Below are 72089 nucleotides of genomic sequence, written 5' to 3'. Positions count from 1 at the left end.
TACACACGTAACTGCCCTTATCATGCGTCGTAAGTTACCATTATACTGTCTTAGTTACGGGGAAAGATTGTCCATAACCTTAAGCTTATGATTAATTCATGGAGTGGGAGCGGCACCGCGGCATGAGAATAGAGGGTGGAAGATCACGGATTTCGCCGAGACCCGAGTCAATATGTTTCACGCCCGAAGTTTTAGGGTTACGTGAGCCAAAAGCAGACTAGTAAAGTGATAGTTGATAACACGGAAGCTCGTTTTTGCAACCGGGTTAGCATGTAAATTTACATGTATTTCATGGAAGCAAACCATGTGTGACTGCATGTATGTTTGTGTACATATTTCCATACGTGTTCATAATACACAGGTGCGTTTCGATATTTCGCTGTGTGCAGTAGTACGTCCAAGTATATATATATGAATGGTATGTACGTATCAACCCTTGCGAGTATGCCTGTATGTAAGTTCTTGTCTCTACGTATGTAGTTCGTTTTAGGACACTTTTGTTTACAATATGCATTTCAAGGTGTTCAAGTAAGTCAGGTAAGTCGGGGACTTGACTTAATCACTGCTTTGGTTCGCTGAATATCTTGCCTTCTACGTTGGCTTCACTTCTCCCTCCTGTTGACTTTCTCAGTCTCTGGATTTTTAATCATCTCTACTCCCTCGCGATTTGGCCATCTCGCTGTTTTTTTGCTTACTTTTTTCTGACGTTTAACTTTGCTGACGGCCTCAATCATTCGATTTCCTCTTTGCTTCCTCACTACCTTGACTTCCTCATTCTGTCTTGGCGTCATCGACATTTTGACATTTGAATTCATTTCTCTCACTAAGTTACCACCCAACACTATTTCCTGTTCTCCACAATGTTGGCTTCCTCAAGTTTTACTTCACCCCTTCACATATTTCATGACCACAGTCACCTCCTCACCAAAGTGACCTGATCGTTATCTCGTCTTCCTCACCACTTTAACTCCTCTACAGTCTAGCCCACGGAGGAGAGAAGATAGGGGCCGATGAGCAGGGAAAGGCGGAGCGAGGGAGACTTAATCTTCGGATTACCCTCTCACACCCTTGTCAATGAATGGGGGATTACATATGTACTTTGAGGATTTCAGACGGGTGGATAATACGAAAGGGATTACTAGAGGCCCGCGGTGAAATCCAATGATTAAAGGGATTTATGCGTACTTCGATGTAATCCAGAAAAAGCGGACTGACTTGGGGACTAAGCGTAACGTGTGGTGTATTTGGTGTCCTACAGGGAGATTGATGGATAACGAAAGTGGATTACATGTAAATTTTAGTATATGGCGCATAAAGCCCATACATATGTGTATACTTACTTCCCAGTCCCACGAGCCACTAGCACACAGCCTTGATATCAGCCCTTCCCTTATTAAGCCTTCCGCCATCGCCCTTAGTACCAATAAGAGGGAGGAGGAGATTAAAGCGGACTCCCTCCGCCAACTACACCTTCTCCCCGTGCGAAGGACTCCCTCATTTCTCGTACTTTCTATTCCACTCTGTAGCGCTGCCCCCTTAAAACCCCCCCTCCCCTCCCCTCCATCCTAGTGCCAATAAAGCGTAGGGAATGAAGGGAGGAATTTTAGTGTCCCCCTAACAAAGGGGAGTGGCAGAGTCCCCTGACAAATCAGTAGCGTAACCCCAGAGAAGCAGGGTTGCCATACGATCGTCATAAAACCTGTCCTTGTTATCCTCCCAATGTGGTCCTCCCCCACGCGGAGCAATGGTCACGTCCTGGTCCGTACAGGACTCGGTGTGCTAAGGCTATGGATGGTGAAGGGAGCGGTGTGTGTGTGTGTGTGTGTGTGTGTGTGTGTGTGTGTGTGTGTGTGTGTGTGTGTGTGTGTGTGTGTAATCGCATTTGCATAGAAGTATTCGTGTAGATGAGACAGAGAGTGGCTAATAGCAGTTATGACGGAGATCGAGAAATATGCATGCAGCATATGCAAATTTAAATTCATCATCTTTTACGTTTGCTTTTCTTGATATTTGTGTACCTTTATAAAGCATGCGTACGAGTCGACCCGCACATCATCAGGAGCCGAGAGATCCTCCGTACTAAACTCTTTCGTATTTGATCCTCTTTATTGGACACACAAGCCCCTGCAGCACTTCTGAAACTCTGCGTCTCTCTCTCTCTCTCTCTCTCTCTCTCTCTCTCTCTCTCTCTCTCTCTCTCTCTCTCCCTGCTATCAGCAGGGAGGAAGGGATTCGACGTAGTGCCACGTTTACTGTACATCGGAGGCTCGAGATCCTTAATGATACAGAGTACTTAACGGTCTTACTATAATGAGAATATTGTTTCCAGTTCATGTGGTACAACGTAACACTGACTCGGCTCGTTAGTAAACGCAAAGTCGATTCTACTGAGGACGTCCAACAAGTAGACCCATTTGCCTATCATCTCGTATGGCATCTGTAATCTTGAATGATGACTCTTTGCTAAGCACTGCAAAATCCCTATCGGGTGACCTCGCTCTTGTGGAAAGTCCCCAAGTCATCTTGGGGTTCCTGCCTGTGTCATTCCAAAGGCGGCGGATTTCATCACCTCCATCCTAAAAGACTGCTGACAACTTACCGGAAACTAACACTGCCGGAATTTTAACAATTCGACCCTAAGGACAGCAAGAAACTTAATGAGCTCTCTGGTTCTTGAGCTTCTTCAAACATCATTGGTCAAGATATTCAAATTGAATTGTGATGGATTCCCTCTCAAATACTTCTCTGCATGCATGACGAAGCTGATGCTTTAGCCGTAAAGAGCTTGCTGCATACAACACTGGGTTGTCAGTCATTAATTTGAAAACAACTAGCAGACCTCTTTGAAGCAAGTAAACGAGTTCATATAGCACAAATAGAAAAATCTTTCATCACAGTGAAATGTGTAAAGTAAATGATTTACGGTGTATGAAGCAATGAGATCTGCATTACAAGATGTTGCAATTGCTAAAGTCTGGCTAGGCTATAGATACTACTGGAGTTTTGGCCCAACTAGGCTATAGGTACTACTGGAGTTTTGGTCCATCTGGAGATGTTAATCATATGAATTGTCAAATTTGTTGTCAGAGATTTGTACTTAAGCTAGAATATTAAGTATCAGAAAATGAAAGATTAGCTTTTTAGGAATAAGTTTAAGTAACCTTTGCAAGATTAGTCACAACGCCTCGTTTTTTTGCAGCTCGTCGGTAAAACTTACCAAATGAAAGACTACGTAACGTAAGTAACAAAGCTTATGTAATGATCCAGTTTTGTAACAACTACTTTAATTGTATCAGCCAACTGGGGTTTGACGAGGATCCTTTGTGACCTCTGTCATCAATTTGCGCTGTGACCTCTGTCATCAATTTGCGCTACCGCTCACAGGATGCACATAGGGTACGCAATAAATTTGCCAGGGATACCGACACAAACCCAAAGTCATATCATTTTGGATATAAACGGAGAAGAATTAAGCATCATGAAAGACTCAATGAATGTTATTGACACCCATAACGCCCTCCCTTTTTTCTTCCTCTCTTAATTTCATCGAGATCCCACAGTCGTAGCAATGACAGATGCAGGGAACATGGCGAAACACACAACACCTGGGAAAGCCCTCTGTTTAGACATCACGAGTAAGACTTCCTTTACGACTAGGTGCTTCTGGGATCCACATTGTCTCCTAATACCATGCTACTTTCTTGGCTTCGCGTGCAATTTCCAGTCAATTGACTTTCAAAAATGATGTTAGTCACCTTACGAGACTACGAGTGAGCATAATCTGTCAGTGATTAGAATAATCATACGAGTAACTCCTCCAGACCCACTTCTCCATGGGCCCACAAGCAAGGCAGGCAGGGTAAAGCCATCGGGGAAAAGAGGGCGCCAGCCATGCCCGAACAACGCTACAGCTCCCACAAAGGAGGTCAACGTACAAGCTGTAAGGATCACCCAAGCTAAGGACCCACAACCCTGTTCGCAATGGTACAGCCCTTTTCATTGTCGCTCTTATCTAAGCCGACGATCAGTGTATCTGCAGGAAAGCAATGTATCTGCTGCAGAGAAATGGCTGAACAGCACGACCGAAAGGCTTAGAGTTGAAGTTTTTTTTTTTTTCTTTTTTACTGGACGGCACGTCAGGCAAGACAGGATCCGTGGAATTATATCGAAATGTCTCGCCTCTGCCAACTGTCCTTCTGAAAAAGAATCCCAGTTTCTCAGAACTGATAGGAGTGGCAAGTGGCCTGACGGTAAAACATCATTTCCAGGAAGAGGGGGAGGCAGCTGCAATGAAATCACACACATGCTGACATATACATGGAGGGGACTTTAGAAAACTAAGATAACACTGTAGCATTCAGTGAACTACAAAATATCAAATAAAGGGCATTCGTATTGCAATACTAATTGGTCCGCAGACGCAGTGGCCCAGGGAGAAGAATGCTTCGCAATGTCTAGACGACCTTAGATCTTGTTCCCTAATCAACTGAAAACGAGAGAGCAGCCACCTTCCGGTTTCAGCACCCCAGCACTGCTATCTAGCGGGAGAATACAAGTTGCAATATCGGTTCACGCTCAGATCTCCAGAGAAGTGGAGGAACATTGAAACATAGTTCTAACTTTATTACTTTAAAAGTACTTTCAATATTCTGTATGTTTTACCACCGGAATCAAAAAAGAAAAAAAAAAAATGCAGAAAGGTATGGTAAGATAATATTTGTCCTCGAAAATAAACTTTTCCTGTACAATCACTGTTCTCTCTGATCTTATGTCACACACACACACACACATCATATATATATATATATATATATATATATATATATATATATATATATATATATATATATATATATATATATATATATATATATTTCTTTTTTCTTTTTTGCTTTGTCGCTGTCTCCCGCGTTTGCGAGGTAGCGCAAGGAAACAGACGAAAGAAATGGCTCAACCCACCCCCATACACATGTATATACATACGTCCACACACGCAAATATACATACCTACACAGCTTTCCATGGTTTACCCCAGACGCTTCACATGCCCTGATTCAATCCACTGACAGCACATCAACCCCGGTATACCACATCGATCCAACTCACTCTATCCCTTGCCCTCCTTTCACCCTCCTGAATGTTCAGGCCCCAATCACACAAAATCTTTTTCACTCCATCTTTCCACCTCCAATTTGGTCTCCCACTTCTCCTCGTTCCCTCCACCTCCGACACGTATATCCTCTTGGTCAATCTTTCCTCACTCATTCTCTCCATGTGCCTAAACCATTTCAAAACACCCTCTTCTGCTCTCTCAACCACGCTCTTTCTATTTCCACACATCTCTCTTACCCTTACGTTACTTACTCGATCAAACCACCTCACACCACACATTGTCCTCAAACATCTCATTTCCAGCACATCCACCCTCCTGCGCACAACTCTATCCATAGCCCACGCCTCGCAACCATACAACATTGTTGGAACCACTATTCCTTCAAACATACCCATTTTTGCTTTCTGAGATAATGTTCTCGACTTCCACACATTCTTCAAGGCTCCCAGGATTTTCGCCCCCTCCCCCACCCTATGATTCACTTCCGCTTCCATGGTTCCATCCGCTGCCAGATCCACTCCCAGATATCTAAAACACTTTACTTCCTCCAGTTTTTCTCCATTCAAACTTACCTCCCAATTGACTTGACCCTCAAACCTACTGTACCTAATAACCTTGCTCTTATTCACATTTACTTTTAACTTTCTTCTTTCACACACTTTACCAAACTCAGTCACCAGCTTCTGCAGTTTCTCACATGAATCAGCCACCAGCGCTGTATCATCAGCGAACAACAACTGACTCACTTCCCAAGCTCTCTCATCCACAACAGACTTCATACTTGCCCCTCTTTCCAAAACTCTTGCATTCACCTCCCTAACAATCCCATCCATAAACAAATTAAACAACCATGGAGACATCACACACCCCTGCCGCAAACCTGCATTCACTGAGAACCAATCACTTTCCTCTCTTCCTACACGTACACATGCCTTACATCCTCGATAAAAACTTTTCACTGCTTCTAACAACTTGCCTCCTACACCATATATTCTTAATACCTTCCACAGAGCATCTTTTATCAACTCTATCATATGCCTTCTCCAGATCCATAAATGCTACATACAAATCCATTTGCTTTTCTAAGTACTTCTCACATACATTCTTCAAAGCAAACACCTGATCCACACATCCTCTACCACTTCTGAAACCACACTGCTCTTTCCCAATCTGATGCTCTGTACATGCCTTCACCCTCTCAATCAATACCCTCCCATATAATTTACCAGGAATACTCAACAAATATATATATATATATATATATATATATATATATATATATATATATATATATATATATATATATATATATATATAATATGTGTGACGTAATTTCTCATATAAAGCTACCTGCACCTAAAAATAGAAGTTGAAAATATGTCTTAAATCAAAATGAAAGTGGCAGAGGTGTTGTGATTCTGTTTTAATTCAAAGGGAGGCAGTGCATGTTAAGATGAGTTACACAGAGAGGAGTATATACAGACAACCAGACAGATGGACAGACTTATACACACACACACACACACACACACACAAACACACACACACACAAACACACACACACACACAAACACTTGATCAAAACCACAGACCAATGACCTAAAAACTGAAACACTCCGTGAGAGATGTAGGGTTAGAGCAACCAGAAGATATATCATGAAATTAAGCAAAAAAAAACTTTTAAAAATGCGTGGAAGTACTTCTATGTCTCACAGGGCAAGAGTGGCGGAAATGGAATAGAATGAATGAGGACATGGTTAATGCAGAGAGTATACATGATTCTAAGAAGTTGCACGATAGTAGAGAATGTTCAAGAGATGGGGGCCCCCGCGAGTGTAAAAAGTCCCTCCCCTAACGGTACAAATAGGTAATTACATGTCTTTCTCTCCCATTGGTCACCTGCCCGGTAAGTATACACACACACACACTCCAGGCGATCCGATCGGGCACGCACTTCCTTCACCCGTTATTAGTCGCCCTCATGTTTCACAGTGAATGCCTAACTACTTATTACTCATCACTCACCCATGATCTCTCACTACCAACAATCATCCCTCTCCCCAATCCCTCATGCACTGACTCATTCTTTAGCTTCTCTTTGCCCTTAACCTACACCTTCATTCTGCAGAGTGAGGCCCTCCCCCCCCTCACACTTCTAACTCACACCCTGACCACTGACATCTCATCCTTTACCCCATCCCCCACCCCCTGCCTTCCCTTCACTCTATCCCTTGTGCCTAACCCTCACTCTTCACACTCACGTCCAGCCACTGTCCCTCCCAAGACCATCAATGCATTTAAAAGAGGGCTTGATAAACACTTTAATGATATTCATTATCAGTAAATAAGATATTCATAGCTTTTTATCATCCTGTCCGAGAATTTTTTCATACATGTACATCAATTTCCCCTTTACCCAAGAGAGCCTTAAGTCCTCCTTTCCAATATAACCCAGCGACTGTACCTAGAATGGAATGTCTTTTCCATTCATCTTCCTAGTGAGAGGTATTCCTTCATGGCCATTTTCCTTCTGACAGATATGCCAGGGAAGAGGTGAGAGTTGAAGAGCTTTCTGCTTTGGTATCTTGTATCAAGATCATAACATATAATGTGCTGCTACTGTCCTCCGGAAGATAACCTCATCATGGGTCATCAGGTCTTCTGATGTGTTCCTATGTAATCATCCTTCACCTGCGACCCTTGCCGTCACCTCACGCATGCTCATCATCACTCATTATTAACTCCTCACCATCATCCCTCAGTCCTACGTCCTCGCTCTCACTCCCTACCAGCCACGACTCATCACACTCTCACCTCTCACCCAACAACTCCACATTCCTCACTTCTTATCTCCAGACCCTTACCTTCTTACCTTTATCACCCTCCTAAACCTCACTTACAGTCCTCCAGCCCTTATCATTCATCTTTCACTACCTCACCCCCCTCTTTCTCCCCACATGAGGGTAGGGTGAGGGGGGGGGGGGGGGAAGAGGAAGACAGGGCACTATACTGGGTCCGGGGAGATCTGTGGTGATGTGAGGAGGAGAAGAAGCGAGAAGTAGGGAGCTGACGACGCTTGGGGAGGAAGACAAGGAAGGCTGGAATGCGAAAAGGGGGGTGTTATTCACCCCCTGGAAAGGGGAAGCAGGGGAAAAGTGCAGAAGGGAAGAGGAATGAGTAGACCTGAAGACAGAGGATACAAGGAGGCTCAGAAGAAGAAGATGATGATGGAGATAGATAGAGAGAGAGAGAGAGAGAGAGAGAGAGAGAGAGAGAGAGAGAGAGAGAGAGAGAGAGAGAGAGAGAAAGAGAGAGGTATGATTGGTTGTCTCTAGTTTTCCCTCCATCACGGTCGCAGTAGTGGGGCAGGAAGCTCTTAAGACTCCACCTTCCCTGACGCTGAAGGCTTAGGAGAGAGCAGCAGATGATAACTTGTGGGTCAGCAGGGTACTGATTCTAGGACGACATTATTGTTCCTGAATCTACAACATCTCGCAACATTCAAGGGGCCGACGTAAGTCACATAACAGATAAGTGAGATTAAATGTTAGTTTGGGGATCCGCGTCAAAGCTGAAACTGGTGAAACACCGCGAGAGACCAGCTCCTCATCTGACAAGTGACATGGGAGGTGACGCTTAATATCTCAGTTATAGACGGTATAGATAATGGAAAAGAGGAAGTAATATATATATATATATATATATATATATATATATATATATATATATATATATATATATATATATATATATATATATATGTATATGAGTAAAGACATGGCACAAAAACAAGATCAAGAGGCGGGGTAACACAGATATATCATTCTCTTGCCATAACATACAAACAGTAATCACACACACATACGTGTACCAGCCAAAGCTAGGTGTAAGTGTGCGTGAGTGTGTGTGTGTGTGTGTGTGTGTGTCATGTATGGATGTTTTATGAGTACATGATACAAATACAAGACAACAACGGACCACTGAGTGGTTCCTAGGTGATAGAAGAAGAGATCTGAAATAAAAAAAAAAGAAATATTTGGAAACAATATAAACGAAGTCGCAAATAATTCCAGTCATGGACTTGAAGAAAAAATGTTTGTCAACCCCATTACTAAATGCATTTCTGGTGCGGATCTCAACTACACATACTGGTAATTCAATCCTACTGAAGAAAAGGAAAAATACTTTGCTTCATTCGAGGCAAGCCGTTGCCCCACGAGTTTGTATTCATCGCCCTAAGTAAAATGAGACTTATCTGGTCTTCAATGGATGTCAAAGTTTATGATCATTTTGAATACCTGAATAAGATCACCACTCAACCCTCATTCTTCTAGGATAAATAAGGAAAGGTCTTGTAGATGGCATGTCACTAGATTCATTTTTCATTCCGGGAACAATCGTGGCAGCTTGCCGCTGTGGTATACCCTCTCCATTCTATTCATACGTCTTCCCAAGTAAGGTGACAAAATTGAATAAATGGAGAAAACGCATCACTGAACAACAGAGTGAGAATGAGTATTTTTCCATGTGCAGCCGAACTCCTTACCAATGAAGCCTAGAGTTTTGTTCGTCTTTTTCACTTCTATGCGCTGCCTACTTAGCTTTACGTCACCAGAGACTATTACTTATACGTATCGTCTCATTTACCTTTTATGAAGCAAAAGAAGTCCTGCCATAGCATTTCTTCCCGGTTTTTTTTTACTGTTCATATGTAAATCTTGCCACTTATAAATGTCATACCTTCTTCCACTCGTCTACCACACTGTTTCTATAACAGTGTTTCTTCACTTCTTTTACCAATGTCATGCTATGTTCTCTCGTCGTTTCGAAAAGGTGTCCACCACCCTGATGAAGCTGTATGTATGTGATGAAGAACAGATAAGTTAAGGGTGGGTTACTGCATTCAAGCGGCCATTTGGCTGAAAATATATAACTGAGAATAACAGTACTGGGAGGGGGGAGGGGTCATAACAGTAACTAGTTAATTAGTTATAAGTGCTTAAGATCAAAGTGGGGCTGGATACTTCCATGCTTAAGTGTGTGTGTGTGTGTGTGTGTGTGTGTGTGTGTGTGTGTGCAAGGAGGTACAAGATGTGTGTGGAGGTTGGTAGGTTGAAGTGCAAGTGAGTACAGCGGCAGAATAAACAGTGTGGGAGAGTAATTACGCCATTATCTGCCCCCGGAAGTAATCATACAGGCCCCTCCTCTTCCCCCTCCTCCGCTGAGTAACAAAGCAATAGTTCTCAGAATTTCAACCATGTCGTATTTGCAGAAGGTGTTATAGGCAGATGAGAGATATAGCGATATTAATTATATGCGCATTGCATGCGTCAGTGCATTACGTGTCGTATCATCGTGCATATGAGGTGTGTAATATTATCTGTTCCTCTCTAACCTTCCACTACTTCATTCGGACCTTTACATACACCTGTGCCCAAGTGGATTATGTTGACGTACTGGCCTCCAATTGCTGGTATTGTTACGATAAACTACACAGACAGCACACTGGGTGAGTAAGAGATAATTACTTTAACACACACACACACACACACACACACACACACACACACACAATTTAAGTTCATAGATAATTACAGTGATACACATCTACTTTTGGTGCAAGTAACTGTGTAGATACGCATCCGCTCATATAAGTAATGACTGACAGACACGACATCAAACCTTATTACTGAATGATTCTGCAATATATATATATATATATATATATATATATATATATATATATATATATATATATATATATATATATATATATATATATATATATATATAATCCCTGAGGATAGGGTAGAAAGAATTCTTCCCACGTATCCCTTGCGTGTCGTAGAAGGCAACTAAAAGGGGAGGGAGCGAGGGGCTGGAAATCCTCCCCTCCCGTTTTCTGTTTTCTAAAAGAAGGAACAGAGAAGGGGGCCAAGTGAGGATATTCCCTCCAAGGCTCAGTCCCCTGTTCTTAGCGCTACTTCGCTAACGCGGAAAATGGCGAATATATATATAAAAAAAATTACAGTAGACTAAATTTACCAGAAAACCCACTACAAAAGAAGTCCCAAAAGCAGACATAAGTCTATACAAAGCACACCCAAAACTACACCATGGGAGAGAGAAATGACGTCAAGCTTTCTGAAGTAGAGGGGGAAAACCCAGTGACAAACGAGCGTATAGTGTAGTTCAATACGTAAAGAAAACGGCACATGCACATGAAGCAAGGGTGGCAGGCCCCGTGTTGTGTTGGTGTATCAGGGTGAGGGAGGGAGGGAGGGAAGGAGAGAGAAAGAGAGAGAGAGAGAGAGAGAGAGAGAGAGAGAGAGAGAGAGAGAGAGAGAGAGAGAGAGAGAGAGAGAGAGAGAGAGTAGCCATAACGAGGCAACTGGGGGATTCTAATTAGCATATCTCGACTTCCTTGCCTGGTCCACTTCAGCCACAGGGAAAAACTGTTTTATAGATCTCCGGTGGTAGAGGTCCCATGACGCGGGAGACTACAAGTTGCTTCCTTCCTTTAGTGCCCCTCTGGGCTCAATACCAGTCTGGTTGTTGCTCTGATAAATCAGCTCTGATAATTCATTACCTTTACATGGCCAGTGTTATCTGTCTTATGCGAAAACGTGGGGTACAACATATGTACCCTCCAAAGACTGGATGTTAAACTGAACAAATTTCATCTGGACTTTTACATAAATTTAAATTCTCTTTTTTTTTTACCAGTGTATGTAAATGAGATCATGTCAATATACATCGCTATCCTTAATAGCACACATCGTCAGTCGTGAAAGAGAACATACACTACCTTAGTCGAGGGTTTGTATAACCCAGCAATGTACGCAGTGAATGGGCTCATACATTGTTCACCCTAGTTAATGAGGCTCATTGTCCTTCTGGGCGTGTAACTGGGGAAAAGCGAGGGCTAGATAAGACAACAGCCAGCGACCCGGGAGCAAACCTCTCCCGATACGCCTCCAGGAATGTTAGTCTGCTCTCTATTACGAGTCAGGAATCAGAGTACGTACTCATGGGGAAGGGGATGCGGGAGTGGAGTAGCCAAGGCAAAGGTATTGGATGTGGATGGAAAGGGAGGATTAGGTTGGTAGCCTGGGAGGTGTAGTGGAAGAAGAATTAGTATGGTGTGGTGGGGAACTTCGGAACCTGAAGGAGCAATATGATTTCATGGACGAGGGACGGCACAGAGAACTGAAAGCACGTTAAGTATATAAGTAGGTGTAAGGAGAGAGATATGAAACGGTATAGATACAGATATGGGCTTCATGTAGGTGACACATGGCACTGGAAAAAGTTTGGTATACTTTAGGTCGTAGGAGCGGGTTGAGGGACTGCGTTGAGAGAGACGTGTGAAGGATGAGCGGGTAAGGTTGTGAGGTTTACTTCAGACGGCAAACCGCTAAATGATTTACTCAATACTTTTTTTTTTTTTCTAATCGTGAGGTGATTCGATTTCTGAACCTATAAACAACGCAGTTACGATGCGTCAGATATGAATTTCCTAACAGAAAATTCGGTTAAGGTACCGACAGATAAACAGTTCAGAGAAACAGACACTCGTATGGACGGCAAAGACCTAATGCTCTACCAACATCATTGTTAAAAATGTTCATTGTACAGCGAAGTGAACTGTCCAACACATCTCACTTTATGTTCCAAGATTCATCAATTCACCAGCAGCCTCAAGCGGACACTTTCACCTGGACGTACGGGAAGGGCGTCTGGTCATTCAGACAACAAATATTAAGAGTATGATATTCCCTATATCCCTTTCCTGGACTCTACGAGAAAGATGCTGTATCTTTTGTTTCTGTGCCATTGAATGGGGAAAATATCTTACTTAGACGAAAATCATAAGCCGGGAGACCTTATAAGGACGGCTACAGCTAAACTAAGACACTGTCTGCGAAGAGATCAGCTCCGTGACCCAACACAAAGCAACTCCTCCGAGCAAGGCCTCACGGAAGCCGATAATTCCATTCCGAATGCATTCAACGCTCGCGTCAACCCCAGCAAAACCTATCCATCTCTTGGTATAGGAGCGAAGTCCTCGTTCACTGCTCTGAGTATGGAAGAACCAAGTACGAAGAGGGTATTAAATTTTGCAGAGTGGACTGCTAATTCCAGTCCCCTTACCTACCTTCACATTTTATCGCATGTTTGTCGAGGGGGAACACATCGTAACACGAAAAGGGATACATAAGAACATCGACCTTCACTGAAACAAGAAAACCAACTAGAAACATCCTCCTTAATTCTTGATAGATGGTTAGCATCCTGCAGGTCCTTCTACTCCTTTTAAGGCCAATATCTTTGGCATTATGTCGACTTCCAAGTCCTGCTAACGCTCAGAATTCCGAAGCTTATTTCCTGCTAGATAATAATAAGATTGAGGTCTTCTTTCACTCTATCCTATCCTCAGGACCTTAAATTTGCCTCAGCTTGTGTATGTCTGTATCTGTCTGTCTGTTCGTTTCTGTCTATATTTGGGTCAATGCGCTTGTCTAACTTTAAATTTCAGAAGGAGGAATAAGGCAAGATAAATGGTGAGACGTGTGGTGTGGAAAATAGTTTTCTGTAAACGATGTAGAAAAAGCATTATTCTCTCAATTTGAATCTCAAGAAGTCCCAGAAGGTCTGGTTTTGGAAGGGGCCATTCCTCCTGAAGAACGAGGGAGTAGTCGGGGGTGATGAAGGGGAGGAATGACTGAGTGGGTCATTGATTTTGTGTAGAGGGAGCGACGACGGCCTACAGCAACCTGTCAGACGAGTGCGTGGCGTCTATAGCAGTGGCAGTTCATAGGTATCCCTGATGTAATCTTCTTAAAAGGTTTGTAGGTGAATTTGTATCATGTCTGAATGGCCGGGGATTGTGAATATCTGACAGTTTTCGACAAGCAACGACCAAATGCGCTTTCTTTTTTCCAGTAGTGAATTTCCTTTAAAAACTATCTCGTATATATTTGTTAAATTCATGATTATTTTCTTAAAGTCTATAAATACCACAAACAAATCCCTCTCTTTCTTAAAGTCTGGCACAAATTCTTAAAGGCAAACACCTAATCCACACCTCCACCACTCTTGAAGACATGCTGCCCCTCCTCTATCACATACTCTGGATAACGTATGTCATCACCACTCCCCCATACACATACTAAGTATACTGAACGTTATACTTCTATCACTCTAACACTCACTTCTGTCTCCTTTCCCCTTATATAAATGTAAGGGACAAAGGGTGTCGCATAAAAGCTACTGAAAGCAATGAGAAGCTGTCATCGGAAGAGTGGGCATGTGTGAGTAAGAGTGGGAAGAGATGGGGTAGTTCCACGTAAAGCTGGGTCTGCGTTGAGTGTGTCGCCACGGCTATTCAAGCTGTTCATGGACTAGGTGGTGAGGGCGGTAAATGCGAGGGTCTAGGGCCGATCTAAGGTAAGCTGGCGGTGTGGGAACTAGATGAGCCAGTTCTCGTTTCGGATGACGCTACTTTCGTGGCAGACCTGAGAGAGAAGCTCCAAAACCTAGTGTCTGAGCTTGGGAGTGCATGTGAAAGGAGGAACTTGAGTCACTTTGAACAAAAGTAAGGAAGTCATGAAGTATAAGAGGGAACCAGGAAGACTGGTTCGAGTCCGTGATTAAAGCGGGAGGATCTGGAGGTAGTGGAGTGCTATATGTAACAGGGAGTGGACATGGCCGCTGATGGTGAGGTTCGGAAATGAGTCACAAGGTGAGAGAAGGGCCTAGTGTCCCGGATGCATCGTATGGGAAGGAACACCTCTGTCTGCCAGGGTAAAGATGGGTACACCTGAATGTGGGTGTGAATTTTAGGCCTTGAATACAAAAGAAAGGAAGAGGATGGACGTGTTGGAAATGAAATGCCGAGGATGGTATCTGGTGTGAGGCGGGTTGATCGTGTAAGAGAGGTGTTGTAGCAAACACTTTGTGAGTGAGAGAGCTGACCAGAGTGTGTAAGATGGTTCCGACATATGGATAGGACGAACCTGCAAGGCAGCCTAAGAGGATTTACTAATGAAGGAGGAAGAGGGATTACTTATTTATCTATTTACTTATTTATTGACCTGCTTACTTACTTACTTAGGAAGAGACTTTGCCAAAAGGCAGGGGTACTGTGTGGTGATTACCGCAGAAAAAGTTAGGGTTACTAAGAACGTCTTGTGCGAGTTACTTGCTATCAAGTGTTATGTGTGAAATCGAGAGAATGTAAGTTTGTGGACTGAAAGCCAGCAGTCCACCTATAGGTAAGATAGAAAGAAAAGACAGCTACCTAAACCAAAGGAATGAAAGGCAACCCCACTGAAGTTACGACTCACTGGGCAGCCATCACTTACCCTAGGAGTGTAGTACTGGCAATATACCTCCCTGGTCGGTGGCTGCCTACCACCGTCTACCCATCAAGGACAGTCCAAGTGAGAGTTGGAAGCTTGGAGTCAAGGAGGCTTCATGGTATCGAAGCGTGAACATTCAGGAGGATAAGGGGCGTACAAAGGGACAGAATAAAGTGGACCGACGTCATATATAGGGGCTGACGAACTAGGGCACAGGAGACTGTCAAAGTGAACTTTGAAACTGTCTGCTGAGCTTTGAATGTTGATGATAAGCTTTTTCAGACATACTCACGCCCAGAGACCCGGCGGCAGCCTAATTTCTCAAAATCCATAGCAAAGGACATGTTAGCAGTTGATGCTCACTAAGTGAACTTTTAGCACCAGAGACCTGAGGCGAAGCCACCTTTCAGTATTATGCTGTGTGGCAGGAACTACAGTATGTTGATTTCTAGTTAAGTTCAACTAGTAATAACGTAGCAGTAGTGTTTTGTAAAAAAAAAAGAATTGCATTATCTTTTCTAACCCCTTTATATATATATATATATATATATATATATATATATATATATATATATATATATATATATATATATATATATATACTACCCTAAAAGTGGTATATGATACGATAGGCCTTAAATCAATCCTCATGTACATTCTTACATCATATATCTTTTGAACGAATTTATTTAGGATAAAAGATGATCAATGTTACTCTTCTCCATTCTCTTTTCTACGTATGTATCTGTGCCAGGCACATGTAAATACTGGGCTTTACAAACCTGAACAGAAAACGATTGAAAATGACTACGTCAGAACATGCTCTAAGGCAAGACAGACTGCTCGACACAAGTGGAGATGTTGGGATGTACCCTCAGTGACAATACTGGCGTGGATAGAAATGAACAATGAATAACAAAATATGGTTAAAAATGAATAATGAATAACAAAATATGGTTAAGAATAACTAATGAATAACAAATGAAGAATGAATAACAAAATATGGGTAAAAATGAATAATGAATACCAAAATATGGAAAAAAATGAACAATGAATATCTAAATATGGTTAAAACTGAATAATGAATAACAAAATATGGTTAAAAATGTGAACAATGAATCACAAAATATGGTTTGAAAAATTGAAGAAGAAAAAAAAAAAAGCTGGATGATGACTCCTTTTGTGGGTGTAAAAATATTCACACAAAATGATGATATCCAACCCCCCCCCCCCCCTATTTCCCCCTCACCCCCTCAGGTTTCCAGGACGGGTCATTGTTATTCATAGGTTTCCTGGAGGGCTGGGAATAATGTCGTTTATTGGAGGCGTGAATAGATAAGATCCAGGGCACAGAAAGGGGTTAGCTGGGAGACAGTATTTCATTTCGATTATCTAGATAACCTTCAGTTGACAGTAGAATGATATCAGCGTGAGAACGGTATTACTTTGTGCCAACACCTGTTTTCTATAGCCTATTTGGAAATGGAGGGAAGGAGATTTACACTCGTGAAGCCCCAGTCTCTGGAACGTCCTCTACTATCTCTACTCTGTAAACTTCTGTATGCTGTTTGTATCTGCTGTTTCTACGTTCAGTCTATTCTATTCATGCAACACTCTTATATTGTAAAAAAAGATATTCCTTTCATATTTTTTTTTTTAGTTAATCTTCTAGCTTTATTTCATGCTATGTCCTCTTGCTTTTGTATCACTACAGGATGAATTCGAAAGAACAAGAAGAAGAAGAAGAAGGTGATCATGATGTGGAGGAGCATTGGCAGATTTGTCCAAGTTATAACTACAAATTAGTTAGTGTTGAGAGATAAGTCCAAGTTATACTACATGTTAGTGTTGGTAGATATGTCCAAGTTATACCTACAAATTAGTCAGCATTGGCAGATTCGTACAAGTTATCTCTACATGTCAGTAGGTGTTGGCAAAGATGTAAAAGTTAAACTTATATTAATTAGTATTGATAGATATGTTCATGTTATACCTACAAATTAATCGGAGTTGGTAGATATGTCCAAATCATAAATGAAAATCAGCTAGTATTGGCATATTTGTCCAACTTAAACCTGTGTATTACTTAATAATGGCAAATATGTCCAAGTTTTACCCATACATTATTCAATATTGGTAGAAATGTCTGAGTTACACCTACAAATTAGTTAGTGTAGGTAGACATGTCCAAGTTATATACGTATGATGGAGACGTGCTGGGTGAGCTGTTCAGCTGTAATCTGTGGACCATTTCATATCTTTAACCTTAACAACTGATCCGTCAAAATCTGTCCACTTGGAATCTTGGTCTTGGTTCAATAATCCTCTTAGACTAATGGACCGTCGAGGTCAGGGGCTTTGGGGGATGGGGGAGCGCGCACGGGATGTGGAGGGGTAGAGACAAGGAGGGGAAGAAGGCATCAAAGGAGGAAGAGGCGCAGAAGAATGGGGAGATGAGGAAGTGACGGGGTGGAGGCTGGAAACGTGCGGTTAACGTAGAAGAGATGACCAAAGGATACGAATCAGTTAGCCGATATAAGTAAACAGCTTTTGCATCAGTGCAGGTGGTACTCATTTAAAGAATTGCATTTGAAATGCACCAGTATCTTAGCATCATACTACTGGAATAAAGGATGTGTATAAGACTGACGACCGTCATGCGAATGCTTGTTCAACTAATTTGTGCTGAAGTGCATTTATACAGTAATCACTTACGTGACAACTTTCCATTTTAATGATAACAGATTTTAGGATTAGCCTAGTGCCAGGGAGAGACTCACGTCTGTCCGATTTTACATGATGGCTTCGAATTCCAGCAGAACCAGTTCTCAACAAGACAATTAAAAGACTAACAAGTTCAGCCATTAATCTGATAGAAACACATTAGAGGCAACCCATCCCAGTCTCTGGTAAATAATTCATCTGCCACTGGTGTATTTTGTATGAAAATAGCATCTTTCATTGTGCCATTTTGGATCCTTTGAAATAAACAAATCTTCATTGTAACGTTTTCGATCTTTTTACGAAAATAAGATATTTCACTTTGACATCCTCGATGAAGATCACTAATGTGGTTGGCCAAACGTCAAGATGAAAATAGTATACACAATCCAATTCCTGTGTCACCAGCTTGGGAGTCCTTCTCGTCCCACGCCGTTGTACCGTGAGAGGTCGGCTGTTGTGTGAACAGTTCAGTGACCATCATTCATCTCTCTACTTTCTCTTCTTCCTTGACTTAAGAAATGCTGTAGCATATGAATTATTCTCGACTCGGGACAGATGATGTATTCTCTTTAGCAGAGGAGCGAGAGCGATATCAAGAGAGGAACTGAACACTGAGAGGAGGGAGGGAAGATATCGTGTCCATGACACTGACTTTCTTCACAAGCCATGCGAATTTCATCAAATTAAATGGGAAGTTAGCACAACTTACTACACAAGTCCTACGGTCACTTCTTTTCACCTATAACAAAACTGTGACTCATCTTGAACATGTTAAGAATTTTCAGAGGATTTTCATTGCTAAATGACATCGTCGGTGTTACCCTAAGTGACTGTTTCATGACACGTTTGTACAATTCAACCCGTCATTGTTGATTTGTGTGCTCTTGGATCACATTATCAAATCACTTTGAGTCACTAACTTACTTCTGCTAACTTATTTCCGTCAGAAACCTCATAAAAAAGAAGTATTTGGTTCTCTAGGACCTTAATTTACTGCTCTCCATTCACGTTAGTGTTTTGAGGTAAGACGTACAACTCCCCTCCCCACTACACCACTAAAGCAACCCTAGATCATCAAACTATCCGAGTATTTTACCACCTTCACTGTTGTGCGTGAGTCATACCGGCTGGCACCCTGCGGCCTAATCAAACACCCCTTGCCTTACTCTACAATTGCTCACTTTTGTCGTTGTATTCCTTTGCTAACGCGAGTCGCTTACGCTTCATTTCTTTTGTAAGGATGGGTTTGGCACACTGGTTTGCTGGAGGGATGTGAGGGTCCTTCTGCAGGCGATATTGAAAGGTTCTTTGAGAGAAGTTTCCTAGAGGTTTTGGATGGGCTGAAATGCGACGTTATCTGTATAACTGGAAGTCTTCCTTGGGTGAGATGACGTTGCCAGGGAGGCCACGAGTGCTGCCAAGCAGCCGCCTGATCATGTGTTCTGAAAGTATTGAAATCTCACGTGTACTCACACATTCTTTCTTCCAGGAGAGAAATCGGGCTTTCTCCTTCCTAGAGAGATAAGAGCCAACCACCTGGAAGCACACGTGGAAGAAAAACAGCGTCCAAAAGCGAAGTTCTCGAAATGAAGTAGCAGCCAGGAGGAAAGAAAGAACATCCTTCCCTAAAGATAGTCCAAGGCACACCGAGGCGGGCTGATGGTGCTCACACAGTTAGGAACACTAATCTCACCGACTATATTGTTTGGTGATTTTACCCTGGGAGCGTCATATGCTTGCACCCGCAATAAACCTTCGCTGTGTGTCGCCTATGAAAATATATCGTGGCGAACAAGAGCTTTTGCGGACACTGTGCGTATCGGTTTCAAATGTATTCACCCCTGGAGTGATGGGGTACATGAGAAGGACAGATGACAGACCAGATGGTCCTTAACAAGTTTATCTTAAAAGAAAATAAAAAGCTAAATACAGTAGTAATAACAGGATAGCAAAGCAGAAGGCGAATCCCCACCCGTCTCACCCTCCAGCTCAACTGCCGGCGTAAAAAGATGTGACGAGGAAAGGATGCAACAGGTATCTAATTGATCGACCAACCCCTAAGGAAGGACGAACAGCTGGGTTAACTGTGAACAGAATGCCGCAACTAAGAATCGAACCTATGTGCTCTACCCCAGCCGTCCTAGCTGATGAATGCGTCATAGTCAGGAACACTATATAAATATACGGGTGTTACTAAACTCCACCTTTTCAAGGTTACACCACAAGTGAAAAGTCACGTCTAGCGAGGTTGTATCACTGGGTGTCGTCTTGTTGAAGAACTTCTCAGGCCAAAGAATGAGGGAAATGTGGGTTAAAAGGGTAAGAGATGGGGGATAATAGCATTTGTAAGGTTAGAAATCGGCACACGTTATGTATGGTCTGGCAGACTCCTCCGTGGCAAAAGGGACAAATGAAATAAAATAGAAAAATTATTCTTTGCTGATTTCCCTTCCGTCCGTGAGAGGGCAGAGTGCCGTGTGGCGGAGGTGTCGAAGCAAAAGGTCCGTGAGTGAGGGAGAGGAAGATTTATAATCAAATGTGAAAGATAAACAATTAGCTTTCGAGTAAGAGGAAAAAGTTTTTTTTCTTTACTAAGCTAAGGAGAAAACCCCAAAGGGAGAAGGAATAATGATGGGGTTACACGTGCAAAAGAAGTTGAAGTAAAAGCCAAGAATGATGACTGATAAAGTCATTATCACATAACTAAACATCAGTCTGATGAAAAACATTCACAATGCCCTCCATCTTGCAAGGAAGAATATACTTAAAGAATAAGCAAAATAATCATGAGACTTAAGGTTAATCATCTATACTGCTAATCGTATTTTCAATAAGTATGGTCGAAATTGCTGCACTAGCTGTTGTTACTTTGAGGTTTTGGCACATTTAATCACTCGATTCCCTTTAATTACTTTATAATGGTATTGCTTCCCCACTTTTCATCTACTTTCTGTCTGGGTCTTAGCTATACCAAACCGCTCCTCAACATGTAACACTGACCCACTACAGCGTCATTCACTAATTCCACACTTGTACTTTCCCTCACTGATCCAAACAAGTGACCATTTTCTGGCAAAGAAACACCACAGTAGTCTAACACATTCCAATAACTTGAATACCTTGAGAGATGATGCCCTTAGAAATCAGGCATCCGTTAGATATCAAACATTCGAGGAAAAGATTGGAAGCTTATCCCGTTTTCTTCTAAAAATATCGCGATTACGTTTACAGAAAATATGTATCAACTGATATCTCGATATTCTATGATATTTCATATGAAAATGTCACGGGTATCTTACTTTATTACTTTAATTCTTAGTCTGACTGAGTCACTTAAGTTTCAATATGTAGCTATCTAGTGAAAATGTGGTGTAAGGAGGAAAGATATGATGCTAGATGAGCAAGAAAAGAGAGAGTTTCAAATCTTATGAGGTATATTACTCAAAATCTCCTCAGTATGAAGTTTGTCTAACAGTGAATACCAGATGTGATCGACCTATGTCTTAAACACGTTCAGAAAAACTAGACAGACAGCGAGTCAAGTGTCTAGAATCACTAGAAAACGAAAGAAAATTATTCTCCACCACTGCAAAGGACCGAGTGAAGGAACATTGTGGATGAGACGCAAATATCTTTCTAAACCTATGTCTAATGCTACCTCTTTAAGCCTTGGCATTTGAACTCAGACAAGACCATATCTAAAAGAGGATGAAGCGTCTTAGATTTTATCAAACACCTAATGAACATTTAGCTCCCCTTAGTTTCCACTCTCCCAAGAATTTCCTCTTTAAAACTCTTGCAACGTCCGGTGAAGGGGGAAAAATAAGTTAAAGTGCAGTGGAACTTCTGTAGGAGTTAAATGAGACCATAAATTGTCCTGACGGGTCTGGCCGGACTGGGGCCGGCGCTAGCCACTCCTGGAGGCCATTACAACTAACAGTTACCGCCTAAACAGCTTAAGATTAGGTGAAACACACATACACACACACACACACACACACTCTCTCTCTCTCTCTCTCTCTCTCTCTCTCTCTCTCTCTCTCTCTCTCTCTCTCTCTCTCTCTCTCTCTCATTTGCCATCGTTTCCCAGCTACAGAGTACAATGCAGCACTGAAGACCGTTATGTAGGTACGACCAGATGAAGTATATGCCTCGCACACCATTCCCTCTCCTCACTCTCACATTCCATACTACTACATGTAGTTAACACAGCTTCAGTAACAACAAATCCTGTCTCAAAATATACGTATGTGATCTTGTCTATCACCCAGAACCCTCCTACAGACTAAGCCAGTTGCCTCTACATGTGTCTCTCTGGTTTGCCCGGACTTCATCTATCATGTTACTCCCTGGGATGGTGTCCCTATGACATTGCTAAGGCTTCTTATTGCTCAGAAGCGAATGATATGACTAATATCTGTCTTGTATCTATTCACTAGATATTCAGACAATGTCATTTCCCTAACACTGATTCAAACCTGCTTGCAGGTATTCATCATTCTCTTCATGTTCAGGGGAGTGGAGGTCTTACATTCCAGATCCTGCTTTTCAGCCAGAAAGTGTGGGTGGAGCTCCTCCTTCAGCTGAATGATATCGTCTGGCGTCAGCAAAAATAAAAGTCACAAAGCCTCCAAAAACAACCCTAAGAGAACACAAGAAGTGAAGTGTTTCCTTGCAAAGGGACGCCCTATAAAAGTTCAGGATTCTCAGCCTAACTACCTTCTAACACCGTCACCCAGAGATAAACCACTGCCAGGAGACCCGGTTGTGCGCACACCAAGACCACAACCCAGGAGCACACCAACCAGCCACATGGGGCCCCGCCTGCAGGTCGATAAGACCCTCTGGCGTCAGCACGAATAGAATCCACAAGACCTCCAAAAAACAGCACCAGAGAACACAGGAGGTATTTGAGACCCCCCTTTGCAGGTCCAGTTTTGTCATCCTATCACCATCCAACACCCCCGTTAGGGGGTTGGCACCCACAAACGGATAAACCACCCACCAAAATCACAACCCAGGAACCCACAACCGGCTACATGAGGCTCTGCCTAAAGCTGAATAAACTCGCCTGGCATCACTAAGAACAAAATCCACAAAGTCTCCAAAAACAACACTAAGAAAACAGAGTCCTCGCCGAGAGGCCCCATCTGCAGGTTTAGCGTGTTCTCAGTCCTGGGGTTTGTCCATGTACTCCATGAACTGTCCTTTGCTCGCCTGGGAATTTCGTTGGTGTCTTCAGCTGTGCTGTGCAAATACTGTCGTGTTGCAGGTAATCAGTACAACATTAGTACAACGAACCACATACTTCGTTAACCAGAAGTGACTTATGGATCATAAAACATCAAAATACAAAGCAGCATTAAGTAAAAAGATATGTGTTACAACCTCCACATACCTTTCATGTAAATATTTCATCCCTTCAAATCTAACCTGACATATGAGATTTCATTACAGCCTCACGTAATAATGAAAATAAGAGACTTTGTGCAACGTTTAACTAAATACGGTTGAATGAATAGCACTGCTTTTCATTTGTTGTCGATGTATTCACGATTAATCATGATTTGTTTCATTTAAATCACGTTTAATCATGATTTGTTTCATGTAAATCACGTTTAATCATGATTTGTTTCATTGAAAGGTTATTGGAACCACGTGTAAAGATTGAGGATTATTTGTTTTTCAATGTTCGTCAAAATCTGTCGTACATGTGGAACACTGGACACCAAGACGACATCCATGGTCGTGCAGTAGTAGTAACAAATATACATGGCATGTTCACGACCTCCACCCCAGTTCCTGCCATCAACACTGCAAGACTTAAACAAAGAGATTCACCTGAATAATTCCAGGTGACAAATCACCTAGCCGTCCATCAACAAAAGAACAGATGAGCAATAGGAAAATAATAATGGCTGAATCATTAATTAAAGTGTTCTGTGAATGTGGCTTGTGGGTCGTTGTTTGGCATTCCATTATCATTATACTTTTTTATATTTCAGGAATACCTTCTTTTGGATAAGCTTTTTCATATATGTATATATATATATATATATATATATATATATATATATATATATATATATATATATATATATATATAGGCTCAGAGTGGGGTGCCTAAATGTGTGTGGATGTAACCAAGATGTGAAAAAAGGAGAGATAGGTAGTATGTTTGAGGAAAGGAACCTGGATGTTTTGGCTCTGAGTGAAACGAAGCTCAAGGGTAAAGGGGAAGAGTGGTTTGGGAATGTCTGGGGAGTAAAGTCAGGGGTTAGTGAGAGGACAAGAGCAAGGGAAGGAGTAGCAATACTCCTGAAACAGGAGTTGTGGGAGTATGTGATAGAGTGTAAGAAAGTAAATTCTCGATTAATATGGGTAAAACTGAAAGTTGATGGAGAGAGGTGGGTGATTATTGGTGCATATGCACCTGGGCATGAGAAGAAAGATCAAGAGAGGCAAGTGTTTTGGGAGCAGCTGAATGAGTGTGTTAGTGGTTTTGATGCACGAGACCGGGTTATAGTGATGGGTGATTTGAATGCAAAGGTGAGTAATGTGGCAGTTGAGGGAATAATTGGTATACATGGGGTGTTCAGTGTTGTAAATGGAAATGGTGAAGAGCTTGTAGATTTATGTGCTGAAAAAGGACTGATGATTGGGAATACCTGGTTTAAAAAGCGAGATATACATAAGTATACTTATGTAAGTAGGAGAGATGGCCAGAGAGCGTTATTGGATTACGTGTTAATTGACAGGCGTGCGAAAGAGAGACTTTTGGATGTTAATGTGCTGAGAGGTGCAACTGGAGGGATGTCTGATCATTATCCTGTGGAGGCTAAGGTGAAGATTTGTATGGGTTTTCAGAAAAGAAGAGTGAATGTTGGGATGAAGAGGGTGGTGAGAGTAAGTGAGCTTGAGAAGGAGACCTGTGTGAGGAAGTACCAGGAGAGACTGAGTACAGAATGGAAAAAGGTGAGAACAATGGAAGTAAGGGGAGTGGGGGAGGAATGGGATGTATTTAGGGAATCAGTGATGGATTGCGCAAAAGATGCTTGTGGCATGAGAAGAGTGGGAGGTGGGTTGATTAGAAAGGGTAGTGAGTGGTGGGATGAAGAAGTAAGAGTATTAGTGAAAGGGAAGAGAGAGGCATTTGGACGATTTTTGCAGGGAAAAAATGCAACTGAGTGGGAGATGTATAAAAGAAAGAGACAGGAGGTCAAGAGAAAGGTGCAAGAGGTGCAAAAAAAGGGCAAATGAGAGTTGGGGTGAGAGAGTATCATTAAATTTTAGGGAGAATAAAAAGATGTTCTGGAAGGAGGTAAATAAAGTGCATAAGACAAGGGAGCAAATGGGAACTTCAGTGAAGGGCGCAAATGGGGAGGTGATAACAAGTAGTGGTGATGTGAGAAGGATATGGAGTGAGTATTTTGAAGGTTTGTTGAATGTGTTTGATGATAGAGTGGCAGATATAGGGTGTTTTGGTCGAGGTGGTGTGCAAAGTGAGAGGGTTAGGGAAAATGATTTGGTAAACAGAGAAGAGGTAGTGAAAGCTTTGCGGAAGATGAAAGCCGGCAAGGCAGCAGGTTTGGATGGTATTGTAGTGGAATTTATTAAGAAAGGGGGTGACTGTATTGTTGACTGGTTGGTAAGGTTATTTAATGTATGTATGACTCATGGTGAGGTGCCTGAGTATTGGCGGAATGCGTGCATAGTGCCATTGTACAAAGGCAAAGGGGATAAGAGTGAGTGCTCAAATTACAGAGGTATAAGTTTGTTGAGTATTCCTGGTAAATTATATGGGAGGGTATTGATTGAGAGGGTGAAAGCATGTACAGAGCATCAGATTGGGGAAGAGCAGTGTGGTTTCAGAAGTGGTAGAGGATGTGTGGATCAGGTGTTTGCTTTGAAGAATGTATGTGAGAAATACTTAGAAAAGCAAATGGATTTGTATGTAGCATTTATGGATCTGGAGAAGGCATATGATAGAGTTGATAGAGATGCTCTGTGGAAGGTATTAAGAATATATGGTGTGGGAGGCAAGTTGTTAGAAGCAGTGAAAAGTTTTTATCGAGGATGTAAGGCATGTGTACGTGTAGGAAGAGAGGAAAGTGATTGGTTCTCAGTGAATGTAGGTTTGCGGCAGGGGTGTGTGATGTCTCCATGGTTGTTTAATTTGTTTATGGATGGGGTTGTTAGGGAGGTAAATGCAAGAGTTTTGGAAAGAGGGGCAAGTATGAAGTCTGTTGGGGATGAGAGAGCTTGGGAAGTGAGTCAGTTGTTGTTCGCTGATGATACAGCGCTGGTGGCTGATTCATGTGAGAAACTGCAGAAGGTGGTGACTGAGTTTGGAAAAGTGTGTGGAAGAAGAAAGTTAAGAGTAAATGTGAATAAGAGCAAGGTTATTAGGTACAGTAGGGTTGAGGGTCAAGTCAATTGGGAGGTGAGTTTGAATGTAGAAAAACTGGAGGAAGTAAAGTGTTTTAGATATCTGGGAGTGGATCTGGCAGCGGATGGAACCATGGAAGCGGAAGTGGATCATAGGGTGGGGGAGGGGGCGAAAATCCTGGGGGCCTTGAAGAATGTGTGGAAGTCGAGAACATTATCTCGGAAAGCAAAAATGGGTATGTTTGAAGGAATAGTGGTTCCAACAATGTTGTATGGTTGCGAGGCGTGGGCTATGGATAGATTTGTGCGCAGGAGGATGGATGTGCTGGAAATGAGATGTTTGAGGACAAGATGTGGTGTGAGGTGGTTTGATCGAGTGAGTAACGTAAGGGTAAGAGAGATGTGTGGAAATAAAAAGAGCGTGGTTGAGAGAGCAGAAGAGGGTGTTTTGAAGTGGTTTGGGCACAAGGAGAGGATGAGTGAGGAAAGATTGACCAAGAGGATATATGTGTCGGAGGTGGAGGGAACAAGGAGAAGAGGGAGACCAAAATGGAGGTGGAAAGATGGAGTGAAAAAGATTTTGTGTGATCGGGGCCTGAACATGCAGGAGTGTGAAAGGCGTGCAAGGAATAGAGTGAATTGGAACGATGTGGTATACCGGGGTCGACGTGCTGTCAATGGATTGAACCAGGGCATGTGAAGCGTCTGAGGTAAACCATGCAAAGTGTGTGGGGCCTGGATGTGGAAAGGGAGCTGTGGTTTCGGTGCATTATTGCATGACAGCTAGAGACTGAGTGTGAACGAATGGGGCCTTTAGTGTTTTTCCTAGCGCTACCTCGCACACATGAGGGGGGAGGGGGTTGTTATTCCATGTGTGGCGAGGTGGCGATGGGAACAAATAAAGGCAGACAGTATGAATTATGTACATGTGTAAATATGTATATGTCTGTGTGTGTATATATATGTGTACATTGAGATGTATAGGTATGTATATTGTGCATGGGTGGACATGTATGTATATACATGTGTATGTGGGCGGGTTGGGCCATTGTTTCTTCTGTTTCCTTGCGCTACCTCGCTAACGCAGGAGACAGCGACAAAGCAAAATAATGATAATAATAATAATATATAATATATAATAATATATATAGAGTGGCAGATATAGGGTGTCTTGGTCGAGGTGGTGTGCAAAGTGCGAGGGTTAGGGAAAATGATTTGGTAAACAGAGAAGAGGTAGTAAAAGCTTTGCGGAAGATGAAAGCCGGCAAGGCAGCAGGTTTGGATGGTATTGCAGTGGAATTTATTAAAAAAGGGGGTGACTGTATTATTGACTGGTTGGTAAGGTTATTTAATGTGTGTATGACTCATGGTGAGGTGCCTGAGGATTGGCGGAATGCGTGCATAGTGCCATTGTACAAAGGCAAAGGGGATAAGAGTGAGTGCTCAAATTACAGAGGTATAAGTTTGTTGAGAAATGGGAAACAGAAGAAGGAGTCACGCGGGGAGTGATCATCCTCCTCGAAGGCTCAGAGTGGGGTGCCTAAATGTGTGTGGATGTAACCAAGATGTGAAAAAAGGAGAGATAGGTAGTATGTTTGAGGAAAGGAACCTGGATGTTTTGGCTCTGAGTGAAACGAAGCTCAAGGGTAAAGGGGAAGAGTGGTTTGGGAATGTCTGGGGAGTAAAGTCAGGGGTTAGTGAGAGGACAAGAGCAAGGGAAGGAGTAGCAATACTCCTGAAACAGGAGTTGTGGGAGTATGTGATAGAGTGTAAGAAAGTAAATTCTCGATTAATATGGGTAAAACTGAAAGTTGATGGAGAGAGGTGGGTGATTATTGGTGCATATGCACCTGGGCATGAGAAGAAAGATCAAGAGAGGCAAGTGTTTTGGGAGCAGCTGAATGAGTGTGTTAGTGGTTTTGATGCACGAGACCGGGTTATAGTGATGGGTGATTTGAATGCAAAGGTGAGTAATGTGGCAGTTGAGGGAATAATTGGTATACATGGGGTGTTCAGTGTTGTAAATGGAAATGGTGAAGAGCTTGTAGATTTATGTGCTGAAAAAGGACTGATGATTGGGAATACCTGGTTTAAAAAGCGAGATATACATAAGTATACTTATGTAAGTAGGAGAGATGGCCAGAGAGCGTTATTGGATTACGTGTTAATTGACAGGCGTGCGAAAGAGAGACTTTTGGATGTTAATGTGCTGAGAGGTGCAACTGGAGGGATGTCTGATCATTATCCTGTGGAGGCTAAGGTGAAGATTTGTATGGGTTTTCAGAAAAGAAGAGTGAATGTTGGGATGAAGAGGGTGGTGAGAGTAAGTGAGCTTGAGAAGGAGACCTGTGTGAGGAAGTACCAGGAGAGACTGAGTACAGAATGGAAAAAGGTGAGAACAATGGAAGTAAGGGGAGTGGGGGAGGAATGGGATGTATTTAGGGAATCAGTGATGGATTGCGCAAAAGATGCTTGTGGCATGAGAAGAGTGGGAGGTGGGTTGATTAGAAAGGGTAGTGAGTGGTGGGATGAAGAAGTAAGAGTATTAGTGAAAGGGAAGAGAGAGGCATTTGGACGATTTTTGCAGGGAAAAAATGCAACTGAGTGGGAGATGTATAAAAGAAAGAGACAGGAGGTCAAGAGAAAGGTGCAAGAGGTGCAAAAAAAGGGCAAATGAGAGTTGGGGTGAGAGAGTATCATTAAATTTTAGGGAGAATAAAAAGATGTTCTGGAAGGAGGTAAATAAAGTGCATAAGACAAGGGAGCAAATGGGAACTTCAGTGAAGGGCGCAAATGGGGAGGTGATAACAAGTAGTGGTGATGTGAGAAGGATATGGAGTGAGTATTTTGAAGGTTTGTTGAATGTGTTTGATGATAGAGTGGCAGATATAGGGTGTTTTGGTCGAGGTGGTGTGCAAAGTGAGAGGGTTAGGGAAAATGATTTGGTAAACAGAGAAGAGGTAGTGAAAGCTTTGCGGAAGATGAAAGCCGGCAAGGCAGCAGGTTTGGATGGTATTGTAGTGGAATTTATTAAGAAAGGGGGTGACTGTATTGTTGACTGGTTGGTAAGGTTATTTAATGTATGTATGACTCATGGTGAGGTGCCTGAGTATTGGCGGAATGCGTGCATAGTGCCATTGTACAAAGGCAAAGGGGATAAGAGTGAGTGCTCAAATTACAGAGGTATAAGTTTGTTGAGTATTCCTGGTAAATTATATGGGAGGGTATTGATTGAGAGGGTGAAAGCATGTACAGAGCATCAGATTGGGGAAGAGCAGTGTGGTTTCAGAAGTGGTAGAGGATGTGTGGATCAGGTGTTTGCTTTGAAGAATGTATGTGAGAAATACTTAGAAAAGCAAATGGATTTGTATGTAGCATTTATGGATCTGGAGAAGGCATATGATAGAGTTGATAGAGATGCTCTGTGGAAGGTATTAAGAATATATGGTGTGGGAGGCAAGTTGTTAGAAGCAGTGAAAAGTTTTTATCGAGGATGTAAGGCATGTGTACGTGTAGGAAGAGAGGAAAGTGATTGGTTCTCAGTGAATGTAGGTTTGCGGCAGGGGTGTGTGATGTCTCCATGGTTGTTTAATTTGTTTATGGATGGGGTTGTTAGGGAGGTAAATGCAAGAGTTTTGGAAAGAGGGGCAAGTATGAAGTCTGTTGGGGATGAGAGAGCTTGGGAAGTGAGTCAGTTGTTGTTCGCTGATGATACAGCGCTGGTGGCTGATTCATGTGAGAAACTGCAGAAGGTGGTGACTGAGTTTGGAAAAGTGTGTGGAAGAAGAAAGTTAAGAGTAAATGTGAATAAGAGCAAGGTTATTAGGTACAGTAGGGTTGAGGGTCAAGTCAATTGGGAGGTGAGTTTGAATGTAGAAAAACTGGAGGAAGTAAAGTGTTTTAGATATCTGGGAGTGGATCTGGCAGCGGATGGAACCATGGAAGCGGAAGTGGATCATAGGGTGGGGGAGGGGGCGAAAATCCTGGGGGCCTTGAAGAATGTGTGGAAGTCGAGAACATTATCTCGGAAAGCAAAAATGGGTATGTTTGAAGGAATAGTGGTTCCAACAATGTTGTATGGTTGCGAGGCGTGGGCTATGGATAGATTTGTGCGCAGGAGGATGGATGTGCTGGAAATGAGATGTTTGAGGACAAGATGTGGTGTGAGGTGGTTTGATCGAGTGAGTAACGTAAGGGTAAGAGAGATGTGTGGAAATAAAAAGAGCGTGGTTGAGAGAGCAGAAGAGGGTGTTTTGAAGTGGTTTGGGCACAAGGAGAGGATGAGTGAGGAAAGATTGACCAAGAGGATATATGTGTCGGAGGTGGAGGGAACAAGGAGAAGAGGGAGACCAAAATGGAGGTGGAAAGATGGAGTGAAAAAGATTTTGTGTGATCGGGGCCTGAACATGCAGGAGTGTGAAAGGCGTGCAAGGAATAGAGTGAATTGGAACGATGTGGTATACCGGGGTCGACGTGCTGTCAATGGATTGAACCAGGGCATGTGAAGCGTCTGAGGTAAACCATGCAAAGTGTGTGGGGCCTGGATGTGGAAAGGGAGCTGTGGTTTCGGTGCATTATTGCATGACAGCTAGAGACTGAGTGTGAACGAATGGGGCCTTTAGTGTTTTTCCTAGCGCTACCTCGCACACATGAGGGGGGAGGGGGTTGTTATTCCATGTGTGGCGAGGTGGCGATGGGAACAAATAAAGGCAGACAGTATGAATTATGTACATGTGTAAATATGTATATGTCTGTGTGTGTATATATATGTGTACATTGAGATGTATAGGTATGTATATTGTGCATGGGTGGACATGTATGTATATACATGTGTATGTGGGCGGGTTGGGCCATTGTTTCTTCTGTTTCCTTGCGCTACCTCGCTAACGCAGGAGACAGCGACAAAGCAAAATAATGATAATAATAATAATATATAATATATAATAATATATATAGAGTGGCAGATATAGGGTGTCTTGGTCGAGGTGGTGTGCAAAGTGCGAGGGTTAGGGAAAATGATTTGGTAAACAGAGAAGAGGTAGTAAAAGCTTTGCGGAAGATGAAAGCCGGCAAGGCAGCAGGTTTGGATGGTATTGCAGTGGAATTTATTAAAAAAGGGGGTGACTGTATTATTGACTGGTTGGTAAGGTTATTTAATGTGTGTATGACTCATGGTGAGGTGCCTGAGGATTGGCGGAATGCGTGCATAGTGCCATTGTACAAAGGCAAAGGGGATAAGAGTGAGTGCTCAAATTACAGAGGTATAAGTTTGTTGAGAAATGGGAAACAGAAGAAGGAGTCACGCGGGGAGTGATCATCCTCCTCGAAGGCTCAGAGTGGGGTGCCTAAATGTGTGTGGATGTAACCAAGATGTGAAAAAAGGAGAGATAGGTAGTATGTTTGAGGAAAGGAACCTGGATGTTTTGGCTCTGAGTGAAACGAAGCTCAAGGGTAAAGGGGAAGAGTGGTTTGGAAATGTCTGGGGAGTGAAGTCAGGGGTTAGTGAGAGGACAAGAGCAAGGGAAGGAGTAGCAATACTCCTGAAACAGGAGTTGTGGGAGTATGTGATAGAATGTAAGAAAGTAAATTCTCGATTAATATGGGTAAAATTGAAAGTTGATGGAGAGAGGTGGGTGATTATTGGTGCATATGCACCTGGGCATGAGAAGAAAGATCATGAGAGGCAAGTGTTTTGGGAGCAGCTGAATGAGTGTGTTAGCGGTTTTGATGCACGAGACCGGGTTATAGTGATGGGTGATTTGAATGCAAAGGTGAGTAATGTGGCAGTTGAGGGAATAATTGGTATGCATGGGGTGTTCAGTGTTGTAAATGGAAATGGTGAAGAGCTTGTAGATTTATGTGCTGAAAAAGGACTGATGATTGGGAATACCTGGTTTAAAAAGCGAGATATACATAAGTATACTTATGTAAGTAGGAGAGATGGCCAGAGAGCGTTATTGGATTACGTGTTAATTGACAGGCGTGCGAAAGAGAGACTTTTGGATGTTAATGTGCTGAGAGGTGCAACTGGAGGGATGTCTGATCATTATCTTGTGGAGGCTAAGGTGAAGATTAGTATGGGTTTTCAGAAAAGAGGAGTGAATGTTGGGGTGAAGAAGGTGGTGAGAGTGAGTGAGCTTGGGAAGGAGACCTGTGTGGGGAAGTACCAGGAGAGACTGTGTACAGAATGGAAAAAGGTGAGAACAATGGAAGTAAGGGGAGTGGGGGAGGAATGGGATGTATTTAGGGAATCAGTGATGGATTGCGCAAAAGATGCTTGTGGCATGAGAAGAGTGGGAGGTGGGCTGTTTAGAAAGGGTAGTGAGTGGTGGGATGAAGAAGTAAGAGTATTAGTGAAAGAGAAGAGAGAGGCATTTGGACGATTTTTGCAGGGAAAAAATGCAATTGAGTGGGAGAAGTATAAAAGAAAGAGACAGGAGGTCAAGAGAAAGGTGCAAGAGGTGAAAAAAAGGGCAAATGAGAGTTGGGGTGAGAGACTATCAGTAAATTTTAGGGAGAATAAAAAGATGTTCTGGAAGGAGGTAAATAGGGTGCGTAAGACAAGGGAGCAAATGGGAACTTCAGTGAAGGGCGTAAATGGGGAGGTGATAACAAGTAGCGGTGATGTGAGAAGGAGATGGAATGAGTATTTTGAAGGTTTGTTGAATGTGTCTGATGACTGAGTGGCAGATATAGGGTGTTTTGGTCGAGGTGGTGTGCAAAGTGAGAGGGTTAGGGAAAATGATTTGGTAAACAGAGAAGAGGTAGTAAAAGCTTTGCGGAAGATGAAAGCCGGCAAGGCAGCAGGTTTGGATGGTATTGCAGTGGAATTTATTAAAAAAGGGGGTGACTGTATTGTTGACTGGTTGGTAAGGTTATTTAATGTATGTATGACTCATGGTGAGGTGCCTGAGGATTGGCGGAATTCGTGCATAGTGCCATTGTACAAAGGCAAAGGGGATAAGAGTGAGTGCTCAAATTACAGAGGTATAAGTTTGTTGAGTATTCCTGGTAAATTATATGGGAGGGTATTGATTGAGAGGGTGAAGGCATGTACAGAGCATCAGATTGGGGAAGAGCAGTGCGGTTTCAGAAGTGGTAGAGGATGTGTGGATCAGGTGTTTGCTTTGAAGAATGTATGTGAGAAATACTTAGAAAAGCAAATGGATTTGTATGTAGCATTTATGGATCTGGAGAAGGCATATGATAGAGTTGATAGAGATGCTCTGTGGAAGGTATTAAGAATATATGGTGTGGGAGGCAAGTTGTTAGAAGCAGTGAAAAGTTTTTATCGAGGATGTAAGGCATGTGTACGTGTAGGAAGAGAGGAAAGTGATTGGTTCTCAGTGAATGTAGGTTTGCGGCAGGGGTGTGTGATGTCTCCATGGTTGTTTAATTTGTTTATGGATGGGGTTGTTAGGGAGGTAAATGCAAGAGTCCTGGAAAGAGGGGCAAGTATGAAGTCTGTTAGGGATGAGAGAGCTTGGGAAGTGAGTCAGTTGTTGTTCGCTGATGATACAGCGCTGGTGGCTGATTCATGTGAGAAACTGCAGAAGCTGGTGACTGAGTTTGGTAAAGTGTGTGGAAGAAGAAAGTTAAGAGTAAATGTGAATAAGAGCAAGGTTATTAGGTACAGTAGGGGTGAGGGTCAAGTCAATTGGGAGGTGAGTTTGAATGGAGAAAAACTGGAGGAAGTGAAGTGTTTTAGATATCTGGGAGTGGATCTGTCAGCGGATGGAACCATGGAAGCGGAAGTGGATCATAGGGTGGGGGAGGGGGCGAAAATTTTGGGAGCCTTGAAAAATGTGTGGAAGTCGAGAACATTATCTCGGAAAGCAAAAATGGGTATGTTTGAAGGAATAGTGGTTCCAACAATGTTGTATGGTTGCGAGGCGTGGGCTATGGATAGAGATGTGCGTAGGAGGATGGATGTGCTGGAAATGAGATGTTTGAGGACAATGTGTGGTGTGAGGTGGTTTGATCGAGTAAGTAACGTAAGGGTAAGAGAGATGTGTGGAAATAAAAAGAGCGTGGTTGAGAGAGCAGAAGAGGGTGTTTTGAAATGGTTTGGGCACATGGAGAGAATGAGTGAGGAAAGATTGACCAAGAGGATATATGTGTCGGAGGTGGAGGGAACGAGGAGAAGAGGGAGACCAAATTGGAGGTGGAAAGATGGAGTGAAAAAGATTTTGTGTGATCGGGGCCTGAACATGCAGGAGGGTGAAAGGAGGGCAAGGAATAGAGTGAATTGGAGCGATGTGGTATACAGGGGTTGACGTGCTGTCAGTGGATTGAATCAAGGCATGTGAAGCGTCTGGGGTAAACCATGGAAAGCTGTGTAGGTATGTATATTTGCGTGTGTGGACGTATGTACATGTGTATGGGGGGGGGGGGGTTGGGCCATTTCTTTCGTCTGTTTCCTTGCGCTACCTCGCAAACGCGGGAGACAGCGACAAAGTATAAAAAAAAAAAAAAAAAAAGTTTGTTGAGTATTCCTGGTAAATTATATGGGAGGGTATTGATTGAGAGGGTGAAGGCATGCACAGAGCATCAGATTGGGGAAGAGCAGTGTGGTTTCAGAAGTGGTAGAGGATGTGTGGATCAGGTGTTTGCTTTGAAGAATGTATGTGAGAAATACTTAGAAAAGCAAATGGATTTGTATGTAGCATTTATGGATCTGGAGAAGGCATATGATAGAGTTGATAGAGATGCTCTGTGGAAGGTATTAAGAATATATGGTGTGGGAGGCAAGTTGTTAGAAGCAGTGAAAAGTTTTTATCGAGGATGTATGGCATGTGCACGTGTAGTAAGAGAGGAAAGTGATTGGTTCTCAGTGAATGTAGGTTTGCGGCAGGGGTGTGTGATGTCTCCATGGTTGTTTAATTTGTTTATGGATGGGGTTGTTAGGGAGGCGAATGCAAGAGTTTTGGAAAGAGGGGCAAGTATGAAGTCTGTTGGGGATGAGAGAGCTTGGGAAGTGAGTCAGTTGTTGTTCGCTGATGATACAGCGCTGGTGGCTGATTCATGTGAGAAACTGCAGAAGCTGGTGACTGAGTTTGGTAAAGTGTGTGAAAGAAGAAAGTTAAGAGTAAATGTGAATAAGAGCAAGGTTATTAGGTACAGTAGGGTTGAGGGTCAAGTCAATTGGGAGGTAAGTTTGAATGGAGAAAAACTGGAGGAAGTAAAGTGTTTTAGATATCTGGGAGTGGATCTGGCAGCGGATGGAACCATGGAAGCGGAAGTGGATCATAGGGTGTGGGAGGGGGCGAAAATCCTGGGAACCTTGAAGAATGTGTGGAAGTCGAGAACATTATCTCGGAAAGCAAAAATGGGTATGTTTGAAGGAATAGTGGTTCCAACAATGTTGTATGGTTGCGAGGCGTGGGCTATGGATAGAGTTGTGCGCAGGAGGATGGATGTGCTGGAAATGAGATGTTTGAGGACAATGTGTGGTGTGAGGTGGTTTGATCGAGTAAGTAACGTAAGGGTAAGAGAGATGTGTGGAAATGAAAAGAGCGTGGTTGAGAGAGCAGAAGAGGGTGTTTTGAAATGGTTTGGGCACATGGAGAGAATGAGTGAGGAAAGATTGACCAAGAGGATATATGTGTCGGAGGTGGAGGGAACGAGGAGAAGTGGGAGACCAAATTGGAGGTGGAAAGATGGAGTGAAAAAGATTTTGTGTGATCGGGGCCTGAACATGCAGGAGGGTGAAAGGAGGGCAAGGAATAGAGTGAATTGGATCGATGTGGTATACCGGGGTTGACGTGCTGTCAGTGGATTGAATCAGGGCATGTGAAGGGTCTGGGGTAAACCATGGAAAGCTGTGTAGGTATGTATATTTGCGTGTGTGGACGTATGTATATACATGTGTATGGGGGTGGGTTGGGCCATTTCTTTCGTCTGTTTCCTTGCGCTACCTCGCAAACGCAGGAGACAGCGACAAAGCAAAAAAAGTGAAAAGAAAAATATATATATATATATATATATATATATATATATATATATATATATATATATATATATATATATATGTGTGTGTGTGTGTGTGTGTGTCATTAATTACAAAGATGAAAAGATAGATATAGGTAGACTTAGATTCAGATATACAGATACAGATACTTGTAGATAAACAATTACAGAAATGTATGTATTTATGTGTGTCAGTATCTTCTCCTTCCCGAGGAACACAGGAGCATCTCCTGCTGGACACCTGGCTGACACGGATATAACCAGATCCTCAAACTGACATCTAGACTAGTGATCAAACAGCCAGCAAGACAGGCAGACGAATAAAAAGCCACATAACCAGTCAGCTTACCAGATAGACAGATTACGAGAACTAAACTGACATGCAGGCAGAGCCAGACAGTTAGCTAGAGAGCCAAGCAAGATGCTAATTAGATAATGAGATATAACACAAAATAAGCAAACTAGGGAGTGATGCCATATGGCCCCAGAGACAGTCAGTAGGTCGAGGAGCCATTCAATTGGCTCGACAGACACAGACAGTCACATGACTAATCGGATAATCAGTCAATACGAAGTTCAGTCAACCATCCAATTATCCAAACAGCTATCCAGAAAGTCAGCATGACAGTCACTTAGACAGTCGTACAGATACTCAGACTTATAACCATTGCGGACAGTCAGCCATACAGTCACACAGTCAGTCAGACAGACGGTTAGACTGTCAGAAGAACAGCAAGCCAAATGATAATCCAGACAACCAGTCTCACAGTCAGAGAACCAGTTTGTCCAGAGTAAACCAAACAGTTGGCGAAGCATCCAACCAACAAGTCAGCCAGACAGTTAAACAGTTTACAAACAACACTGTCAAACAAACAGACGGACATACTGTTACACAAGAAGCAAACACGCAATTAACTATAAAAAAGCGCTGATTAATCAACCTTACAGTAAGCCAGTAACGTAACCAGCCAACGAGAAAACTAGTGAAACAAAGGAACGACACAACGGACGAGGCAGAAACAGACACACCTCAGCTCGTGAAATGGTTCCCACGAGCATGGAAAACAGAGCACAGGAAATACACAGCTCTGTAGTCTCAGTTAGATGCATTAGCCAGTAATGACAGGAAGTGGCCATAGCGTTACAGATCGCCTTTAGTTTCCCCTGCCGTTGGAGGAGTCAGTGCAACCGTGTGTGATAGAGAATGGAAATCATCAAAGAAAACGTGTATATTGAGAGCATAAACTATGAAAATTTCACCCGGTCATTGTTAATGAGTGACTCCTTTCGTTATTGTAATCCAACAAATTTGTACAACCAGTAAATGATCATTATATCCTATTTAGGAAAACTATGATGTTTGATGAAAGGTTCAGGCGCAGGTAACTGGGGAAATGGTTATGAATTTCTTTCTTGATGGCTGGAGGCAGGGACGGATTGTGTGTTGAGAGAACTCTTGAGAATGTGATAAAGGAGAGAACAAGATGGTAATATGTCCTGACGTTTTGATGGAGGGAGCCTTATGTCTACTTCATTTTTGTGCTGATACTTCATTTTTGTGCTGAATACAATATTAGCATTCTTCTTTTTGTTGCAATCATGCATAACATTGAGCGAGTATGGTGAGGTAGAGGTGTGTGTGTGTGTGTGTGTGTGTGTAATCACCTACTACTATTACTAATCACCAATATTCCTTGTACAGGAAGGCAGGTTTACACTGGTAAACCCATCTCTTGAGCATGTAGCCACCCACTGTGCCCCTCTCTCAGTTACAACACTCCAACAACCCAACCAGAACAACCGCTAAAGTGGTGACCCCTGGCGCTAACAGATATATATTCGGACACGTCCTTACAGTGTGTCGTCTACATTCCTTGACCCATGCTGTCACTGGCTTTTTTTTTTTTCACCACCCGCCCAGCGTCATCCTACGCCTGTCCATCATCTTTCTTGCATTTACCAAGTCCAGCCGGGCACTCCTGCACCCCCAGGTGATTCAAGTGTAACAACCTCTTCAACCAGTATGGCACTACAAACTCCCTCTCTACAACCTGGCAGCACCGGACCTGTGGCTTGCCCGCCGGCACAGGGACGACCAGCCGACCATACTGTCTGCCTTATCAACATCTAAGCCTTCGTCTCAAAAAAAAAAAAAAAAAAAGGAAGAAGTGGAGCAATACAGCGACGCAATGTCGCTCCACAAATTGGTACCTTGCTGACGACGCCCTAATTTGGGTGGCAGAACAAATGATGCCTCTGTGATTAAAGATGACCTGACCCTTTCTACAAGAAGAGCCACTCTCAGTCCACCCCCATGGAAAGAGATCAGAGCTAGCGACAATCGTCTTCGAAGACCTGACGTGCTTGTCTCTTTATATATCCGGGTATCACAGCAGGGAGGCAGTCTTGCAGGTGACTGGCTCTAGACAACAAGTGTATCTAAAGTCTTGGCCATATGACTTCAGACTCAAGCAAGGCGCCCTTAGGACGACTCACCCGTCATCAGAAGTCCCAGCGTGACTCCAGACGTTTCATCTTCCGATGTCCACCTTCGGCAGGAATTTGAGTGGGACATCGCCTCCGCCCGTTAACAGCAACAGTTCCAACAACGAAGGACACACATGGTCACGCCCCGCATGACGCTCCTCCAACCCAACTACAAACCAGCAGCCACTGCACTCTCCAACAGCCGAGATACGTGCCACACCCACCTCCTCCTACAGGAACTCCACGTTGACTCGGCAGCGGGAGCCAAGCACTTCTCCCACGTGCTCCTGTTCCATCTGGCATCCTTACCAACACCACACGACCCCCTGCCAAGCCTGTCTCGTAGTAAATGACTTACCTTGTTTTAGCTCTCCTTTCCCACTATCATCCTACACCTCCAGTCGATCGTTGCCCTTGGGCTATTTCACCTTGTATCCTTAATTAATAAGTATTGTCGCTGTTTAACGTGTTTCCAGCCCCTCTCTTTGTTACACCACTTAATAATCAACAAAAAACAGAACGTCTGCCAAAAGCATTTTCTACTGTCATTCAATTTCTTAAATTTATGTCTTCATTCACTCATACTATAGAAATAATTTACATTTTTTTGAAGTTTCTTTCTAAATTTAATGTGTGTGTGTGTGTGTGTGTGTGTGTGTGTGTAGCCAAGTGTGCTTTGATTATGCGAGTTCATACGCGCTTGTATACGTCCCAGTCGTACTGGTAAGGACAAAACACTCGGTATATGAAACCATCCTTCATGATAAAGGGAATAAGAATACCTTCATAAAGAACTAAAGATACCAGTTCCCACCCACACTTGCTGGTTAGGTTAGAGTTGTTGTTGCTGCTCCTGCTGTTGTTAGAACAACCTGACAACAACAAAAATAACAACCAGCAGTTGTAGGTAGGGAGAGTCAGCCTTCACTCAACATAAGGTCATGAAAGTTAGCTCACTGACTTCCTGATTTACTTCCCCCACAATCAACCAGAAGACACGGAAAAAACAGAACGAGAATACAAAATGCAAGTAACTCAACTGGTTCATATACGATTAATATTAATCATTTCTAGCAAGTGATGTGATGTTGTTTGTATTACAGACGAAATTTCTTCAAAATCAGGATGTTGAACGTAATCCATTCAAAAAAACATTTTTTAACAGCAAAATATCCATCAAGTCTGCAACGGGTCAGCCCAGCGCCACTTTGCATTCTGGGTCTGTTACTTACAGGTTCGCAAATCCTTGCATCAAAATTTGTCAAAATTATCAAGTCCTGCCTGTATATCAATAGACATACCTTATCATACTAGTAAAAAAGTAATATAAGCATTCACTTTTTTTTTATACAGTAACTATAATATACAGTAGCTATAACTATCATAAATATAATGAACTAGTTTTTATCTAGCTTTCAGATGTCACCACTCTGGCGCGTCCCTCCGTATGGTCTGTATGTTTATTGGCTCGTTGGTTGCGCTTTAGGCCTATCAAATTGCCAGGGCCATTAGGGCCATCAACATCAACCTATATCCACCATATGGACAATCCTTAACACCTTCTCCAGGCATCAAGGATAATCAAAGAACCACATCCACTCTTGCTTATGGCCGGCCCCTTCGTCCTGTCGACACCTCAAGCAGACAAAACCCAATCGTGCAGCACTGCTGACCTGAATGTACCCAGACGCTGACTCAAGACGGCAGAGGAGCGAGGATGTCAACCAAGGTCTGTGGACAATGGTAACACAAGGAGAGACTTTACAGTGCCTCCCACGACTCTGCAAACAATGGATGTACAAACAACATACGTTTCACGCAAATTAATCTTGTGTTTCGAGGTTCATCGAATATTGCTGCTCACAGCGGGTGGCACTGCAGACGACAACAGCCTACCAACGTTGGTAATGAACGACAGAATGGAAAATATCACTTACAATCATTAATGTCGTCATGGATTGAATATTGTCTAATGTATCCACCCCCTACCCCTCTTAAATTCTGACAAAACTCAGTGATATTGATAATTCACAGACTACGTCATTTTCATCATACGATTCTCTCTACGAAACAATCAATAATTTTCATATTCATGTCCTACCTACGCCATGTTTCTGTGCTGAATTGTAATCCTGACAATTTTGAGGGATTACGGGTGGGATTGGCCCACTGATTACTCTGTTTTGATCCCTCACGATCTGCAGGCAGCCAGCCAGACTACTCCTTTAAGAGAGGTGACTGTTAAAAGAGTCAGTGACATCCTTGAAGGTGATACAAACATGGAAAGTGATCGTGCTATGCAGAGCGCCAGTGTCATAGAAGACGAGATTTGCGTGGAAGATGAAATGGCCACGAAAAGATAATACCATGGAAGATGACGGTACCGTATGAGTTGGCAATACCACGTACGGTGACAATACCATAGAAGATGACAGTGCAGTGCATGGTGATAATACCACAGAGTGATGATGAATTGGTCGTAGAGTGGTCAAACTCAAGAAACAAAAAATCCAACATATGAATAAACTATATACATTTAAAACGTTGAAGAACAATTGATTAACATCGATACAGAAATACTCCAACACTAATAAAAATAATATATGATTTACACAAATCCCTCAAAGATCAATATAGAATGAGACTGTCCATACAGACGCAGGAGACACCAGCAACTCTCGACCGCGTCTACCCTCCACGACACCAAAAAAAACTACAATCATCTGTCCTCTATACCACAACCCTCTTGACCCACACGTCCTCCTATGCTGAGCCTCTCTAGGACGGTTTTCATAAGCACATCATCGACAACCGAACTTCAGCAAGACTTGTGAAAAGCGTCCGGCCATAAGTTACCCGTAATTTAGGGTAACAATTGTTCCCCATCAACCGTTTCCTCATGTCTATCTGGCAACTCAACAAGAGAAAGCTTTGGCACTGTCTCAATTTTGACTCGAAGCTGTATTAAAGCTGTGTCTCTCCTTGCTTCGATATCAACTCGGGTAGTGGGTAATATCACATTACAAATAGAGCATTAGCCATTAAGGAGTCAGTCCTAAAGTAACCAAGTCCATTTTTCCCGCCCAGAGCAAAACTAACACTTGCCCAGTTACCATCTCATGACAAAACTATCTAATACTTGCTGTAACTCAGAAGAAGAGGTGAGCTGGCATCCAAGAGGATATACACAAATGGTTAGACAGGACAACAGACAAATGACACACACACACGGGCCATTGTCGTACATAACGGACAAAGACAAAAAAGCGTGCAGTCTCAGCGGGAAAAAAAAGAAAGAACAGTACTGCCGGATGATTGCTGCAAGGTAACGGGAAATACTGTTATAAACAGGACGGTACTAACATGCCTATTAGGCGATGATGCCACCTCGTAGTTTATAGTGCTTTATTGATAGACCTGCTTTTATGCCGAAATTAGATAAAATTTACTTTTATAACATAGTTTATACCATCAAAATTGCCTTCTTGTTATTTGGCTGGCTAACACCTCGCTACGTACCGACAGATAAGGTATACACTGTTCACTCAGATCTGATGATGGCTGGGTGGACACAGACAGGCGAAGGGTGTGCGTGGAGTAAGGAGGGAGTCGCTATGACTAGCCTGCCGATGGAACCATCTCCAACACCACTCAGGCTACTGCAACAGCCTAGCCTACTTTTTTATTGCCGTCTATGGGTTTACTTATGGTTAAGGCAGATCAAGGAACTGTATTAATTAAGATAAATCTAAACTATTTCAAGATACTTTGATTATTAGACGTAATTACTGCTGTAAGACTTGAATTATTATAACACTGGTTCACCCACCTGCTCTGTAAGCGCCGTCCCTAACCTGTTCACGACATCTGTCAAGTCTATCACATCATACGACTAAAGGCGGAAATAGAACAGCCCGTAGGAGTCTCCATTAGTCTATATTTTCCAAGCAAAATCCGAGTCCATACGAGAGAGAGAGAGAGAGAGAGAGAGAGAGAGAGAGAGAGAGAGAGAGAGAGAGAGAGAAGAGATCCCATGCAAATACCATCATCGTGTAACAGTACCTATTACATTTCAGAGAATTTTCAATTCCATAATGTAATGTTTTCATAATATCATCGCACTGGTGCAAGAAGGTGTGATACAAACAACCACACACCTTCAAATGATGAGTAAGTTGTATGTAGGCAGATGTTACCACGCGCATTTCTAGTTTCCCAGCATTTTCTTTTTTTTTTTCATTTTCAAATTGCCTCAGTGAAAAATACAACGAAATACGTGGTATAACGTTTCAGGAGCAGTTTTTGATTGATCTTGTATCTCCCGAAATATAGTAACCAATGCAAAACGCATCGTAGCGAATGAAAATGAAATATTAAACTGACATCTGAAAGCGCATGTAATGTGATGGTGCCAGATGTAACCTCTTTCAACTTCTAATGTCGAATTTGCGTATTTCATTTTTTGAGTCATATAAATAAAGCCGGACACAAATGATCTGCAAAAAATTACGTAAACTGGCAAATAATAATTATCTACAGAATAAAGAAAACTGGCACTAACCAATATTTACAGAACAAATCCACACGGTTAGCTGCCGGAACATTGCATTATGAGACAAACCATTCAACCTTCTTGAAAACACCTACATGCATGCATTTACTTCAAACGTAACTCGTCCTTTTATAAAACTTTATAATCTTTGATTTTCTTTGATGACAGTAAATTCTTCAAGTGATCTTTTCTATCTAATTAGTTTCGGAAATTATTCCATATTCATAATGGCTGCTTATATTGCATGCAATTTACAGATACAAATATATGTATGTCTTAAAATAAGAAGACCTGTAGGTTTACCACGTTTGAGCGTCTTTAATTCAAACGTGTCTTAGATCCAGCTATCAGATCTGAGTGAGCAGGGTTTAGTTATCTCGGCCTACCATTATCATAAATATAACTGACTTTGCTTGATGACAGCGTTATGACTCGGGGTAAATTATACTTACGGACATCCAGTTGTCTGCGGTAGATATGAAGGTCTGGATCATTCAAAAGTCATCAAAAAACAAAAGTAAAACAATTTCACCCAAACCTAATAACTTAGCGATGATAATACCATCAATCCTCTTCCCTTTATATCCAACACCGTTCTTCTAGCTCATCTGAACACAACTAAGGCGATTCGGATGATATACACTGTCTTATTTCGCCTAGTTTTGGCCGATTCCGGCATATGTCGAGGATTTATCACACCCCAATAAAGTAGCCGCTGACACGCGCGAATTAAAGAAAAACTATCTTCTTTTTTTTACACAAACATATATGAAGGGAATCTTGATATATACAACCAATACAATACACATAAATATTTGCAAATACGATCGTGGCGCTAGCCAAGCCATAACGAACATACCTTGAGCAGGAGATTCGCTGTTGGCTCCCAACTGGCCCACATTATGGGTATGTATGTCTCAGTCAGACCACTAGGAGTCGTAACGTTGGCTCTCTGAACACTTACGCGAATCTAACTTGACCGCGTTTCTTTTCAAACGACTATACCATCCGGCTTCCACTAGTCACAGTGTGAGAATCAGACACTACGCACCTACGACATAATTTCCATACGAATCCATATTGACTTAAACAGCGTCGCTTCTCAGATTCATAACAAAGGCTATAAACGAAAGACAGGAAGGACGAACGAAATCATGTAAACGATAGAGATTCGGAAGTGTGACGTCGGGTCGGTAGGTGGCGTTAGTAAGACATTTATGTCGTCTGTTTATCTACCAGGTACCGCGAAGGAGAAATGCAATGCCAGGAAAATCGCGCCCCGTGTCCTGTGCGGAAAGCACAAAGAAGAGAGTGAAGACTTGATTTTCCACGTATCTCCAAAGGATAAGCAAGGAATGTATCACGTGTATGTGATGATACTTAGAAATATAATTTAGTCAAGTTTCAGTATTGCGCGTTCGAGGCCCGTTGTGGCTAGGCTCCCTTTCGGGTGGGGTAGCACTCCCACTATCTTACCCTAGCAGGGTTACATGGTGGATAAGTTTCATTTACAATAATATCTAAAGTACATTATGAACCTTCTTAACTGCACTCTGCTTGAAATTTAGTTTTAAGTGAGAGAAGAAAGGGTTAGGTAAACTGTCTGGGGTAGGATGTAAAGCCATAGACAAGTTATCTCCAAAGCAAAAGAGCATCAAAACTGATGCCCTTCAACAGGAAGGATTCGAACCCCCCTACTCCTTGCGCACAATGGTAAGGGGTTCAAATGCTTGCCGCTGTTGAATAGAATTATATGTTTTATGATTGTGGTGCGTATTGCAATATATATATATTTCTATTTTCATTTTTATTTTGCTTTGTCGCTGTTTCCCGCGTTTGCGAGGTAGCGCAAGGAAAGAGACGAAAGAAATAGCCCAACCCACCCCCATACACATGTATATACATACACGTCCATACACGCAAATATACATACCCATACATCTCAATGTACACATATATATACACACACAGACACATACATATATACACATGCACACAATTCACACTGTCTGCCTTTATTCATTCCCATCGCCACCTCGCCACACATGGAATAACATCTCCCTCCCCCTCATGTGTGCAAGGTAGCGCTAGGAAAAGACAACAAAGGCCCCATTCGTTCACCCTCAGTCTCTAGCTGTCATGCAATAATGCCCGAAACCACAGCTCCATTTCTACATCCAGGCCCCACAGAACTTTCGATGGTTTACCCCAGACGCTTCACATGCCCTGATTCAATCCATTGACAGCACGTCGACCCTGGTATACCATATCGATCCAATTCACTCTATTCCTTGCCCGCCTTTTACCCTCCTGCATGTTCAGGCCCCGATCACACAAAATCTTTTTCACTCCATCTTTCCACCTCCAATTTGGTCTCCCACTTCTCCTCGTTCCCTCCACCTACGACACATATATCCTCTTGGTCAATCTTTCCTCACTCATTCTCTCCATGTGCCCAAACCATTTCAAAACACCCTCTTCTGCTCTCTCAACCACGCTCTTTTTATTTCCACACATCTTTCTTACCCTTACGTTACTTACTCGATCAAACCACCTCACACCACACATTGTCCTCAAACATCTCATTTCCAGCACATCCATCCTCCTGCGCACAACTCTATCCATAGCCCACGCCTCGCAACCATACAACATTGTTGGAACCACTATTCCTTCAAACATACCCATCTTTGCTTTCCGAGATAATGTTCTCGACTTCCACACATTCTTCAAGGCTCCCAGGATTTTCGCCCCCTCCCCCACCCTATGATTCACTTCCGCTTCCATGGTTCTATCCGCTGCCAGATCCACTCCCAGATATCTAAAACACTTCACTTCCTCCAGTTTTTCTCCATTCAAACTCACCTCCCAATTGACTTGACCCTCAACCCTACTGTACCTAATTACCTTGCCCTTATTCACATTTACTCTTAACTTTCTTCTTTCACACACTTTACCAAACTCAGTCACCAGCTTCTGCAGTTTCTCACATGAATCAGCCACCAGCGCTGTATCATCAGCGAACAACAACTGACTCACTTCCCAAGCTCTCTCATCCCAACAGACTTCATACTTGCCCCTCTTTCCAAAACTCTTGCATTTACCTCCCTAACGACCCCATCCATAAACAAATTAAACAACCATGGAGACATCACACACCCCTGCCGCAAACCTACATTCACTGAGAACCAATCACTTTCCTCTCTTCCTACACGTACACATGCCTTACATCCTCGATAAAAACTTTTCACTGCTTCTAACAACTTGCCTCCCACACCATATATTCTTAATACCTTCCACAGAGCATCTCTATCAACTCTATCATATGTCTTCTCCAGATCCATAAATGCTACATACAAATCCATTTGCTTTTCTAAGTATTTCTCACATATATTCTTCAAAGCAAACACCTGATCCACACATCCTCTACCACGTCTGAAACCACACTGCTCTTCCCCAATCTGATGCTCTGTACATACCTTCACCCTCTCAATCAATACCCTCCCATATAATTTACCAGGAATACTCAACAAACTTATACCTCTGTAATTTGAGCACTCACTCTTATCCCCTTTGCCTTTGTACAATGGCACTATGCACGCATTCCGCCAATCCTCAGGCACCTCACCATGAGTCATACATACATTAAATAACCTTACCAACCAGTCAATAATACAGTCACCCCCTTTTTTAATAAATTCCACTGCAATACCATCCAAACCTACTGCCTTGCCGGCTTTAATCTTCCGCAAAGCTTTTACTACCTCTTCTCTGTTTACCAAATCATCTTCCCTCAGGCACCTCACCATGAGTCATACATACATTAAATAACCTTACCAACCAGTCAATAATACAGTCACCTCCTTTTTTAATAAATTCCACTGCAATACCATCCAAACCTGCTGCCTTGCCGGCTTTCATCTTCCGCAAAGCTTTTACTGCCTCTTCTCTGTTTACCAAATCATTTTCCCTAACCCTCTCACTTTGCACACCACCTCGACCAAAACACCCTATATCTGCCACTCTATCATCAAACGCATTCAACAAACCTTCAAAATACTCACTCCATCTCCTTCTCACATCACCACTACTTGTTATCACCTCCCCATTTGCGCCCTTCACTGAAGTTCCCATTTGCTCCCTTGTCTTACGCACTTTATTTACCTCCTTCCAGAACATCTTTTTATTCTCCCTAAAATCTAATGATACTCTCTCACCCCAACTCTCATTTGCCCTCTTTTTTCACCTCTTGCACCTTTCTCTTGACCTCCTGTCTCTTTCTTTTATACATCTCCCACTCAATTGCATTTTTTCCCTGCAAAAATCGTCCAAATGCCTCTCTCTTCTCTTTCACTAATAATCTTACTTGTTCATCCCACCACTCACTACCCTTTCTAATCAACCCACCTCCCACTCTTCTCATGCCACAAGCATCTTTTGCACAATCCATCACTGATTCCCTAAATACATCCCATTCCTCCTCCACTCCCCTTACTTCCATTGTTCTCACCTTTTTCCATTCTGTACTCAGTCTCTCCTGGTACTTCCTCACACAAGTCTCCTTCCCAAGCTCACTTACTCTCACCACCCTCTTCACCCCAACATTCACTCTTCTTTTCTGAAAACCCATACAAATCTTCACCTTCGCCTCCACAAGATAATGATCAGACATCCCTCCAGTTGCACCTTTCAGCACATTAACATCCAAAAGTCTCTCTTTCGCGCGCCTGTCAATTAACACGTAATCCAATAACGCTCTCTGGCCATCTTTCCTACTTACATACGTATACTTATGTATATCTCGCTTTTTAAATCAGGTATTCCCAATCACCAGTCCTTTTTCAGCACATAAATCTACAAGCTCTTCACCATTTCCATTTACAACACTGAACACCCCATGTATACCAATTATTCCCTCAACTGCCACATTACTCACCTTTGCATTCAAATCACCCATCACTATAACCCGGTCTCGTGCATCAAAACCGCTTACACACTCATTCAGCTGCTCCCAAAACACTTGCCTCTCATGATCTTTCTTCTCATGCCCAGGTGCATATGCACCAATGATCACCCATCTCTCTCCATCAACTTTCAGTTTTACCCATATTAATCGAGAATTTACTTTCTCACATTCTATCACATACTCCCACAACTCCTGTTTCAGGAGTACTGCTACTCCTTCCCTTGCTCTTGTCCTCTCACTAACCCCTGACTTAACTCCCAAGACATTCCCAAACCACTCTTCCCCTTTACCCTTGAGCTTCATTTCACTCAGAGCCAAAACATCCAGGTTCCTTTCCTCAAACATACTACCTATCTCTCCTTTTTTTCACATCTTGGTTACATCCACACACATTCAGACACCCCAGTCTGAGCCTTCGAGGAGGATGAGCACTCCCCGCGTGACTCCTTCTTCTGTTTCCCATTTTAGAAAGTTAAAAAATACAAGGAAGGGAGGATTTCTGGCCCCCCGCTCCCGTCCCCACTAGTCGCCTTCTACGACACGCGAGGAATGCGTGGGAAGTATTCTTTCACCCCTATCCCCAGGGATGATATATATATATATATATATATATATATATATATATATATATATATATATATATATATATATATATATATACATGCACATGCACACGCACATATATACACACACACACACACACATATACATATATATACATATGAAAAAAGTAAGAAATAATTTAGAAAACTGAAACTTCTAGCTTGAAATGAAATGAGAAAATGAATGTCACATAATGGTTCAACCTCTGGCTATGGAAAAGGGAAATGTATAATTTATTTACACAAACGTCAATAGTAGTTCTCATCAATTTACCCACTGTATCAATAAGCTTCAATGTCTAAGCTACATTTTTTTTTTCCAATTTCACTATTTTCTTGTCAAAGCACCATGTATGAAAACTATCACTCCAGTAACACAACTATAAACATTTACTTCCCCTTTGAAAAAGTTCTGGGGAAGTCTGTCTCGATACACTTCGGGACACTCTACCACCTGGCGAGGTTTGTGTTGCAATGGTTCTTGATTCACAAACGTAGTAGCATCACTGGTGGGCGGAAGAACATTCTTGTAACCACAGCAAGGATCACAGTCCGTGCAACTCCATTATGATGGTTCTTCTCCTCCTGTTTCTATATATATATATATATATATATATATATATATATATATATATATATATATATATATATATATATATATATATATATATATATATATATATATATATATATTGAGAGGTGAGTTTGAATGGAGAAAAACTGGAGGAAGTGAAGTGTTTTAGATATCTGGGAGTGGATCTGGCAGCGGATGGAACCATGGAAGCGGAAGTGGATCATAGGTTGGGGGAGGGGGCGAAAATTCTGGGAGCCTTGAAGAATGTGTGGAAGTCGAGAACATTATCTCGGAAAGCAAAAATGGGTATGTTTGAAGAAATAGTGGTTCCAACAATGTTGTATGGTTGCGAGGCGTGGGCTATGGATAGAGTTGTGCGCAGGAGGATGGATGTGCTGGAAATGAGATGTTTGAGGACAATGTGTGGCGTGAGGTGGTTTGATCGAGTAAGTAACGTAAGGGTAAGAGAGATGTGTGGAAATAAAAAGAGCGTGGTTGAGAGAGCAGAAGAGGGTGTTTTGAAATGGTTTGGGCACATGGAGAGAATGAGTGAGGAAAGATTGACCAAGAGGATATATGTGTCGGAGGTGGAGGGAACGAGGAGAAGAGGGAGACCATTTGGAGGTGGAAAGATGGAGTGAAAAAGATTTTGTGTGATCGGGGCCTGAATATGCAGGAGGGTGAAAGGAGGGCAAGGAATAGAGTGAATTGGATCGATGTGGTATACCGGGGTTGACGTGCTGTCAGTGGATTGAATCAAGGCATGTGAAGCGTTTGGGGTAAACCATGGAAGGCTGTGTAGGTATGTATATTTGCGTGTGTGGACGTATGTATATACATGTGTATGGGGGTGGGTTGGGCCATTTCTTTCGTCTGTTTCCTTGCGCTACCTCGCAAACGCGGGAGACGGCGGCAAAAAAAAAAAAAAAAAAAAAAAATATATATATATATATATATATATATATATATATATATATATATATATATATATATATATATATATATATATATCCGATCCTTTAGGCATAGCTATTGTTTAAAGACTTATGCTGGAGCCATTTAATCTGATGCTCTCACAGGATCAGAACGAAGCTATTTGCACCTGTTCATTTCACCGACCTGACGCTTTGTAACAATATAATATCATAGTCACTGCTTGATAACTCATATTGTCCATTTCTTTGTAAAATGTTTAACAAGTTTTATTGTCATGTTAAATACCAAAGTTCAAACGTGGAAAACAGTCTCATTAGCATTGTTAGATTCTCGTCTGAATATTATCGATTCAAGTTTAGATGAACAAAGGATCATTTGAAGGGGCTTTTACGAAATGACAGATCAAATCAAGGAGATGGACAGAGTTTCGTTTTCTGATGCAACATGAGATTCATAGCTTAAGTTGAAATGTTTAGTATAAATGAAGAAGACAGATAATATGAAACATATTTCATACTTGTATATTGATACGTATACAAAGCATGACATTACATGCATACTTCCAGTAACTGTAGCCGAATCAAAGCCGACCAAATGGACCTCAGTCTTGGCTATTTACATCCCGAGTTGTCTCATCTATTTGCATAAATCAACGTGATTGCATTACACACACGCCTTTATATATATATATATATATATATATATATATATATATATATATATATATATATATATATATATATATATATATATATATATATATATATATATATATATATATATGGGAGCGGGGGGCTGGAAATCCTCCCCTCTCGTTTTTAGTTTTCCTAATGAAGGAACAGAGGAGGGGGCCAAGTGAGGATATTCCCTCAATGGCTCAGTCCTCTGTTCTTGACGCTACCTCGCTAGCGCGGGAAACGGCGAATAGTATGAAGAAATATATATATATATATATATATATATATATATATATATATATATATATATATATATATATATATACATATATATATATATATATATATTCCTGCATGAGTCATGGAAAACGGGCAGAAATTCAGTTAACTTCCCTAATTCTATTATCGTGTCAGCCATGTTGATTGTCATGACGCTGACGTGCAGTTTGTAAGTCCACCACCATGATTAAGCTTCTCCTCCTCCTATGACGTAAGACAACACAGAATCTTTGTCACCAACACGTGCCAATGAGCCATAAGAATCAAAATTCGTCCTCAACAGACTTAGCCATAAGAGTCAAAATTCGTCCTCAACAGACTTAGCCATAAGAGTCAAAATTCGTCCTCAACACACTTTACGGCTCTCTTCCTGGATAAGCGAGGCAAGCAACCTGTTTGGGAAAAAATTGTTGATCAACTATCTGTTACCTGGGTTAAATGATGACATGCAGTGAGATGATAACTTAGGGCAAGTTACTGAGGCAGTGTTGTACAAGCGTGGCTGAGAGCCTTCTTTAACATATGCAGGGCTACAGTGACCAAGGGTATACTTCAACGCTTATTGGTTCAGGTCTAGTGAGTGAATCAGCGAGAATCCTCAGATTCGTTTTGCTCTGTGGAACTCACCAAGTATGCAGCGCTATTTTGAGTAGTCAGCTCCCTGGTCAACTGTTCCAAGCCTCAGGTTGAGCGCGTGTGGCATGATGCACAGACCATCAAGTCATCAACTACTGACTAGATTTACCTTCGAGCGAATGTATCAAACTGCCAGATTATATCCCTCTGATGATTAATAGCATCGACGTTCTTACAAAAGGCTGTTGGTAACCCTACAGCCAACCACCTGCGGTTGTTGTGGTGAACAGTGTGGTTAAGGCCACAGTAGTTTGTTGTTAGCTCTGAAAGTTAGCTCTCGTTTCATTTCTCATCTTCTTATGGTGCCATAAACATGGGAGATTATAATGATTAGTTTATTTTCTTCGTTGCGGGTGTATAGACTGTACGCTAGATGTGTCAGTTATCTGAATATTCCTAGTGTTTTCTTGCCGTGAATGTTGCGCTTCTCTTGATAATGAACAACCTTATACAGAGGCTTTCTCTTCCTTCATGTGGCGATACGGCAGAATCCTGAACACTTGATTCCATAACTTGTTGTCGATAACAGTCCTCAGCAGATACCACAGAGGTGGCGACACACACCAGCGTACTACCAACTTATGTGGGACATGTGGACAGAGAGGGACACTTGCCATAATGGAGGGATTTAAAGATTTAGCATCAGAATGTAGAGGAGGAGGAGAAGGAGAGTGTTGGAAGCAGCCCATACCTTAGCCATCTCTGCCTCATTACAGCAGCACTGTAACACTGCACACACTGTGCTATATGTCCGTCCCCGCCTTGTACCATCCCACGCTACACATCAGCGGCAGATATCGTGGGTTTCATCCCCGTCAAAAGTCTGCCTCGAGGCGCGGCGGAAGTTAACCAACTCATCAACAGCGACAACACGGTGGGGTTGCCTGTACCGCCCCTGGCACACAACAGGGACGGAGAGGAGGGAGGACACGGTGGAAGGAAAGAACACAGACAGGGGAAAAGGAAGAGGAATGGAATATAATGACAAGATGAAAGGTAAGGATGAGGAGCAGGGGAAAGGATGTTGATTAGAAAGGAGAAGACTGAGAAAGGAGAACATAGGGAAAGTACTGGAAATTGGATGTTGTTGACATTGAGGAAAGAAAACGATAAGATAACCTGGAAACATGCGATATGATAGGAAAGAAGTATGGTGAGCGGATGAGCAATTGAGTAGTTATTGAAGTAGTTAGGTTCATGAAATCAGAGGTAAGGAGAGCAAAAGAGAGCAGTGATGTGTGATGGAAATAAAGACGTGAAGGAGAGAGACGAGAGCGTTGTCAGAAAGGGAGATAAGTGGAGCAAAAGTTACGAGAAAAATAAGGCGTTCATGTTAGCGGAGACAGAAGATATGTGGAGGAAAACCTGAATGAAACCAAAAACAAAGTCAGAAAGAAACGGAACTAAAGCATAAGTATGAAGGTTGTGAAAAAACACACTAACCGGGTGAATTATGATGACGAGTTAGCACAAGAACATTATGACTGAATAGAAGTAACGAAGGCAGAACTTTTCTCTTTCACATCACGAACAGGAGCTTCAGTAAGGCCAGGCAAACGGTGAAGCGTGTGAAAGACAGAAGACAGAGAAAATACGAATGGAAATATGTTGGCTCACCAACAAAGACTGGCTTACTAATGAAGATTAGCTCGCTACAAAGGCTGGCTCACTGACAAAGACTGGCTTACTAACAAAGACTGCCTCACTAACAAAAACTACCTCACTAACAAAGACTAGCTAACTAAAAAAAGACTGGCTCTCTATCAAAGACTAACTAACAAAGACTGACCTACTAGCAAAGACTAGCTCTATAGAAAAGGTCAACTCATTAACAAAGATTAGCTTACTAACAAAGACTGGCTCACTAACAAAGTACACACAGTTGTACTTCATGGGAAGTCCTGAATTTTCACATCATTAATATAAGGTGACTGTACAGCTCAGTCCTTGGCTCGAATTTCTCTTATGTAATATATATTGATGATCTGCAAATAGATCTGGCTTCCATTGTCTCTTTAGTATATTGACGATATAAATATAGAAAGTAAGATGATATATGAGAATGGTTTTGGAAATATCCAGAATAACTGAGAATTGTTAACCTTGTCTGAGAAGTTGTCAATAAAACTGAATGCGCAATAAATACATGATGAGAAATAAAACAACTTTTCGTCTTCATTGTTTGTGAAGATGTATTTCTCTACATCTAGGTGAACACTTAGCTTTTTGCTTCAGCCCAGTGGTTCTAGCGACGGGATCTCTAGTGTACTTCGAGCAGCTTATCTACATCGATGCTTTACATTTTGTGAGAGTCTTAAGAACTTTTAATGAACTTTAATGAGGTCTTAATGGAGCCTTCCTTTCTGTCTGGACCAGGGCATCTAATTTCCATGGCCTTTAGAGTTCGCAAAAAAAAACTGTCTAATTTACACTAACGCCAGATGCTTTAGCTAATTCTCTCTCTCTCTCTCTCTCTCTCTCTCTCTCTCTCTCTCTCTCTCTCTCTCTCTCTCTCTCTCTCTCTCTCTCTCTCTCTCTCTCTCTCTCTCTCTCTCTCTCTCTCTCTCTCTCTCTCAATGATCATGTATCAATGCAATAATAAGAAGAATGCTAATGATTCATTCGCTTCAGCACAAAGGTGAAGCAGACATAAGGTTCCCTCCATCAAAACTAAGAAAAGAAATTTCATATCTTTAATCACCTTCTCTGTTGATCTCTTTCTCCCAAAGGTGATAAATTTAATATCTATCGCCAGAATTATCTGAACTTTTTCTTTCTTGGTTTTACAGAGCAAAAAGGACGTAAACATTAACTTATAATTGTCGCCTTATTTTCTTTGCTCGCAAGCTAAAAGAAATGGAAAATGATACTTACATAGTATCCGTGTCTTACATATCTTCCTTGAACGACGGTGTAGGACATGGGGTGAACCCCAGGATGTATTACCCTCTTGTTCTCTCCTTTACCACACTCCCAAGAGTTCTCATCTCTTACACCCTTCCTCTTGCCATCAAACTTCCTAATCACCTGTACCTGAACCTTTCATAAGATATCATGGTTTTAGCCTTAAAAGAATATAATGATCATTTACATATCGTATAAATTCGTCGGATTACAATAAAGAAAAGAATCAACAACGATAGAGTAAAATTTCATAGTTTCTTCTCTAACAATTTACGTTTTCTTTGATGATTCCCATTCTCTAACAAACTGACGCCACCATCGGAGGGGACACTAAGGCGATCTGCATCGCTTTGGTCACCTTCCTGTCATTACTAGCTAATGCATTGAACGTAGTAAAGAACTCAGTAGTTCTGACTGAGAATGCAGACCTATGTATTTCATACTCTGTTTTCCAAGCTTGTGTGAACCATTTCGTGAGGTGAGGTGAGTCTGGTTCTGCTCCTTCCGCTGTGTCGAGTATGTGTCAAGCTGTTTGGTTTTCTTGTTGGCTGGTTGTTACTGGCTTATTTGTAGGGGTGATTAATTCGCACTTTTTTGTTTATAATCAAATGCTTCCTTACTTCTTGTGTATGGCCGTCTGCTTATTTGACAGTGTTCTTTGTAAACTGTTTAACTGTCTGGCTGACTTGTTGGTTAGATGCTTTGCCAACTGTCTATTTCACTCTGGACAAACTGGTTCTCTGACTGTGAGACTGATTGTCTGGAATTTCATTAGGCTTGTTTTTCGACTGACTGTCTGACCGTTTGTCCGTCTGCATGTGACTGTGTGCCTGACTGTCCGCAATGGTTATAAGTCTGGGTATCTGTACGACTGTCTAAGTGACTGTCATGCTGACTTTCTGGATAGCTGTCTGGATAGTTGGATGGTTGACTGAACTTCGTATTGACTGATTATCCGACAAGTCATGTGACTGTCTGTGTCTGTCGAGCCAACTGAATGGCTCCTTGACCTACTGACTGTCTCTGGTGCCATTTGGGATCACTCACTAGTTTGCTGTCTTTGTGTTATATTTCATTATCTAGTTAACATCTTGCTTGCCTCGCTACCTATCTGTCTGGCTCTGCTTACATGTCACTTTAAATTTTGGACACTTTGGAATTTGTTCAAAATCTCACCAGAAGCCTGCTGAACTAAAGTCTGTGGTGAAAAATATACATTTATGTTGATAAGTCAAGTAATAAGAGAGTGAATATCAATGTTATTAACCCAGATGCACAAGTTCAACATATGGAGAATGTTCGCTTCAAATTCTGTTTCAGCATAAGGAATAACACTTACACTAACTAATATTTTCATTCAGATTTGGCGCACTTCAAAATTTCACCAAAATGCCACAAAATATGAAGCAAAATACCTGGAATTTGGGTTTAGGGAAAGGAAAAATATGTGTAGGTTTCATTTTCGCATAAGTCACGTGGCATCACATCACTTATATATTGGAATTATGTAAATCATACTCCGATATGTATATTCATATATATTTGGTTGATATGTGCATACATTTATGTATATATCGGGCAATTACAAAATCAATGAATGGTGATGAATTGTTTAAGAGACTTTGCTAGATTATCATATTCCAAATGTTCATTTAGCTGGTGTGGCTAGTTGTGCGAGAGAGGGGCTGCGGGCTGCTTAGAAATGAAAAAAAAAATTGATGATATTGGTGAGAAATGGTATCATAAATGGTCCAAAAGGTTTGGACAATATGACGAGAAAATATCTTAGATTTACCTGACCCTGAATCTGAAAAAGACTTGCTTACAACTAGCTAGCACTTCAGTTGAGAAAAGAGAGTGCATACAACTGGTCATGTTCCTTAGCGGTAGTCCTTGGTAGTCTTAGCGACCATAACCATAACCATGACCATGACCACCACCACCACCACCATGACCATAGGAGGCAGGATACCTAGCGGTGCCTAGGTACGTCACGGACGCATGGTAGCCGCTCCCGTCAACCCAGTACCTGACCTTCTGCACTCGACCATCAGGCAGATTCACGTAATACTTTCCTTGGGCGTTACCATGGCCGTCGCCGCCCTCCCACTGTCCGAAGTTGGTTGGTCCGGCCGAGACCCCATATCGGAAGCCATAAGGCAGGGCCACCTGTGGACATGGTATGTGTATGTATATCTATGATTTTTTTTCACATCTTTGACTTACTTCACTTGTACATATTTGAATGTTTTATCAAATATCAGTATAGATGTTATCACTGTGGATTATTTTGAAATTAGACCTACATTAGCATAACCTCCGTAGCCACCACCTCCTCCACCACCTCCTCCTCCTCCATATCCACCTCCAAATCCACCTCCAAAGCCTCCTGGAAGGGCCGTACCCCCTGCCACGAACAGGCACAGCAGCAGCACCTGCGGGAAGATGGAGAGTAATCGTCAGTTGTCAAAATGTTATGTTACAGTCTAGAAAACGTATCCATAGATAAAGTGAATTACAAGATTAAGGTAAGGAGAATACAGGACTAACACCATGACCTGGAGAGGCATAGTAATCATGGCAGTGGTCCTGGTGGTGAAGACGAAGCTGCTACACTCTCGCCTCGCCCATACCGTTGCTCTAATGAACACACACTAACTTAGACATCATTAATGTCTCTATTATATTCTGAGAGTTACTTTTCATACATATATTTTTTACTTATTTTTTTTCATTCGGCAAATTATGAAGTTTGTGTTTCGTAATGTTGACTTACCGACGCTGTTATATATATAGCAACACTATTCAAGCCATTTTTTGATATTCAATTACTTATAAAAGTAAATATGACAACTGATGAATTCTTTACATCTAAAGAAATGCTTGTGGATTTCATGTAGTTTTACAGTATATACAGTTTTAGGGACCACTCATTCTATCTCTTATTATCCATATCTATCATTGATACTGAACGACTTGAATATGATGACAGCAATTTTTGATTTTTGAATCTGGTAATGGTTGAATGTTCCACTAGATTCCTCTTCATACTGAACCAACGTTTGGTTAACTCACAGAGACGAGCATGTTGGTAGTGAAGTGTTTGGCTGCTCGGCAGACACTGGCTTCCTCTTGGTCTCGTCAGGTTTTATACCCTCAGCTGGAACCTTAGTCAGCAGTTTTTCTACTCCACCACCAGAGTCAGCCAAGGTTCAAAATGATTTTCATCCTTCAGAGAAAGTTGAATTTGAATGCAGTCAAGACTTATCGCTTCTTTAAACGCAAAACACATATCCTGGTTTCAGAATGAGCAAGAAAAGGTTGAGAAAGTGGATATACATGTCAGGAATAGAGGGAAGAATGAAAAGCGGTAGACCAAATTGTAGATGGAAGGATGGAGCGAAAAAGATTTTGAGTGATTATGTGTGCGTGTGTGTGTGTGTTTGTGTGTGTGTGTGTGTGTGTGTGTGTGTGTGTGTGTGTGTGTGTGTGTGTGTGTGTGTGTGTGTGTGTGTGTGTGTGTGTGTGTGTGTGTGTGTGTGTGTGTGTGTGTGTGTGTGTGCTTATATGTGCATATATTTGGATGAAAGTGGATGGGTCTTTTTCTTCTGTTTCCTGGCGCTACCACGCTAACACGGAAAACAGCGATGAAGTATATCAAATAGATGAATACATTTAAAAATGCTGAATATGAATTCGTAAAAAACCTGTGTTTAGTCCGATCTGTCAAGTAACTAGGAAATTATAATGTTATTTACCCCAGATGTTAAGAACATGGAAAATTTTTGGAAATGTCGGATTTTCAGTTCCATATTCTCATTCACCATAAAGTATAACATCTATTTTGAGATTTTCATTTGGATCAGTGGCACTTGAAAATATCTCCAATATCTCACCTCAATTTCTTGCAAAATACTTGGAATTTCTCATGATTTATTGAGCACCTTGGATCATTTTTCAAAGTACCCTTATATAACACTGCTATTAAGCATGCTAAATGATAATCTTTTGTAAAAAACGTACGTATAGGTCCCAGCCCCCATGGATCCATACGCTATCATGTCCTCTGCTAGGTATTTAAAACACTTCATATACTCTAGTTGCTCTCCATTCAAACTCACATTCCAGCCAATCTATTCTCCTCAACTGTTGAACTATGTAATCTTCCTTTTTTCATATTAACCCTCAACTTTCTGCTTCCATACATTCTCCCAAACGGAGGAAAAACAGCTTCTGTAGTTTCTCACTGGAATATGCCACAAGAGTTTTGTCATAAGGAAACAGTAAGTGACTCAACTCCGAGGCCTCCTTCTCCCGAAAGATCGTAGACCTCTTTTCTCCAAGACTCTCTCGTTCACCATTTCCATCACTCCATCAATAAGCAGATTAGACAGCCATGGTGACATCACATACCCTTCACCCAAACCTTTCCCTTCTCACCTGGAACTATTCACCCGCCTTTCTCCCTTCTCCCACACCGGCCTTAGTCTCTCGATGAAAATTCCTTGCTGCATCTGTCATCCCTCCTCCCACACCATATATTTACAACATCTTCCACAAAACATCTAGCTCAACCATATCCTACAATTTCTAAATATCTATAAATGCCTCATATAACTTCTCTTTCCCTAAGTATATCTCATACAAATTCTGCATAGGAAACACCTAATGCATGCATTCTCTACCCTCCTAAAGCGATATTGTACCTTTTCAGACTAATGCTTTATATATGCCATATCCTCTTGCTCATCAATCCTCCAAAAAACAAACCAATGCAAAATAAATAGATTGATACCTGAATTGTTCGAAAATACACTTCTGTCCACCTTCCCTTTATGCCATTGCACGATACAGTCATTCTGCTAATTCTCTGACACTAATCTTAGAATCGTTAACTAACCAATCAACATCACTGCCACCCATCTTCTCGAGAAATCTAACTGCATATTAGTCCAATCCTGCTGCCTTGCTACACTTAATCTCACGCAAACCTTTCACTACTACTTCTCTATTCGCCAAACCTCTTGCCACGGCTCTCTCACTTCGCATATCCCCACGACCCAAACACCCATCATCTGCCACTTAGTCATCTAAAAGATCATATAGCCGCTCAAAAGATTCTTGCCATCTACTTTTCACCTCTTCCTTGCCTGTTACCACTTTCTCATCATTTGTTTTTTGACAATTCTATTTGATACGTTTTCCTCACACGAGTTACCTCCTTCCAAAATATTTTCTTATTCACTCTCAATTTCGCCGATAATTTCTCCCTGCAACACTCACTGCCCTCTTTTTCAGGCTCTATATCTTCTTTTTGACCTCCTGTCACAACCTCTCGTACGTCTTATCTGTCATCCTTTCCCTGCAGGTAACACCCAAACCACTTTCTTTTTTTCTTGCATCGGTACCTTTTCTTACTCATCCCATTACAAAGCACCCTTTTTCAAACCACCACATCCCACCTCTGGCGTAAAAAATACTTTCCTTACACATGGAAGCATTACTCTCACTTTTTGTTATTCCTTACCTAATCTGGCTCGGTATCCCTTTATACAAGCCTCTTTACCAAGCTCGTTCACATACCTAACCCTCTTATCACCCATATAATTTCCACCTTTCCCAAAGCCTTTACAAACATAACCATTGTCTACACAAAGATATGAATGCACACATACCCCACCCGACCTGTCCTTTTTAAAATATCTAAGTGTAAAATCTCTCTTTAGCACATATGTTAATCAATACACAAGCTGACTTATGGAAATGTTTTATATACTGTAATTCATAACCAATTTTGTTACAATTGGTTATGAATTAAAGTATCCCAAACATTTCCTTAACTTAGCTTGTAATGTTCCTAGAAATTTTTTTCTTAACATTTTCAAACAAAATAGCCATTTGTGAAGATATACTTATATTATTACCTTATTGTGATAACATGCATAATATTTACCTTTTGTTGAAATCTTTGATATTCATATAGATCTCGTGAATAACAATGCAGTTAGGGAATGTCTTATCAGAAATTCTGTAGCTTTTTGAAGTGATGTAAGTAGTCTTATAACAGCCAGCGAATTATCATTATCACTGCCTGAGTCTAACAAACTGCCAAAACCCTTAATGATGCAGAGGAAAACGGGTTTAGTGAAAGGAAAAGTGTGTGCAAAGTTGATATTCGCATAGGTCACATGGCATCACAACACTTATATATTGAAATTATGGATCTCATACTCCGATATGTATATTCATATATATTTGGTTGATATGTACATACATTTATGTATATGTTGGACAATTACAAAATCAACAACTAGTAATAAATTGTATAGGAGAGCAGGAATATCATATTCCAAATGTTCATTTTCTGATGTAGCTAGTTGTGCGAGAGAAGGGCTGTAGGCTGCATAGAAATGAAAAGAAGAATATGCTGTCATATATGGTGTCATATACGGTCCAAAATATTTGGCCAATGTCACAAGAAAATCTCTTAGATCTACCTGTTGCTCAGTTTGAAAGATGACTTGCTTACGACTAGCACTTCAGTCGAGAAAAGAGAGTGCATACAACTGGTCATGTTCCTTAGCGGTAGTCCTTGGTAGTCTTAGCGACCATAACCATAACCATGACCATGACCACCACCACCACCACCACCATGACCATAGGAGGCAGGATACCTAGCGGTGCCCAGGTACGTCACGGACGCATGGTAGCCGCTCCCGTCAACCCAGTACCTGACCTTCTGCACTCGACCATCAGGCAGATTCACGTAATACTTTCCTTGGGCGTTACCATGGCCGTCGCCGCCCTCCCACTGTCCGAAGTTGGTTGGTCCGGCCGAGACCCCATATCGGAAGCCATAAGGCAGGGCCACCTGTGGACATGGTATGTGTATGTATATCTATGATTTTTTTTTTCACATGTTTGACTTACTTCACTTGTGCATATTTGAATGTTTTATCAAATATCAGTATAGATGTTATCACTGTGGATCATTTTGAATTAAGACCTACATTAGCATAACCTCCGTAGCCACCACCTCCTCCACCACCTCCTCCTCCTCCATATCCACCTCCAAATCCTCCTCCAAAGCCTCCTGGAAGGGCCGTACCCCCTGCCACGAACAGGCACAACAGCAGCACCTGCGGGAAGATTGAGAGTAATCGTCAGTTGTCAAAATGTTATGTTACAGTCTAGAAAATGTATCCATAGATAAAGTGAATTACAAGGTTAAGGTAAGGAGAATACAGGACTAACACCATGACCTGGAGAGGCATAGTAATCATGGCAGTGGTCCTGGTGGTGAAGACGAAGCTGCTACACTCTCGCCTCGCCCATACCGTTGCTCTAATGAACACACACTAACTTAGATATCATTAGTGTCTCTACATTATTCTGATAGTTCATTTTTCGCATCAATATATTTTTTACTTATCATTTTTCATTCAGTAGATTATGAAGTTTTTTTTTTGCTCTGTAATGTTGTCTTATCGACGCTTGTATGTATAGCTACAATATTCAAGCCATTTTTGAATATTCAGTTAATTATATAAGAATATATGACATCTGATAAATTCTTTACATTTCAAAATATCCTTGTGGACTTCATGTAGCTTTACAGTAAATACAGTTTTGGATGCCACTCATTCTTTATTATTATTATCCATATCTATTACTGATACTGAACGACTTAGATATGATGACAGCAATTTTTGATTTTTGAATCTGGTAATGGTTGAATGTTCCACTAGATTCCTCTTCATACTGAACCAACGTTTGGTTAACTCACAGAGACGAGCATGTTGGTAGTGAAGTGTTTGACTGCTCGGCAGACACTGGCTTCCTCTTGGTCTCGTCAGGTTTTATACCCTCAGCTGGAACCTTAGTCAGCAGTTTTTCTACTCCACCACCAGAGTCAGCCAAGGTTCCAAAATGATTTCATCCTTCAGAGAAAGTTGAATTTGAATGCAGTCAAGACTTAACGCTTCTTTAAACACAAAACACATACCCTGGTTTCAGAATGAGCAAGAAAAGGTCGAGAAAGTGGATATACATGTCAGGATTAGAGGGAAGAATGAAAGACGGTAAACCAAATTGTAGATGAAAGGATGGAGCGAAAAAAAAAATTAGAGTGATTATGGCAGGAGGGTGAAAAGTGTGCACAGAAAAGAGTGAATTGGAACGATATGGTATACTGAGGTCGACTTTTCATCAGTGATTGAACCAGAGTATGTGAAGCGTCTGGGGTAAACCAATGTGGAGCTTTGATGTTCATAGGGAGCAATGGTTTCGTTGCAGTACAAATGACAGGCAGACAATAAATATGAGCGGGTATGGCCTTTCTTCATATGTTCCTTGGCGCTACCTGGCTGTCGCAGGGGATGACGTTGCTGTTTAATGTGTGGCAGGGATGGCTCTCGTAATGGATAAGGGCGAGAGAACGTTGGTATATAATCTTTTTTTTTTTTATTAAACTTCGTCGCTGTCTCCCGCTTAGCGAGGTAGCGCAAGGAAACAAAAGAAAGAATGTCCCAACCCATTCACATACTCATGTATATACATACACGTCCTCACACGCACATATACATACCTATACATTTCAACGTATACATATATTTGCATACACAGATATATACATATATACACATGTACATAATTCACACTTGCTGCCTCCATTCATTCTCGTCACCACCCCGCCACACATGAAATGACAACCCTCTCCCCCCGCAAGCGCGCGAGGCAGCGCTAGGAAAAGATAACAACGGCCACATTCGTTCACACTCTGTCTCTAGCTGTCATGTATGATGCACAGAAACCACAGCTCCCTTTCCACATCCAGGCCCCACAAAACTTTCCATGGTTTACCCCAGACGCTTCACATGCCCTGGCTCAATCCATTGACAGCACGTCGACACTGGTATACCACATCGTTCCAATTCACTCTATTCCTTTCACGCCTTTCACCCTCCTGTATGTTCAGGTCCCGATCGCTCAAAATCTTTTTCATTCCATGTATATATATATATATATATATATATATATATATATATATATATATATATCATACAAACCTCTAACAGCCGGGATGGAACCCGGGATCGAACCCGGAATCGAACCCGGGATCCCTGTGCAACAGGCGGGAGCGCTACCGCTAGGTTATGATTGCCCGTAATTAAGAAATGACTATTCAAATACTATGTACCCGAATACCTTTCGTCTCACACTAATGAGCAACGGGGTCTACATCAGTCATTTCCTATCAGGCTCACACAGCCAGCACATAGCATTTTACCGAACCTAACTGTACAACGCGGAGGTACATGAATACGAGCAAAGTGCATATGAACACGCATCTTCATAGAACATACTAACCTCCAACTGTCAGGATCGAACCCAGGACCCCTGTGTAACAGACGGATGCGCTACCGCTAGGCTATGATCGCTCCTGATAGAGAAATGACTATTCGAATACTATGTACCCGAATACCTTTCGTCACACATTGGTGAGCTACGGTGTCTACACCGGTCTTTTCACGTTTCTTTTATCTCAGTACCTTTGCTTCCTCATCTCATTACAAAGTACTCTTTATCATATGCCTACATCCCACCTTTAGCATAAAACATACTTTCCTCACACATGTAGGAATTACTTCCCTAAATATTTTCAATACCTTACCTCTCTCCTAGTTTCCTTTCCTCTCGTCTTTTGCTATTCTTCACCTATTCTCGCCTCGTATCTCTTTACAGAAACCTCTTTTCTAAGGTCGCTCACATTCGCCACCCATAAAATTTCCACTTTTCCTAAAACCTTTACAAATATAACCATTGTCTCCACCAAGATATGAATACACACACATCTCACCCCACCTGTCCCTTTTAAAATATCTAAGTGTAAAGGTCTCTCTTTAGCACATATATCAGGTAATATACAAGCTGAATCATGGAAATGTTTTAGATACTGTAATTTATAATCATTGTTGTTTATATTGGTTATGAGTTAAAGCATCTGAAACATTTCCTTAGCTTTTGATTTTCTTAGAACATCTTTTTTAATATTTTCAAACAGAATAACCATTTGTGAATAAAATCTTTATGTTATTACCCTGTTGTGATAACACGCTTAGTGTTTATCTTCTGTTGATATCATTAATACTTGAATAATTTTCATGAATAACAATGCGGTTATCAGAAATTCTGAAGCTTTTTAAAATGGTGTAAGTAGTTTACAATAGCCAGCAAATAATCTTTATAACTGCCTGAGTGAAACAAACTGTCAAAGCCCTTACTGGTGCAGAGGAAAATGGGTTTAGTGAAAGGAAAAGTGTGTGTAAACTTGATATTCGCATAGGTCACTTGGCATCACATCACTTATATATTGGAATAATGGAATTCATACCTTCGATATGTATATTCATATATATATTTGGTTGATATGTACATACATCTATGTATATATTGCACAATTACAAAATCAGGAGATAGAAATGAATTGTATAAGAGAGCAAGATTATCATATTCCAAATGGTCATTTAGCTGGTGTAGCTAGTTGTGTGAAAGAGGGACTGCAGGCTGCTTAGAATAAAAATAAAGATACTCGTTAGATATGGTGGCATAATTGGTCCAAAATGTTTGACGAACGTCACAAGAAAATCTCTTAGAGATGCCTGACCCTGGATTTGAAAGATGACTTTTTACGACTAGCACTCCAGTTTGAAAAATGAGAATGCATATAACTGGTCATGTTCCTTAGCGCTGGTCCATGGTAGTCTTAGCGACCATAACCATAACCATGACCATGACCACCACCACCACCACCACCACCATGACCATAGGAGGCAGGATACCTAGCGGTGCCCAGGTACGTCACGGACGCATGGTAGCCGCTCCCGTCAACCCAGTACCTGACCTTCTGCACTCGACCATCAGGCAGATTCACGTAATATTTTCCTTGGGCGTTACCATGGCCGTCGCCGCCCTCCCACTGTCCGAAGTTGGTTGGTCCGGCCGAGACCCCATATCGGAAGCCATAAGGCAGGGCCACCTGTGGACATGGTATGTGTATGTATATTCATAACTTTTTCACATCTTTGACATACTTCACTTGTACATATTTGAATGTTTCAACAAATATCAGCAAAGATGTTATAATTATGGATTATTTTAAATTAAGACCTACATTAGCATAACCTCCGTAGCCACCACCTCCTCCACCACCTCCTCCTCCTCCATATCCACCTCCAAATCCTCCTCCAAATCCTCCTCCAAAGCCTCCTGGAAGGGCCGTACCCCCTGCCAGGAAGAGGCACAGCAGCAGCACCTGCGGGAAGATTGAGAGTAATCGTCAGTTGTCAAAATCTTATGCTATTGACTAAAAAATGTATCCATAGATAAAATGAGTCCACAGATTAAGGTTAGGGAGATACAAGACTAACACCATGACCTGGAGAGGCATAGTAATCATGGCAGTGTTCCTGGTGGTAAAGACGAAGCAGCTTCACACTCGCCCATACCGTGGCGCTAATGAGCAAAGCTCTAACTTAGAAGTCTTTAATGTCTCCACCTTATTCTGATATACATTTTTCGTATGTATATATCTTTTATTTCTTATTTTTCATTCAGTAGATTATGAAGTTTATTTTTTGTTTCGTAATGTTGACTTATCGACGCTTCTATGTATAGCTACAATATTCAAGCCATTTTTGAATATTCAGTTACTTATATAAGAATATATGACAACTGATAGATTCTTTACTTTTCAAAATATCCTTGTGGACTTCACGTAGTTTTACAGTAAATACAGTTTTGGAAACCACTCATTCTTTCATATTGTTATCTAAATTTATTAGTGATACTGAACGACTTAGATATCATAACAACAATATTTGATTTTTGAATCTGGTAATGGTTGAATGTTCCATTAGATTACCCTTCATAATGAACCAACGTTTGGTTAACTCACAGAGACGAGCATGTTGGTAGTGAAGTGTTTGGCTGCTCGGCAGACACTGGCTTCCTCTTGGTCTCGTCAGGTTTTATACCCTCAGCTGGAACCTTACTCAGCAGTTTTTCTACTCCACCACCAGAGTCAGCCAAGGTTCAAAAATGATTTTCATCCTTCAGAGAAAGTTGAATTTGAATGCAGTCAAGACTTGACGCTTCTTAAAACACAAAACACATACCCTGGTTTCAGAATGAGCAAAAAAAAAGGTTGAGAAAGTGGATATACTTGTCATGAGTAGAGGGAAGAATGAAAGGAGCTAGGATGGAGCGAAAGATATTTTGAGTGATTATGGCTTGAACATGCAGGAGGGTGAAAAATGTGCACAGAAAAGAGTGATTTGGAACGATATGGCATACTGGGGTCGACTTGTCATCAGTGAGTAAACTAGAGTATGTGAAGCGTCTGTGGTAAACCAATGAAAGGTCTGTGAAGCCTTGATGTACATAGGGAGCAATGGTTTCGTTGCAATACAAATGACAGGTAGACAATGATTATGAGCGGGTGTGGCCTTTCTTCATATGTTTCCTGGTGCTACTTGGCTGTCGTAGGGGATGACGATGCTTTTTTGTGTGTGGCGGGGTGGCTCTGGGAAAAGGGCGAGGGAGTATGAATATATATATATATATATATCTATATATATATATATATATATATATATATATATATATATGTATATATATATATATATATATATATATATATATATATATATATATATATATATATATATATATATATATATATATATATATATGCATATATATATATATATATATATATATATATATATATATATATATATATATATATATATATATATATATATATATATATATATATATATATATATATATAATTTCTTTTATATTATACTTTGTCGCTGTCTCCCGCTTAGCGAGGTAGCGCAAGGAAACAATCGAGAGAATGATTCAACCCATCCACGTACTCATGTATATACATACACGTCCTCTCACTGACAAATATATACCTATACATTTCAACATGTACAAATATATACATACACAGACATATACATATATACACATGTACAGAAATCAGACTTGCTATCTCCATTCATTCCCGTCACCACCCAGTCACACATGAAAAGACAACCCCCTCTCCCACGCACGCGCGCGAGGCAGCGCTAGGAACAGACAAATTCGTTCACCCTCAGTCTCTAGCTCTCATGTATGATGCAAGGAAACCACAGCTCCCTTTCCACATCCAGGCCCCACAAAACTTTCAATGGTTTACCCTAGATGCTTCACATGCCCTGGTTCAAACCATTGACAGCACGTCGACCCCGGTATACCACATCGTTCTAGTTCACGCTATTCCTTGCACGCCTTTCTCCCTCCTGGTTGTTCAGGCCCCGACCACTCAAAATCTTTTTCACTCTATATATATTGTTACGAAGACGTGTGTGTTTGTATCTATTTCTTATCAGGGCGAGGAGTGATGCTTGACGCTGGCTCGGAGTTTCTGTCCACCCAGCATTTTACGAGAGTGTAACTACGCCGAGACTCTGGGACCCTCCAACCAATGAGAATTTCTTCTATTTTTCTTTAGCCAATCGAAATGTAAGGTTTATAGCAGCAAGGGTGAACGATTGTCTTCTTCTACCCACAACACCCGCTGAGACTCGATTCCTTTCTCTGAAGCCCAGCGAGGTGGGTGTTGTCCCCTGTTGTAGCCTGTAAACCTGTAAGCCTGTAAACCTGTAAGCCTGTAAGCCCTGCTGTGCTATAAGCCGTTACTGCTATAACGAGTGTTGTGCTATAAGTGTTTACTGTGCTACATCAGATTTAGGTAAGTGTTTACTGTGTTACATCAGATTTAGGTAAGTGTTTACTGTGTTACATCAGATTTAGCTAAGTGTTTACTGTGTTACATCAGATTTAGCTAAGTGTTTACTGTGTTACATCAGGTTTAGATAAGTGTAACGATGAAGTTAATTGTGTCACGTCAAGCGTAACTGTCACAAGAAAGAGATCTCCTGGCTTGAAATCTTATCTGGAATATTGACTTATGTTCAGCGTTAACGTAATGATGCATGCTTGATTTATGTGCCTATCTTTGTACACTTGAATTCTTTCATTATAAGTAGATTTAATGTAATGCTGGTCTTTAATTCAATCCCATAACTTTATTATTGTGTTATCCCGTTGTGACACAACAAATCTATAACGTCCTTGCAAGACAAGGTCAGTAGTATTTGTAACAGATATGTTACTGGCGACCTAGCCTGAATAAGTATTGAGTTCGTAACAATATGTATATATATATATATATATATATATATATATATATATATATATATATATATATATATATACATATAAATGTGTGTATATCATACAAACCTCTAACAACCGGGATCGAACCCGGGACCCCTTTTGCTATGATCGTCCGTTATAAAGAAATGACTATTCAAATACTATGTACCCGAATATCTTTCATCTCACATTGTTGAGCAACTGGGTGTACACCGTTCATTTCCCATTAGGCTCACACAGCCAGCACATAGCATTTTACCGAACCCAACTGTACAACGCGGATGTACATGAATGCGAGCAAAGTGCATATGAACACGCATCTTCATAGAACATACAAACCTCCAACAGCCAGGATCGAACCCAGGACCCCTGTGCAACAGGCGGAAGCGCTACCGCTAGGCTACGATCACCCCTAACAGAGAAATGACTATTCGAATACTATGTACCCGAATACCTTTCGTCACACATTGGTGAGTTACGGGGTCTACACCGGTCATTTCACGTTTCTTTTATCTCAGTACCTTTGCTTCCTCATCTTTTTACAAAGTACTCTTTATCATATGCCTACATCCCACCTTTAGCATAAAACATACTTTCCTCACACATGTAAGCATTACTTCCCTAAATATTTTCAATACCTTACCTCTCTCCTAGTTTCCTTTCCTCTCGTCTTTTGCTATTCTTCACCTAATCTCGCCTCGTATCTCTTTACAGAAACCTCTTTTCTAAGCTTGCTCACATTCGCCACCCATAAAATTTCCACTTTTCCTAAAACCTTTACAAATATAACCATTGTCTCCACCAAGATATGAATACACACACATCTCACCCCACCTGTCCCTTTTAAAACATCTAAGTGTGAAGGTCTCTCTTTAGCACATATATCAAGTAATATACAAGCTGAATCATGGAAATGTTTTAGATACTGTAATTTATAATCATTGTTGTTTATATTGATTATGAGTTAAAGCATCTGAAACATTTCCTTAGCTTTTGATTTTCGTAGAACGTCTTTTTCAGTATTTTCAAACAAAATAACCTTTTGTGAAGAAAATCCCTATGTTATTACCCTATTGTGATAACACGCTTAGTGTTTATCTTTCGTTGAAATCTTTGATACCTGAATAATCTTCATGAATAACAATGCGGTTATCAGAAATTCTGAAGCTTTTTGAAATGGTGTAAGTAGTCTTATAATAGCAGAGGATAATGGGCTTAGTGAAAGGAAATGTGTGTGTTTAAACTTGATATTCGCATAGGTCACGGGGCATAATATCACTTACATATTGGAATAATGGAAATCATACTTCGATATGTATATTCATATATATTTGGTTCATACGTACATGCATTTATGTATATAATGCACAATTACAAAATCAGGAGATTGAAATGAATTGTATAAGAGAGCAGGATTGTCACATTCCAAATGGTCATTTAGCTGGTGTAGCTAGTTGTGTGAAAGAGAGACTGCAGGCTGCTTAGAATGAAAAAAAAGATACTCGTTAGATATGGTGGCATAATTGGTCCAATATGTTTGACGAACGCCACAAGAAAATCCCTTAGAGATGCCTGACCCTGGATTTGAAAGATGACCTATTACAACTAACACTCCAGTTTGAAAAATGAGAGTGCATATAACTGGACATGTTCCTTAGCGGTAGTCCTTGGTAGTCTTAGCGACCATAACCATAACCATAACCATGACCACCACCACCACCACCACCATGACCATAGGAGGCAGGATACCTAGCGGTGCCCAGGTACGTCACGGACGCATGGTAGCCGCTCCCGTCAACCCAGTACCTGACCTTCTGCACTCGACCATCAGGCAGATTCACGTAATACTTTCCTTGGGCGTTACCATGGCCGTCGCCGCCCTCCCACTGTCCGAAGTTGGTGGGTCCGGCCGAGACCCCATATCGGAAGCCATAAGGCAGGGCCACCTGTGGACATGGTATGTGTATGTATATTCATAACTTTTTCACATCTTTGACATATTTGACTTGTACATATTTGAATGTTTCAACAAATATCAGCAAAGATGTTATAATTATGGATTATTTTAAATTAAGACCTACATTAGCATAACCTCCGTAGCCACCACCTCCTCCACCACCTCCTCCTCCTCCATATCCACCTCCAAATCCTCCTCCAAATCCTCCTCCAAAGCCTCCTGGAAGGGCCGTTCCCCCTGCCACGAACAGGCACAACAGCAGCACCTGCGGGAAGATGGAGAGTAATCGTCAGTTGTCAAAATGTTATGTTACAGTCTAGAAAATGTATCCATAGATAAAATGAGTCCACAGATTAAGGTTAGGGAGATACAAGACTAACACCATGACCTGGAGAGGCATAGTAATCATGGCAGTGTTCCTGGTGGTAAAGACGAAGCAGCTACACACTCGCCCATACCGTGGCGCTAATGAGCAAACTCTAACTTAGAAGTCTTTAATGTCTCCACCTTATTCTGATATACATTTTTCGTATGTATGTATCTTGTACTTATTATTTTTCATTCAGTAGATTATGAAGTTTATTTTTTGTTTCGTAATGTTGACTTATCGACGCTTTTATGTATAGCTACAATATTCAAGACATTTTTGAATATTCAGTTACTTATATAAGAATATATGACAACTGATAG

At 41.6% G+C, this 72089-nt stretch overlaps 3 protein-coding genes across 3 annotated transcripts; all 3 read right to left on the bottom strand.

The window, feature by feature from the left end:
• Window positions 1-56716: 56716 nt before the first annotated feature.
• LOC139752859 (uncharacterized) lies at window positions 56717-58420 on the bottom strand. The gene is made up of 3 exons (XM_071668846.1): window positions 58244-58420; window positions 57475-57603; window positions 56717-57337 (listed from the first exon to the last, which is right to left on the bottom strand). Exons 1-3 carry the CDS (start codon window positions 58253-58255, stop codon window positions 57071-57073), a joined length of 408 nt encoding a protein of 135 aa, XP_071524947.1. The 5' UTR covers window positions 58256-58420; the 3' UTR covers window positions 56717-57070.
• A 2999-nt stretch (window positions 58421-61419) lies between these two features.
• On the bottom strand, window positions 61420-63061 carry LOC139752855 (uncharacterized). Its single transcript, XM_071668832.1, has 3 exons — window positions 62955-63061; window positions 62179-62307; window positions 61420-62039 (listed from the first exon to the last, which is right to left on the bottom strand). Exons 1-3 carry the CDS (start codon window positions 62964-62966, stop codon window positions 61770-61772), a joined length of 411 nt encoding a protein of 136 aa, XP_071524933.1. The 5' UTR covers window positions 62967-63061; the 3' UTR covers window positions 61420-61769.
• A 2531-nt stretch (window positions 63062-65592) lies between these two features.
• On the bottom strand, window positions 65593-67166 carry LOC139752851 (uncharacterized). Its single transcript, XM_071668818.1, has 3 exons — window positions 67125-67166; window positions 66342-66482; window positions 65593-66206 (listed from the first exon to the last, which is right to left on the bottom strand). Exons 1-3 carry the CDS (start codon window positions 67134-67136, stop codon window positions 65934-65936), a joined length of 426 nt encoding a protein of 141 aa, XP_071524919.1. The 5' UTR covers window positions 67137-67166; the 3' UTR covers window positions 65593-65933.
• Window positions 67167-72089: the final 4923 nt, after the last annotated feature.

The sequence above is a fragment of the Panulirus ornatus genome, chromosome 2, assembly GCF_036320965.1.
Source record: "Panulirus ornatus isolate Po-2019 chromosome 2, ASM3632096v1, whole genome shotgun sequence".
NCBI classification, from domain to species: domain Eukaryota; kingdom Metazoa; phylum Arthropoda; class Malacostraca; order Decapoda; family Palinuridae; genus Panulirus; species Panulirus ornatus.
Note: the sequence above shows the minus strand (reverse complement) of the source record. Positions and strands in the feature narration are given on the sequence as shown.

What these genes read in the sequence shown, in the direction of transcription:
- LOC139752859 (XM_071668846.1), bottom strand. An exon ending in GCTACGGAGGTTATGCTAAT is followed by an intron (nt 57,338 to 57,474) that starts GTAGGTCTAATT and finishes CCATGTCCACAG; the next exon opens with GTGGCCCTGCCTTATGGCTT.
- LOC139752855 (XM_071668832.1), bottom strand. An exon ending in GCTACGGAGGTTATGCTAAT is followed by an intron (nt 62,040 to 62,178) that starts GTAGGTCTTAAT and finishes CCATGTCCACAG; the next exon opens with GTGGCCCTGCCTTATGGCTT.
- LOC139752851 (XM_071668818.1), bottom strand. An exon ending in GCTACGGAGGTTATGCTAAT is followed by an intron (nt 66,207 to 66,341) that starts GTAGGTCTTAAT and finishes CCATGTCCACAG; the next exon opens with GTGGCCCTGCCTTATGGCTT.